Below are 71,239 nucleotides of genomic sequence, written 5' to 3'. Positions count from 1 at the left end.
GAGCTCTTATAGGAACAGGGCACAAAAAATAATAATTTTATAAAACCTTTTGTTCATTGAAAATGGGGAATAACTCACCACAGGTTAATGAGAAGGGTGTGCTTGAAAGGATGCACATAACTCTGCCATGTTGGTTTGTATTGGAGAGAGGGGTCATTGTCCATTTGGAAGACCCATTTGCGACCCAAGCTTTAACTTCCTGACTGATGTCCTGAGATGTTGCTTCTATATATCCACAAAATTTCCCTTCCTCATGATGCTGTCTATTTTGTGAAGGGCACCAGTCCCTCCTTCAGCAAAGCACCCCCACAACATGATGCTGCCACCCCCGTGCTTCACGGTGGTTCTTCGGCTTGCAATCCTCCAAACATAAAGATGATCATTATGGCCAAAAAGTATGATCTTTGTTTCATCAGACCAGAGGACATTCCTCCAAAAAGTACAATCTTTGTCCACATGTGCAGTTGCAAACCGTAGTCTGGCTTTTTTATGGCGGTTTTGGAGAAGTGGCTTCTTCCTTGCTGAGTGGCCTTTCAGGTTATGTCAATATAGGACTAATTTTACTGTGGATATAGATAATTTTGTACCAGTTTCCTCCAGCATCTTCACATGGTCCTTTGCTGCTGTTCTGGGATTGATTTGCTCTTTTCTCACCAAAGTACGTTCATCTCTAGGAGACAGAATGCGTCTCCTTCCTGAGCAGTATGACAGTTGCGTGTTCCCATGGTGTTTATACTTGCGTACTATTGTTTGTACAGATGAATGTGGTACCTTCAGGCGGAATTGCTCCCAAGGATGAACCACTTGTGGGGGTCTACAATTTTGTAGGCCTTGACATACATCCACAGGTACACCTCCAATTGACTCAAATGATGTCAATTAGCCTATGGCACAATATTCTGGAATTTTCCAAGCTGTTAAAGGCACAGTCAGCTTTGTGTATGTAAACCCCTGACCTACTGGAATTGTGGTTAAGTGAAATAATCTCTGTAAACAATTTTTGGAAAAATTACATGTCATGCACAAAGTAGATGTCCTAACTGACTTGCTAAAACTGTAGTTTAACAAATGTGTGGAGTGGTTGAAAAATGAGTTGGTATGACTCCAACCTAAGTGTATGTAAACTCCCTGTAATCCTAGATTCAGATCCTTCAGGAGAGGGGAAAAAACATCACCCAGATAGGCCATTCGTGTGAATTATGGTCTGTAAAGAACTTTAAACTCGTCTCAATTTTTAAAAACGTCAGTACTTAGCCCCTTGATAACCAGCGCCCTTCAGTATGTTGTAAAAGCATTACATGGTCGCTGCCCAAATCATTGCGTTGTACAGAAAATACACGAGAGTTCGGTGGCCTTGCTTTACAGTGAAAATGGTTTACTTTGTCCCAGGCAGGAAGAATTAAGTCCTCCACAATAGTATGGGGCTTGTCTCTCTAAGCCATTCAGTAGCTCACCATATATGATGCTTTTAGCCCAATCTTATTAATAGTATGTTTTATTTTAGCAAATCAATTCATGAATTGTTCATCAGCCTAATCGCTTGGGGGTAGAAGCTGTTTAGGAGCATTCTGGTCCTAGACTTGGCGCTCCGGTGCATCTTGCTGTGCGGTAGCAGAGAGAACACTCTATAACTTGGAGTGACTGGAGTCTCTGACAATTTTATGGTCTTTCCTCTGACACCACCTATTATATAGGTCCAGGATGGCAGGAAGCTTGGCCCCAGTGACGTACGCCTTACGGTCAGATGCTGAGTAGTTGCCATACCAGGCGGTGATGCAACCGGTCAGGATGCTGTCGATGGTGCAGCTGTACAACCTTTTGATGATCTGGGAACCCATGCCAAATCTTTTCAGTCTCCTGAGGGGGAATACGTTTTTTGTCGTGCCCTCTTCACGACTGTCTTGGTATGTTTGGACCATGATAGTTTGTTGATGTGGACTCCAAGGAACTTGAAGCTCACAACCTGCTCCACTACAGCCTTGTCAATGTTAATGGGGGCCTGTTCGGCACGTCTTTTCCTGTAGTCCACGAACCGCTCCTTTGTCTTACTCACATTGAGGGAGAGGTTGTTGTCCTGGCACCACGCTGCCAGTTATTTGACCTCCCTATATGTCGTCTCATCGCTGTCGGTGATCAGGCTTACGCCCGTTGTCGTCAGCCAACTTAGTCTTACTACTCGAAAGTCGTCTTAATTCTCACTCAAACTCCCGTGGCTTATTTTTAAAATTAGCATGATTTTTTTCTAAAATGTCTGCAAGAGTCAAGGTTTCATTGAGTTGAGTACTTTTGCGCACCAAACACGGAAGGAAAGGCACTTCTCCCAATATATAAGTGAACCCCAAATCAATGTATTTAGAATATTTGCCCCTTTTCGATGGTCCACCGTCCTGTCTGTTCGGGTAGCTCTTCAGCTGCATCAGATTTACAACTGTCAGTGTCCGTGCTAGCTGGGCTAACAACAAATGTACAGTTACTGATGCTAGCGTTGGTTGTGCTCGTGGAGGCAGAACAACTTGCCATCAACAGGTGAAGTACTGCTGGTAGTAACAGTTCTACCAGTAGAGCTGGTATGGGTCTCTATTAGAGGTTGACCGATTATGATTTTTCAGCGCCAATACAGATTATTGGAGGACAAAAAGCTGATACCGATTAATCTGCCAATTTTTATTTATTTGTAATAATGACAATTACAACAATACTGAATCAACACTTTAACTTAATATAATACATCAATAAAAATCAATGTAGCCTCAAATAAATAATGAAACATGTTCAATTTGGTTTAAATAATGCAAAAACAAAGTGTTGGAGAAGAAAGTAAAAGTGCAAAATGTGCCATGTAAGAAAGCTAACGTTTAAGTTCCTTGCTCAGAACATCAGAACATATGAAAGCTGGTGGTTCCTTTTAACATGAGTCTTCAATATTCCCAGGTAAGAAGTTTTAGGTTGTAGTTATTATAGAAATTATAGGACTACATTTCTCTCTACCATTTGTATTTCATATACCTTTGGATGTTCTTATAGGCACTTTAGTATTGCCAGTGTAACAGTATAGCTTCTGTACCTCTCTTCGCTCCTACCTGGGCTCGAACCAGGAACACAACGACAACAGCCACCCTCGAAGCAGCGTTACCCATGCAGAGCAAGGGGAACAACTACTCCAAGTCTCAGAGCGAGTGACGTTTGAAACGCTATTAGCATCCCGCTAACTAGCTAGCCATTTCACATCACGTCGGTTACACCAGCCTAATCTCGGGAGTTGGTAGGCTTGAAGTCATAAACAGCAGAGCTGTTGGCAAAACGCACAGAAGTGCTGTTTGAATGAATGCTTATGAGCCTGCTGGTGCCTACCATCACTCAGACTGCTCTATCAAATCAGACTTAATTATAACATAACACACAGAAATGTGTGTATGTCATTAATATGGTCGAATCCGGAAACGATCATCTCGTAAACGAGCCAGACGGCCCAAACGGTTGCATATACCCTGACTCTGCGTGCAATGAACGCAAGAGAAGTGACACAATTTCACCTGGTTAATATTACCTGCTAACCTAGATTTTCTTTTAGCTAAATATGCAGGTTTAAAAATATATACTTCTGTGTATTGATTTTAAGAAAGGCATTGATGTTTATGGTTCGGTACACGTTGGAGCATCGACAGTCCTTTTTCGCAAATGCACACCGCATCGATTATATGCAACGCAGGACACGCTAAACTAGTAATATCATCAACCATGTGTAGTTATAACTAGTGATTTATGATTGATTAAGTTTAATGCTAGCTAGCAACTTACCTTGGCTTCTTACTGCATTCGTGTAACAGGCTGTCTCCTCGTGAGGCAGGTGGTTAGAGCTTTGGACTACTTAACCGTAAGGTTGCAAGATTGAATCCCTGAGCTGACAAGGTAAAAATCTGTCGTTCTGCCCCTGAACAAGGCAGTTAACCCACCGTTCCTAGACCGTCATTGAAAATAAGAATGTGTTAACTTACTTGCCTAGTTAAATAAAGGATAAATAAAGGTGTAAAAAAAATAAAATCGGTGTCCAAAATTACAGATTTCCGATTGTTATGAACTTGATATTGGCCCTATTTAATCAGTCGACCTCTACCCCCCCAACGGCGTACCCCACTTTGGAAATACTTGTAATAAGGAATCGTTAGACAACGCTAACTAAATGCTAATGAGGGCATTGCCAACATTTTGTACGTTTCTGACCTAAACGATCCAATTTAACTCAAACGCCACTTAACCAGCAAGGCTCTTGTTCCAGGAGGGGATTCTCTGCTGTCAACAAGCAAATGCTTGATTTTTGGAAGAAGCAAACCACTTAACTAGCTACTAAATTAGCAAACCAAATGTACAACTGCAGAGCATTTAGGACGTAATATTTATAAAATATCTAGCTGGCAAACATTTTAGTTGTGAATTCCATACTGTGATTAGATCACCTGGCGCATGCTGCACAACCGTGTGACTCACAAGGCACCGGTATCTTGTCATTGTGTGCTTGTAAACAGTGACTGGGGACTACAGTAAGCTACTGTACGTAATGTGACAGATGTAATGAAGAACGCAATGTTCTTTATCTCCTAATGTATTGCACAAGTTGACTGCAGGTGTTTACTTAAAGTAGCTACAAATATTCAAATAGATTTGAATGCTTAAAATAAATAGTTTTGGCGGTATTATAAAACCATCCCGTGGCTTGTTCCAAATACCCCGGGATACTGGCCAAGCCTATAGTCATCAGGCTATGCTCAATGCTCATCTGATTTTATGGGTGTGCTTTGCGAAAATCTAGAGGATTTATTGACTGTGTTTGTACCCCACAACTTCATTTATCAGCCTCATCTGGGGGCTGCTAACAGCTAAAAATATTTTGAAAAATGTCAGCACCTTGAACACTATACTGATTGACTGGTTGTTGTAATGAACGGCCTGTGTGCTATAGAACAAATGACTGCCCAGGTACTGGCATGCTGCTTTTTATGCGTACAGATTATCTGATGAATATGCCTGTGTATCTGTCTGCTTGTGTGTGTATGTAGGTGAACACATATGAAAAGGAGGAAGCTCTGCTGATTGAAGTTGATAGCCTGCTGCTTGCTTTGCATTTCAATCCTGTCACCCTCTAAAGGGATGGTTTAATGGGTTGAGCGATAGCAAGGCCTCAATGACTAGACTTTTTGAAGATTCATAACAAGGGTAATACGATGGTGATTTCGAGATGGTTCGATTTCTCTATTGCACAGTGCTTTGTGCAGTGTGCCTGTCACTTGAATGGGCCTTACTGAACAGTCCACTACATTTCCCCACCAAGCAGGATCTATGAAGTTTTACCCACTAAATGTACTTGTTCAGTATGATCATTTTTCAATGTGACTGTGTTAATTTGTTCTCGTCCATCTCTCTCAGGGCCTGTCTTCACAACCGCTGATACGATTTACTGGAAGCCAAGGGGTAAGTGCATTTGTAGTTTTTATCAACCTTTTCATTTTCTATCTGTCCGAGTGAAATTGGGATCACTGTCTTCAAATGATATGTTCAGTTTGCACCACCTATCAGTAAAGAATTATTAACTCAGTGACTGTCCTGTGTGTGTGTATAACCAGGCACTGACTAAATTGCCTCTATCACTGCAGTGAGCTGTATTTGTTGTCTGCAGGTGACTGGCAGGATTAGATTTTCCTGTAATTTTAGGGTGACTGCACTGAGCAGGAAGAGCACAATTGTTCTCACAGCCCTGGACTAGTGGTTCCCCTCCCAGTGTGGAGGGAAAGGAAAGCTATCTGAGAGACAAGGACCCAGACCAACCCATCACTCTTCCAGTTCTAGCAGCAATAGCCTGTACAATTCACCCATACATTCTGCAGTAGCATTAAAATAGAAAAAGACTAAGGTGAGCGTTGTTGCATTCTCATTACGAGCAGCATTGTATGCATTCAAGACATTTAGCTCTGCTAGTCCAACGTTTCTCCACCAAACGAAAGCTTACTAATGTGGGTCACTGTGGAGCAGACTCAATGTCTGAGGTAAAACTTTTCAAACAGTTTTCATGTCTTGCATTATACCCTGTGGTGTTTACTGTGTAGATTAATCTATTTGTTATGTCAGAGGTCTCCAGACCTTAAACTTGAGCGGTGCCTCAGATCTTGCTAACGTGTCTAATTTATTGGTTTGGATAAGCTAGGTAGGCCTTATGTCTAATCGGTACTGTTTAGGACTAGATAAGCTAAAGCTAGGTGGGCTGCCTGAACAGTAGCATGTAGAGAAGGAAGGTGGGTCCTAGCAATCCAGTGAGTGATTATAGAAAGGTTTGTGGCCATTGGATTGTTATTTTTAACTTCTCTCTTGAATGTCTTTAACCCTCAGTCTGTAATATCTGATAAAGCCAGAGAGTATTGAAGGAGCAGCTGATTTCTTCTTATTGTGGTATATCTCCATCAGATGCCTGCATTTTTCCTCCCTGGCTCATTTCAGATGCTTGTATTGGGAGAGGAGGGATCAGTAATTGGTCCGATCAACTTGAGAGATCAGAGGGTTAGAAAATATGGTGTTTTTCCGTGATGAGTTATGGCTGGGCTGGGTGTGAACCTTTTTTAGAGTTCACTGGAACGCTAATGAGAGAGGGTAATGAGGGGGGAAAGCTGCTAAATGATGTCGGCTGCTCCGTGAGTCCCATAACATTAACATTCATTCATATTGGCAGAGCTTTCATTCACAGCCACTTCCAGGGTCAGGGTGGCATAATAGAACCAGCTCAAAGAACAGCCAGGAAAGGTAAACATCCTGTTTGTATCAGTGTTCCTCAGGCTGTGTGTCTGGCTGTATTTGGCGAAGACCGGTATGTGCCAGCGACGATGGCCCCCTGCTTTACACAGCCTCTCCTGCCGCAGTTTCATTAATTATAGTGCTGAGGATGAGACCAGAGGAGCTGCTGTGATGGGCCAGTCCTCTTGAGTCCCCCCGGCCTGAAAAGAGGCTTTGTTTGCAAAATAAGAGGGGGGCTGTTAAAATCCACTTGCTTTTCAAATGTTAGCGGGGTAGGGTGGGGGACTGTTTCTGGGCCAGAGGGTATACTGGAGTGTGCCGTTCATTCAGCTTTTTGTTGAGGATTAACTTCCCCTCTTTCCATGCTCCCATTTTTTCATTTGAACATTTGCTCCGTGTTTTGGTAATGCATAATTTTGTTTTAGCATTTCCTCTGGGAGATGGCTGCTTCCAAACTTTCTGGTTTGGCTGGATGCAGTGGTTTTATGGAGGGGCACTGGTTTTTGTGGATTAACAAGGCTTTTAAAGAGGGTTGTCAGTCACCACCTGATGGTAACATGTCTACGTGAACTTCCAGTGTACATAGATAACTGCCAGTATGCTCAGCCAGTAGCCCATTACTGCAGCAATACTTTGGTTGGCCCCATGCCTGCAATGGGAACAGGGCATCTGTTACGTGAAGTCTTAGTCAGGCCCGGTTCTGTCATCCTGTAGTGTCCGACTGACTCACCCCTCCACTGCCTTCGTGAGTTCCATTCCCTCTTAGTCATCTTGGGTTACACACACACACACACACTTCCATTATGTTTTGTGTGTGTGAGGGTAACATACTCCTACAGCTGAGGATTTCAACGTAAGTGTATGGTGTGCACATATGCAGTCACCTCAGTTAACAGGAAGCGGTGAATGTTGATAACATTCAGCGGAACCTTTGAGTGCGGAAGCATGACTGTTTTCCTGTATTTGTTTTGTTCTTGTGACGTAAGATTAATGTAATATCCAGGCTACCTCAACTGGACATTTAGTAAATGGGGCTAATCCCATTGAGTTTCATATAAACTTACAAGGCAATTCGTTGACAACTCGGCACTGTGAAAGGCTAGATCTCTTCATGTGGAGCATGTAAGGCAGGGTTGTACTGGAGCGGAGGCTCAGCATCTCACGTAACAGAGCCCTTGGCTCCCAGGAAGGCGGGGACACTGTTTATTTATAGATGGCCACCTGCAGGCTTCACATGTGTTGGGACCTTGGGTAAACAGAGCCGAGTGAATCACTGATCTCCAACACTGCAGGGAGCCGCCAGGGGTCTGTCAGCCAGCCAACTACCCCAACACAGCCCTCACTCCTCTCCTGTTAGACAAGACAGACTAGCTCACATACCCAACCAACTACCCTCTACCCTAGCAAGCATAAGTCCAGGATCAAATTAGGAAATGTGTTGCTTTATCTGTTCCTATGTAGGAGAAGAGGGACGCTTATGTCTGTTCATTCACCACTAAGGTCTAAGGGGCCTGGTTTCTACTAAGGGTGTGTTTGGAAATTTGCAGAATAATTGATTAATTTACGAAAGCTCCACACTCATTGAAAATGGACTGTGTCAGTAAACGTTGGTAAAAAAGCATAATACAATTTTCAGCCGCACAGTCTGGATAACCTGAAAACAGCCTAACCAGCTCTGCTAGGGCAAGTAAAATGGTCAGTGAGGTGTTCTCTCATTTTGTGTCTGGAAGTAGCTATCAAGCTTGTCAACGTTAGCCAGTTGGCTTGGGTACTTGACTGCCATTGTGTGGGTCAGAAAGCTCAGATCAACCCTACTCCAGTGTGCGCTCTAAATGCTCTGAATTTAAGAATGGATAATCTGACAACGGTCTGAATTTACTCCAGTCACTCCAGATTGAATTTACAAACCCACCCACAGAAGGTGGTCGTGGTGGTACCAACTTCAGACGAATCTTGTGGATTTCATATTGTTTGAGTCCTATTAGTTTGTTGGCCAAACCTTTCGGAAGCTAAAGAATGTTTTCGTGACGACCCGATTTTCGGGATGTCTCCTAGTCTGACACCACTGTAGCTCTGCCACCTTCCACTGCAGATGCGGGCGGTCGTTTTTGAGACTCAGCCGATGCAAAAACATCTGTAGATTAAACAGATATTTGCTTATGCTAATTAATTTCCATGGGGGCGTGGACATCGACTCTAGGTTAATGCCAGTTTAGCCTACTCACTGTTTCTCTAAGATTGTGCTGTTTTGTGTCCTAGATACTGAAGTCTGACAGCTCAGCAACACCTGTCTAAATTAATATTGGTATTTTCTTGTTGCGGCTTGCATTTTACAAATAATTTTCCCTCTTTAAAAAAAAGTCTGTGGCCCCTGTCATTAGATGCATCTGGACCTCAGCGCTGGGCGGTAGTCATTTCCAAGTTTGCAACACCTGTAATGTTGGCACAGCAGAGCAATTGTCTAAGTGTGGGGTGGGGGGTGAGACTGGGTTGCGTCTAGCTGGCTGTGTATTTGCCTTTACTAAGAATGTTACAGCATGGAACATGTGGGCTAACCTAGCTCGGCCATGCACCCCTGTATTAACTTGAAGCCATGCACCCCTGTATTAGCTTGAAGCCATGCACCCCTGTATTAGCTTGAAGCCTCACCCTGTTACTCATCTCACACCGCCACCATGCGGAATGAATGACACACATGCCTATACTGCACATTTGTTTGTTTAATACACATACAGGCAACTTCCAAAATAATAGCACAGCTTCAATGGCACAGATTCTACAAGTGTCTGGAAATCTGGAGGGATACAACACCCTTCAGTCTCAGGCGCTGTTCCAGAGTATCCCATAAGTGTTCAATTGGGTTGCGATCTGGTGAGACACACACTTGAAATCCCCTATGCTCCTTTGAAACGACTCTTTTGAAGTCCAAGATCTCTTCTAGCCATGGCAGCCAAAATAATGGGCAACTGGACATTTTTATACATGGTTATAAGAAAAATGACATGTTAGTTGCTTAATTAACTTAGGAACTACACTTGTGGAAGCTTGAAATATACAGTGTACAAAACATTAACACCTTGCTAATATGGAGTTAAACCCCCATTTGCCCTCAACAGCCTCAATTCGTCGGGGCATGGACCCTACAATGTGTCAACCGTTCCACATGCTGGCCCACGTTGACTCCAATGTTTCCGCAGTTGTCAAGTTGGCTGGTAGTGGATCTCTACTCTGACTAGCTTGTTCCATCTCATCCCACAGATGCTCAGTTGGATTGAGATCTGGTGACTGGAAAGGCTACTGCAGTAAGCTGAATTCACTCATGTTCATGGAACCATTCCTGACAATATTAGTTTTGTGGCATGGGGAGGTTACCCTGCTGAAAAAATACATTCCCAGATGGATACACTGCTGTCATGATGCAATGTTCCGCTATCCTGTGGCATTCAAACGTTGCTCCACTTATCAATGTGTGCCATGAAAACACATCCAACACCACCAAAAGCCTGCGACGTTGACACATGGCATGATGGATACATGTACTTACATGGATTTCTCAATACCCTAGTCCTCCCATCAGCCTGAAACAGAAGGAACCGGTATTCATAAGACCAAGCCATGTTTTTCCAGTTCTCTGGTGTCCAGTGTTTTCATTCCTTAGCCCACTGCAATCGCAGTTTCTTGTTTTTTAATGAAAGAAGTGGAACTCTGTATGGTTGTCGGCTGCCATACCCCATTCATGTCAAGGTACCATGAGTTATGGGTCTTGGGCACCGATGTTACGACTTTTACTTCCTCTAGATAGTTTAAGTTTGATCATCTTCTCGGCGTGTCACTGGGAACCTTTTTTCTTCTTCTTTTGGTTAGACTAGTTTGATCTCAGGCTCACTCTTGGGGTGGCAAGTACCCTAGTGGTTAGCGCGTTGGACCACTAACCGGAAAGTTGCAAGATCGAATCCCCGAGCTGACAAGGTAAAAATCTGTAATTCTGCCCCTGAACATGAGTTAACCCACTGTTCCTAGGCCGTCATTGAAAATAAGAATTTGTTCTTAACTGGCTTGCCTAGTTAAGTAAAGGTAAAATTAATGAATTGTCTTAATTATTTATTCGCAGCATGCATAAAACATCAGACAAACTCAGTAGTTTACATATAGTTGATTTGATTGAAACATGTCTATATATGGAAAAATACTGGTTCTAAAATTTAGACCGGTTCTTTTTAGTCGGACAGCCTTAGATTTACCATGTAACATCTATGGGATCATAGCTTTCACCTGGTCAGTCTGTCATGGGAAGAGGTCTTCCTAAAGTGTTTCCTTTTATTTTGTCAGTTACTTGCTCATATGTGACGGGGTGGTGAGTGGGTTTACTGTATCTGAAGAGGTCACCCAGGGGACAAGTAATGCTTTGACTTTATTCACTGAACATGTCAGAACACCAGATGGGCCTGGGGCATGCTTAGTGGGTCAACCAGCATTTAGAGCTTTGCAGATATTTGTAGTTTAATTTCTAAAGCTGATATGGTTCCCCTATTGGAGACCTACTGTACTCCACACCAGTACACAAGATGGCTCATAAGTGGTTTTACTGTATATGGTATATATTATTCATGGTATATGAATAATTCTCTAAATCTGTCACAAGCTGGTGGATGTATTGATTGTAACAGATTATGGATGACCTTTCCTATATTCATCATTAAATGCACTCTCAGGGAAGGATGTTAACCATTTGATTTATTATTTTCTCTGTCCACAGAAAATCTCAATACCATGGTCGGAAAATCCGAATGAGCTACGACTGTTTACTTTCTACTTGTCCAATGTGGGTAGAGACAACCCACAGGGCAGCTTTGACTGCATCCAGCAGTACATCACCAGGTGAGGGACCACAGAGGAACTGGCCTCATCCCCTCTTTGACATATAACACATGCACACATTCGTCACTCATTCACGCATTATATATACATTTAACACCCTTTTAAAGTTATATTTTGGATTGAAGCTCCTGTACCATGGCCCCATGCAGAGGAGTTTGGTAACATGGTTAAGAGCTGAACAGGATTGTTTTTAGGAGAGTACTATCTGCTCTAGTGGTCTTCGGCCTATCTGCCTCTGGAGTCTGATCGAAGAACAATGTGTTGCAGATGTATTGAATTGAGTCAGATGTTTGCGTATTGACGTAAGGAGAGGAACTAAGTCTCGGCTCTGACTGTCTAGTGTTAACACCTATCATGTCCTCAACCATTTCTAATGAGATGTGTTTGGCTGGAGATCACCCATCACCCTGGATGTTTATGAGCCCCCTAATTCCAATATAAACCAGAGGCAGAGCTGCCAACTTTATTTCATCCTCTGCCAAACCATCATCAAAGTTAGGAGGAATTAAAGGAGGAAACCAAGTCAAAACCAGGAAAGATTATGATTTAATGCAACGTTGGTTTGTTAATGTGTGAATCCACTGTTGAATAGAGTATCAAGTTATAATGCCCTCAAGGCAGTAGTATGTCATGAATATTAACCCGGCTAGGAGCGTTGGGCATAAAACGTTTACTGAATGTACTTCCTCACTAGTATTTATAGGCAGTACAGTGTTTCACCTAAGTTTTTTTTTCCTTCAGTGGTAGCAAGGGTAGGAGGTCACTTACTTGACCTGTTGATCTGTCTGTTTAACCCTTTCTCCTATGTGTTGTCTCAGTGAGGGGAGCATTCAGCTGGACTGCCTGGGTGGAATCCAGGACAAGATCACGGTGTGTGCCACGGACGACTCTTACCAGAAGGCCAGGCAAAGCATGGCTCAGGCAGAGGAGGAGACCCGCAGCAGGGGTGCGATCGTCATCAAGCCTGGGGGGAGATACGTGGGTAAGGCCCTTAGGCATTGTCTACACTGAGCTGTGGTTACACCCAAATCAGCCAAAACATGAGCTACTAATTTAGCCCTAGTCTAGGATGGATGCATACAAGATTTATCAAGTTTATTTTTTGAGATGTTCCCGCATGTCTGTTTACATCCAGGGTGAGTGAATGCTGACTCAGTGGGAGGGACATTTTCATGTGAATGCCGCTCCCTGGTAAACTGTCTCATATCAGGGTGTGGAGCACGCCAGGCAGTCAGCAGTAGCATGCTCATCAGCCAGGCTCTTATTGAACATGTGGGTTATTTCCACATCAGTCAAGCGCTCCGACCTCCTAGTGTGGCCCTGTCCAGTGGGAAAGATTTTAGACTCTTATCCAGCCTCCTCCAGGATAGAGATGCCATTTCCACACTGAAAACACACACGCAGGGCTGCTTCAAGTGAACATCAAACATACTGTGTGGGCTTTTTACTAGTCACAGGAGAGCTGCATACTGAAACTGGTTCTGCTGCAGTTCAGTAAAGGCCATAGCAGCCCTGAACAGAAACAAATGTACCTAGAAATCAAACCACAGAATCTCTATTATGCATAGTTTTTTTTTATTAAGCTTTTAGGATACACTGCAATTTACTTGTTGGAGAGGAAGTTAAAACGGTGTAGTGTCATTTCCGTTGAGTCCCAAGCTGTCTTAGTCACACTCTTATCTCCACATGACCTTAATTCTGGTGAAAAGTGGCTGAGCTCTTTGTTTGTGTAATTGCAGGCTCATGGTTCCCTGTGTAGGGCCCAAGGGGCTGACTTGGCAGGATGTTTAGGAGCTCAGAGCTTCACAATGTCACGCCTGTGACTTGGCACCAAACCAATTGCCTAACTGCCCATTCACCACAGAAACGCCATCATAGGTTCACAGATATGTTTAATGTAGCTGTTTGGCCAGGAAGCAGCTTGTTCAACTATTTGTACTGTGGTGACTATATAGACTAGTTGGGTTCATTTATGAAGTTCACCCTGATATTATAACAGGTACTGCTCAATGTGTACTTTTCTCTGTTAAACATTTTGATGGCTTTTAAGTGCCTTTTTGAAGATGTACTGTAGGTTGATTACGAACAACTTCTCACTACAAAGCCAACCTCTCATGGTTATGTCACACAAGCCCAACCTTTCTGACACACAGCCATGTCTCTGTTCTAATCAGGTAAGAAGGTGCAGATCCGGAAACCGGCACCTGGGCTGTCTGACATCGCTCCATCGCGGAGGACGTCGCGGCCTGTCATCTCTAGCAGTGCGGCAAAGAAGAGCACGGCGCAGCAGAGGCCCCTGAGGGAACGCCTCACCCACCTGCTGGCCCTCAAGCCTTACAGAAAGCCTGAGCTCATCCTGCGCCTGCAGAAGGATGGCCTCTTGCCCTTCGACAAGGACTCTATGGACAGCCTCCTGCAACAGGTTAGTTAAGTCAGTCACGCTCCTTGGGTACGGTGTCTTTCACAACAGGTTAGTTGTACTGGAGCTTGGCAGACCCATGGCCCTTCTGAGCCCAGTGTCCTCAACAGATAAGTTAGTCACACGACCCAAACCTCCTACTAGAAGTCCCTTAGAGCCAGGGGCTTAGCCTGTGGTTACAGGCCAGCCCTCCAGCCCACTGCAAACAACTCACTGCTGGTGTTGCAGGGTATTAATGGTGCGTTTCTTGAGGATAGGTTTAGAAAATGCATTCCTCCAGAATATTGTCATGGCATTAATGTCATGTATTGATTGCTGTCTATAGGTGGCGAACCTAAATGTGAGAGACAACACCTTCACATTGAAGGACTCTTTGTTCAAGGACATTCAGAAGGACTGGCCAGGCTACACTGAGGGAGACCAGCAACTTCTGAAGAGGATCCTTGTTCGGTATGTGCTAGGTGGCGCTATATTACTATATTGCATGCCATATTAAAACCAGTGCTTTTGTGTACAGTTCCACGTGTCAACAACTGCCAGTGGCATGAACCAGCAATAATGGAATCCTCCTCACTTTGGTTTATGTACTTTATCACCTCAGCTTTGTGTGTTAGTTTAAACAAATTGCCTTTCAAGTCTGAAACCAGGCCACTGATCACCATGTGTGGTTTTCTCTCAGGCCTGTCAAGAACACAGGGCAAACTGGCTTTTTTACTGGTGGGACCAGGGGGGAAAAATCTGGTTTCTCAAGATCTGGGGCAGTAAGGAAATGTAGCTCGCAGCTAAATATAGAACAGGCATTGCAGCGTGCTTAGTTGGGTTTACTGAGTTGACCCAAAATTGTTGGACTCAATATAGTAGGGAATATTTCACATTCTCAATGATTAAATGTTTCTGTGGAATTCATCCAAAAGCAAGAGATTACTACCGTATGTCTTTTTGGACTGCACTTTGAGCCTTGGCTAGCTTATCAGCTAAACACCCTCCCACAATGTTTGAACACCAGCTATGGTCATGCAGGTGTAGTGCAGAAAAATGATTGGAAGACATGTGATGCAACACTGTTCCAGCACATGCTGATCCATGTGTGAGGTGGCACTGGTTCAAGGTCCAGGCTTGACGCTTGAGTTGAGGCTCCTTAGTCTTCAGCTGTGACCGGACCACTGCACAGCAGCCAGCCTCTTCCCTAGGCTGTTCTCCCCACCCCTCTAGCGTTTCTTACTCTTTTGCATTTTTTTTCTCCCTCTGTAGGGGCTGGACTTGGATAATTCCCCACTGTATCCCACTGCCCCCTACTGTCAACGCTCTACCAACATACGCAAATAATATTCTGTTGATGTACACATCACACAACCTCTGTATACCGTGTTTTTATTTAGCAGCGGATACTTAGCATCTCACCCAAGGCTTTGCCAGATATCTATTTATGATGTCTGACTTGTTTAACCAGGTCAGTTAAATGTGTATTTCTGTCTGAGACAAGGAAAATAACAGAATGTAGAGCAAGGCCACCATATTATGGTCATGTGCCAATGTCACAGGTCCATTGGAACTGTGAGTCAAATCAAATTGTATTGGTCACATGTGTTTAGCAGGTGTAGAGAAATGCTTGTATTTATAGCTTTAGCAGTGTAAGTAAGGTCTAACAATTTCACAACGCACACAAATCTAAGGTAATAAAAAAATAGAGAGAATTTACCTTTGAGTTGGTGCTTTGAACACACTGACTCAGAACTAGTTACATGGCAGACTTGCCAACTCAATGAATGTACTTGTGCACTAGCTTTAACCTGAACTCAGGAAGTTTTTCCAAAATAATGAATGTCTGAATTGAGCTCACGCAATGTATTATTTATGTCTGTGGTGACTCAGCTTCTGACTCGTTTTTTTTAGGAAAATGTGTCAGGCCCAGTGTCAGACTCCAAGCACCACCACAGTGGCTCCTCCAGCTGAGGTCCCACTTGCAGTGAGCCCTCCCAAAGAGCTGGCTAGCAGCTCCCCATCGCAGGTGAGCCATCTCTTCTTCTACTTCGCATCTCCATGCCCCTGCTCCTCCCCTTCTTAACCACTTACTTCCCACTCCTTACAGAGTGTCCTCATAGGGCCTTCCACTGTTTGGTCCCATTAAGAGGAGTTACTGTAGTTACTCAGACTCCCCTTTGAGTTTTCCTGAGACACTGCATGTCCTTTGTTTCCTCCCTTAAGCATTAGCAAGTACACACCCTCCTCCAAACATATACAGTTGGTTCTGGTGTTCATTGAAAAGAGGGTGTTTTGGAACACTCGCTGTAAACATACACAACTGCTCCTCGGTGGGTTTATGTGGCCAGTCTGGGTTTGGTGAGAGAAGTTCGAGGAGTTCTACCAAACTAAACAGGTTATGCAGCCGTGAAGGTCCACAGGGCTCCAAACTGTACCCAGTGTTATTTCATAACCAAGTACTTTCTGCTCCACTGTGATTAGGTCAGCCACTTCCAAAGTTGTTAGTGTAGGTTGGGTCAAATGTAGTCTGTTAGTAGTACAGTACCATGCATTGTGTGGAAAGGGGATGGTCATCCTTGGGGATGGGCATTGTTTTCCAGATATCTGAACAGACGTTAGTATTCTATTACTTGAGAGGGTGTTCATTTTTGCAGATCTTTTCTTTTAAGGCCTATTTTGACAATGAAAAAGCTTTGTTATAAATGAAATTACGTTATCCTTGTGATATTACCCACAAGGATATACCATGACATTTGAGATACTTAATCTAATATAGCAAACTTTTGAATGTAGTTTTTATAACTGAGCTCCTGCTGCGCATTTAGCCCTCTACTCCAGTCTGCCCTGACATTGGTATTCTATTTTCCCCACTTCAAATGGTAAAGGCACACACCTAACAGTTTCCACAATACCTGACACAGATCATTGCAAAACACCTTTTTTTGTGACTGAATAAGCCCAATCAAGGTGAAAATCAGACTTCTCTTTGACTGTTGCTTTTAGTGGAAAAACTACAGAGAAAAGCAGTGTCTGCTATTTACTTCTGCCATATGCATTTGTCATTCTGGTCAAGAGAAAATCATGTGTTTGGGGGGGCTATCCTGCTATCTGGAAAGAAATGTCATTGAGATTATTTGAATAGTGAAATGCCCATCCCTAGTCATCATACTCCCAATGTGGCTGAGAGATCCCTTTCACTCTGACCTTCTCTGCTTCACACCAGCACGAGCTTAAAGTTGATACTCAGGATTTTAGTAGATATTCTTTATCTTAATCTGTCAGTGATAGTTATCTGCTCATGTTTTTTCTTCGAATCCTTAGTTGAAGTGAGTCCATTTTTCCGTTTTTAATTTTCTGCCTTAAACTCTGTTTATGCCAGAAACGACCTGCTTCAGATTTCATCGATCCTCTGGCCAACAAAAAGCCCAGGATATCACACATGGCTAACAAAACAGCGGTGCCAATAAATGGCAAGCCGAGTTCGTCCAATGGAAAGGAGGGGAGTGGGGCAGTGGTTGTGGCGCCAGCGGTTGAAGGCGTGACGTCCAGCTCCCAGCTCCCCCTACTTGACATCCACCGGCCCTTCGACCCACTCTCCGACGTTAGTAACGACTCCAGCCACAATGGCCGGGACTGTGAGGGCCAAGAGGCCGCTGTAGCAGAGAGACTGAGCCAGCCACCAGTCTTCTCTGGGCCCGCAGTGCTGTCCGTACCAACCCTGGGCCTCTCGTCCCTCGGACACACCGGCCTCGATGGGCCCCAGAGCAAGAGCACCTTGCCCTCCCTGCACGGCAAGTCCAAGAAGAAGTCCAAAAAACACAAAGACAAGGAAAAGTCCAAAGAGAGGGAAGGGAGGGGGAGAGCGAGAGAGAAGGAGAGGAAAGGAGCAGAGGAGCGTGTTCCTGAGCCAAGAAAAGCCTGTGACATCACCTCCAGCCCTGAGAACCTGAAGAGCAGTAGTATTCCACACAGCAGCACAGGTGAGACATGTACAAGCTATGGTGTGGATCTCATCCTCTCTATAAATGTACAGAGAAAAGTCTGTACTATTAGATAAACGATTGGCAGAAGGGATACCTGTTAAGCATGATTCCATCTCATGAATTTTGAACTTGGTGATAAATGAGACATTTTGCAAAATGGAAAGATGACATCTACTCAACATATCCGTCCCTATTTTAAATTAATTGATGAAATGGATGAATGAATCCTATACCTACACTACCAGTCAAAAGTTTGGACACCTACATTATTTTCACTGTTTTCTACATGTATAATAGTAGTGAAGACTTCAACTATGAAATAACACATATGGAATCATGTGTTAAACAAATCAAAATATTTATATTTGAGATTCTTCAAAGTAGCCACCCTTTGCCTTGATGACAGCTTTGCACACTTTTGGCATTCTCAACTTCTTGATGCACCCATCCTGTTAGCGAGATCATTTTCTTCAACATCCGCTGAATTGCAGACCGCCCAAATTAAATTACTACAATTATTTCATTTTCATGTTATCACAATTGCAATATAGCAAAACGCAATTTAGATTGTTGTTAAACTACCTGGCGTGTCAGATTTCAAAAAAGCTTTTCAGCGAAAGCATACCAAGTGTTTATGTAAGGACATCTCTCTCAGCAGACAAAGCATTACAAACAGCTAGCAGCCAAGTAGATTGGTCACGGAAGTCAGAAAAGCAATAAAATGAATCGCTTACCTTTGATCTTCGGATGTTTGCACTCACGAAACTCCCAGTTACACAAATGTTCCTTTTTGTTCCATAAAGATTATTTTATATCCAACATAACGCGCCAACCAAATGGAGGTATGTTCTGAAATCCACAGGCACGAAGCGGTCACGACCGGGCAGACAAATTCCAAATAGTATCCGTAAAGTTCGTAGAAACATGTCAAACGTTTTATAATCAATCCTCAGGTTGTTTTTACAATAAATAATCAATAATATTTCAACCGGACGATAGCTTCTTTGATAGGAGAGAGAGAAATGTCTGCTCCAAGCTGTTGCACATGGAAAATGTTGCTGGCACCCAGCCACCCAACGACGCAATGTGATCTTTCTCACTCGTTTTTCAAAATAATAGCCTGAAACTGTCTAAAGACAGTTCACAACATGTGGAAGCCATAGGAAAATGAATCTGGTTGGTATCCCTTTTTAAATGGAGCGAAGGCAGGCAATGGAACAAAGCTTTCAGGAAAAACAGCACTTCCGGGTGGGATTTTCTTCAGGTTTTCGCCTGCAATATCAGATCTGTTATACTCACAGACAATATTTTGACAGTTTTGGAAACTTTAGAGTTTTCTATTCTAATCTGACAATTATATGAATATTCTGGGCCTGAGAAATAGGCCATTTCTTTTGGGTATGTTTTTCATCTAAACATCATAATACTGCCCCCTACACTCAACAGTACACTCAACAGGTTAACCAGCTTCATGAGGTAGTCACCTGGAATGCATTTCAATTAACAGGTGTGCCTTAAGCTAATTTGTGGTATTTATTTTTCTTAATGCGTTTGAGCCAATCAGTTGTGTTGTGATAAGGTAGGGGTGGTATACAGAAGATTGCCCTATTTGGTAAAAGACCAAGTCCATATTATGACCTCTCAAATAAGCAAAGAGAAACGACAGTCCGTTACTTTAAAACATGTCAATCCGGAAAATTAACAGATTTGAAAGTTTCTTCAAGCGCAGTTGCAAAAACCATCAAGCGCTATGATGAAACTGGCTCGTGAGGATCGCCACAAGAAAGGAGGACCTGGGGTTACCTCTGTTGCAGAGACTAAGTTAGTTAAGTTTAATTAGTTAGCAGCCCCAGAAATTGCAGCCCAAATAAATGCTTCACAGAGTTCAAGAAACAGACACATCGCAACATCAGCTGTTTAGAGGAGACTGAGTGAATCAGGCCTTCATGGTCAAATTTTTTGCAAAGAAATCATTACTAAAGGACATCAATAAGAAGACTTGCTTGGGCCAAGAAATATGAGTTATGGACATTAGACCGGTGGAAATCTGTCCTTTGGTCTGATGAGTCCAAATTTGAGATTTCTGGTTCTAGCCGCTATGTCTTTGTGAAACGCAGATTAGGTGAATGGATGATCTCTGCATGTGTGGTTCCCAAGGTGAAGCATGGAGGAGGTGGTGCGGTGGTGCTTTACTGGTGACACTGATTTATTTAGAATTCAAGGGCACGCTTAGCCAGCGTAGCTACCACAGCATTCTGCAGTGATACGCCATCCCATCTGGTTATGGCTTAGTGGGGCTATCATTTGTTTTTCCACAGGACAATGACCCAACACACCTCCAGGCTATGTAAGGGCTATTTGACCAAGAAGGAGAGTGATGGAGTGCTGCATCAGATGACCTGGCCTCCACAATCACCCGATCTCAACCCAATTGAGATGGTTTGGGATGAGTTGGACCGCAGAGTGAAGGAAACGCAGCCAACAAGTGCTCAGCATATACGGGAACTCCAAGACTGTTGGAAAAACATTCCAGGTGAAGCTGTTTGAGAGAATTCCAAGTGTGCAAAGCTGTCAAGGCAAAGGGTGGCTACTTTGAATAATCTCAAATAAAAAATATTTACATTTAACCTCTAGCGACGAGCAATCCCGTATCCGGGAGCGTAATCATAGCCTCAAGTGCATTACCATAACGCAACTTTTCCTATTCATGAAAATCGCAAATGAAATAAATATATTCAAACACAAGCTTAGCCTTTTGTTAACAACACTGTCATCTCAGATTTTCAAAATATGCGTTACAGCCAACGCTAGACAAGCATTTGTGTAAGTTTATCATGGTATAATGCTATGCTAGCTCTGCTGGCAGCAGGCAACATTTTCACAAAAATAAGAAAAGCAACCAAATTAAATCATTTACCTTTGAAGAACTTCGGATGCTTTCACTCAGGAGACTCCCAGTTAGATAGCAAATGTTCTTTTTTTTCCAAAAATATTATTTTTGTAGGCGAAATAGCTCCCGTTTCTTCATGCTTGGCTGAGAAATCGACCGGAAAATGCTACAACTATAACGACAAACTTTTTTTCAAAATTTGCTCCATAATATCGACAAACACGGCAAACGTTGTTTAGGATCCATCCTCTGTGTTTTTAACATATGTATTCGATAATATATTTGTCGAGGCAGTTGGTTTCTCATAAGAAACGTTTGGAAAAATGGCTACCTCAGTATTTTACGCAAGGTTTTCTCCGAGAGACACCATGCGACCACTCGCCCTATATGGTCTCTTACAGCCATTCTCCAATGGAAATGCCTAAAAAGACGTCACAATGCTGTAGACACCTTGGGGAAAACGTGGAAAACGTAAGCTGACTCCTAGCTCCTTCACAGCCATATAAGGAGTCATTGGCATGAGGCGGTTTAAAAAAATGCGGCACTTCCTGATTGGATTTTTATCTGGGTTTCGCCTGTAACATCAGTTCTGTGGCACTCAGACAATATCTTTGCAGTTTTGGAAACGTCTGAGTTTTCTTTCCAAAGCTGTCAATTATATGCATAGTCGAGCATCTTTTCGTGACAAAATATCTTGTTTAAAACGCGAATGTTTTTCATCCAAAAATTAAAAGAGCGCCCCCTATATCCAACTAGTTAACACTTTTTGGTTACTACATGATTTCATAGTTTTTAGATGTCTTCACTGTTATTCTACAATGTAGAAAATAGTCAAAAGTAATGAACCCTTGAATGAGTAGGTGTCCATACTTTTGACTGGTACTGTATATTACTGCAGTCTGCGTTCTTGTGAATGGAAGCCCTAATTGATCAGTGAGTTTATTGGCTTCAATTAAGAAAGTAGGGCTGGAAATTACGAGGGACCTCACAATATATTATCACGATACTTAGGAGCAGATACGATATGTATCGCAATTCGATTCTTCAATTTTAGCGCAATTTGATGTTCCTAAAATATTGCTCACTGTCGGCTGCAGATGAACAAGCGGGCCATAAAACCGAGTTTTGATCAGTGAAAGTGCTGAACATGTTGGCTCACCATTTTTTTTTTTTATATTTGAGGACAAACTATAGGAGGAGCAACACTTAAGCTTTGTCACAGGTACAGTAGACTAGCTGTAGCTAATATTAACTACCTAGCCAAAAAAGTTTTACTTGGAGTCATAGAATCGATATATTGTTAAACTTCACTTACAAAGTCACCTTGTGCTTCTGTTCAGATCTCAATGGAATGTGCAACAACACCAGTGTTCCTTCGTCATCGACTGAGATGGCAGACTATTTATTGTAAGCACTTCCTACCTCTTAATAAACCACATGTATTAGGAAATTGTGCAATTGAAAGCTATTTCATTGAAGTACTCCACTCTTAGTTCTGCATTCTTTCCTCTTTCTGAACAGGGAGTATACAGTGATTGGCTCTTCCGAGCAGCGTCAAACATACAAGAATTACTTTAATACTGAGTATAGTGAGTACCGGGGCCTCCACGCTCGGATAGAGGGCATCACCCGGCAGTTCACTGTGCTCGACACTGAGCTTAAGCAGCTCCAACAAGGCACAGACAAGTACAAGGTACGACCCCTTTGGCCCACTGACGCATACTGTCTACGGTTCTACCTAAGCTGCAATATGGTGTTATTGTTCCAATGTTCAACTTCAGGATTCAATATGGTGTTGTGTTATTATTATTATTCCAATGTTCAACTTCAGAATTAATTTGTAGTTAATGTTTTGACAATCACTGATTGACACGTTTATTAATTGTTTTGCCATTTTGTTTTTTCTTTTAGACAATCCACAACCAGATACTCCAAGAGTATCGTAAAATAAAAAAGGTAATCTTTGCATCTGACGATTTTGTTTCTCATAAAGCTGCTCAGGTCATTTTTCAACAAACACTGATTTAAAACTTTTTAACTTTCCTTCACAGACGAATCCAAACTATAGCCAAGAGAAGAACCGCTGTGAATATCTACACAGCAAACTGTCACATATAAAGAAACTTATAGCAAAGTATGATCAACAGCAACTTCAAAACTGGACTGGTTGACATTTTCTCTTTTCTCTCTGCAAACCGAAGAGAAACTCTGGATTCTGTTAGCTCTAAAATAACTTATTAAAGATGCCATGAAGGGAGGGATTATTCCTAAATATGCCATGAAGGGATGGATGATTCCCCTCATTGGGGCCAAAAGCACTAGTGAGGACAAAGCAGACCACATTTCTTTTTTTTTTTTTTCCGAAGATGTGACACTGGCATGTTTGGCCAGATCTCTGTGTAGCTACACTGCATCCGGAAAAGCTTTGCGTGCTGTTTCTCATACTCTTTCTCATACTCTGTCCTAAGTGCACAGAGATCTCTCGAAATGGAATAAACACGTTCTTTGGAGATCTCCAAACAGCCTTTCCTGGTTTGTAGACTGGGCCGTGGTGGTGACACTGAAATGGAGTCGGCAGATCTTATGCCAAATGCAAATAGTTTGTTTGAGAACAGATAAAATGTAATGAATTATGGTATCACATTTTTCCCCATATATTGAAATGGAAGGTTCTAAACTCTATTTTACTGTTTTTTTAATTTATTATTTCATTTTTGTTCTTCTATAGGAGTAACAAGATCTGTTATTTTACACTCCTCAATATCAGTACTACAAAGCAGTGTCTTGTTTTGTTTTTTTCTTCACATCTTGAATGTTAGTCAGTATTTTATGCAAAAACTGCCTTGGCAATCAAATTGTCCATCTGTTGCAGTTCATTATTTTCTTTCCTTTTTAAAGAGATGCACCTATCCCCATCAATTTAATAAAGACAATGCTATACAAAATCCAGTCAGGCATAGGTGCCTCTGCTTGGCTTTTCTTACATATTGTTCAAATGTCTTAACCGGAAGGACATCATGTAAGAGCAGCCTCAGGTGATAGGAGCTTACTGAATTTAAAGGGTTACCACAAGCTCGGATTTGTTTTTCATATGGTTACGGTGATGGTACTTGGCTATGCCTGTATGCAATGGGTCGAGGTTGTTTTCCCTATGCAGTTAAACCAGTTCACAATGGTGTCAGACTCAATTTGCCAGACCAACTGCCATGTACACCAGGCAAATTTGGATCCTTGTATTTTTCTCAAGTAATGCATACAGGGAAGATTAAATAATCGGTGCTTTGACCTAACGTAGTCTGTTTAATCACAAGTTGGAAGATACAGTATTAGTATACCCCATGCAGCAGCTTTTACCATTGTAACTGTTTTCTTTGCGACTGTTTTAAAGTGTACTTGAATATATTGGTAGTATAATTTCCCTCTAATTCATGCAAACAATTGGCTCTTAAACAAGGGTTTTATTTCCTATATCTAGTACTTGTTCATCTACATGATTGTCAAGACTGTTAACCCAAGACCAGCCTCGCCTATCTTCCAAATGGAGTGGATGACTTATCTTTGTATCTGCCAGGCTAAAGTATTCCAGATCTTTTGTGTCCTGAACTCCTGAAATTATCAGGAACGCTGTAATATTTTTGGAATCTCACTGAGCTCTCCCAAAATCACTGTTCAGTCAATTTTGGTCTAGTCAACTAATGCCTTTCTGATCGACCTTTCTACGTGAATATGATAAATAGTTAATCTTGTTACTCTTACTTGGGTTTTGTCCAAATGAGACGTTTCCCTTTGTCCATCAGAGTTCGTGCTTTATGAATGTTACAATGACCAGTATTTGTATCTTAAAACCGCTTCCTAAGGAAATACAAATCCAAGCAAAGGCTTGATAAAACCTCTATGGTAACTATTTCTGACCAGCATTAATAGCAAAATAATGCTCTCCCATGAATCGAGCAAACAGCAAAATCATTTGATTATGTTCTACTTACCATTGACAAAGAATTGTTGATTTAGTTGACGTCATTTGCCATATGAAATTTAAAGTCTTTGGTTACGACGTGAGAGGGGGCTCTTATTCACTTCAAATGGGATATCCATGCGCTCAGATGTTTCAATGTAATGTATCATCGCCTCCTGAAATCCAAACATGGCCAATGCTCAGAGATTCATTTATCACAATGCTGATTATTGGGGCCGATTTGAGATTGCCCCTGGATTGAATGTTTTGTGACCAGAATCAATTCTCAGCATCACCCAGTACCGTGGAACCCTTTGAATAAGTGACTTTTCATCTCGGAGTGAGTTGTTTTATAGTGACATTCTGAAAGAATTACTGTATACATTTCTCTTGCGGTCAAATATATTTTGATGCCGTTCTCATCAATAAAGATGGTTAAGGCATTTATTTGCTCAGATATGGAGCTACGTTGTTTTTAGTATGAATTGCCAGTTCAGAACACTATGGTATGAGTTGAATGTGCCAAATGACCTGTTGTATAGGTTTTCATATGACTAGAAATGGCTTCGGAGGAGAGTCTGGGATATTGGCACTGAAACCCAAAGCACGCTTTTTGAAACCATAAGGGATTAGGTCTGAAATTGACATATTTCAATAAAATTCTTTCAAATCCTTATTTTGGGTCATTCTGAGGTGGTTATTGCACTTTATTGTATCGCATTTGAAACACACAAACCACACATTGAGTTTGAGGGAAGAGTTAAATATTACAACTGTCAAATTCTAAACATTCGTGATCATGATTTTCCTTACCCCTTTTCAGTCGTAACCTGAAATTTTACTGAATACAGGAAAGGGGTTACTTTCTATAGCAGTTCCTTTGGTTCTAAATTGTTCCTCCTTCCTAGTACCTTAATTGCCCAGGGTCGTCAGTTGTTTTACTGATAATTGTACTGTTTCCTGCCCCATTTCTAAATATGATTTCCCCATGATAATTTGCCAGGAAGCCTATATTTAGCCCTGTGGACATGAATCATTGGAGCCTGATAAGAAATTGTGGCAGACGTTTGACTTTTCTATTGACTAAACAATAGTATCTGGATTTGTTTAGCTCCATTGTATCTTGTCTCACCTGTCCTTGATTAATATGAATACCATTGTAAAGAAGCAACATCATGGCATGTAGAGATATTGAGACAGTACAGTATTGAAGTCAACAGTGAAACTGGATGTATTGCCTCACAATCCTCTTGGGGGCAGCAGTACTTTGTTTTTTGATTGCAGTTTGTGTCCATGACTATCAATCAGGAGAAAGCTTCTATGTGCAGCAACAATGCTATTTGGCCTTGGAGCGAACACTGAGGCTACATTTGTGTGAGAGGTTCCGTTACCACAAAAATCTCTCTTCAATATCGGGGGTCTTCAATATCGGGTTGGTAAAGCCCAGGAAAGCACAATCTCATGTACTTATCAGAATACCATTCCATAGGCCGTGTGTATGCTGTGTATTTCTGGTTCTGTTGAGCTTCATTCTATCCCACAGGAATGTTTAGTTTTCCTGCCTGATACACTTGAAATTTGACTCCAATAAAGGCATTGGCATGGCTGTGTGTGGCTGACAGGAGGGGCCGCAATCTGACGCACTGAAAGATCTCAGAAATCCATACATTTATACAGTTGGCCAGGCTAAGCTGCCTTTGGCTCCCGTCCGAATGTTGGCCTCAGCTCAGGGAGCTGGAGGGGTGTCAGCGAGTTCAGTTTGGCAGCTTGCCCTGTTCCTGGTGGACTCCAGGCTTGCCCCCTCCCTCCACTCAACAAACACTACCACACACTATTCAGCCTCTCTACAGAGCCCCTGACATGTTTATAACTACACCAGAGATTAAGGGCTTTGCCTGTGTCCATTGGTCTGTCAGTAAGGCATAATCCTCTCAATTGTCTGTCCTAAAGATAGGGCTGAGATAGGCTCTGTAGATTAGAAGTACAGATCACCACCCTAATTTGGGAAAGTAGGTAATGTTTGAGTGTATCTGGCTGATTTAAATGACCTCCATATTTTATCATTACACAACAGGTCCATGCATATGTACAGACTCAACACTGTTGGAGGAGGAGATTACATAAATACAAAGTGTTGATCATTTTAATTTGGAAACAAAAATGAGCTTCCATCCTGAGCCTCCCATTCCCCCACCCATCCAACATGTCTCCATCCAACCACCACTTATACCCTAAAATCCACCCCTTCCCTGTGGAAGCAAAGAATGTAAAAAAAAAAACATGTAAAAATGTGCATGGCTGTCCATGTGGGTGCCGGAGTGAGAAAGACACAAGTGAACCAATCAGCAAAAAAGCACAGCCCTCTTCATTAGATGCATTGTGCCTATAACATCAAGGACCCTTTCTAGACTCTGAAGTCAGGAAGACTTTGAGTTTGGTATCAGCCAGACTAGATTTCGGACCCGTGCTGTTGAGTGTATGTGCGTTCATGCTTCAGCACTGCAGACGCGGCTGCAGAACTGGCTGGAGTGCTCCTCATACTTCTTGTGTGTACGACAGTGCTGCAGGTAGGTTGAGCGATGGCTGAAGTCGCCCTCCACAGCACTCCTCTGGGCAGACAAAGGTCATCCAACCCTTGTGGAAATGCAAATGGTCCTTTAGTGACACCTCCCATTTAAAGTTGCACCCACAGATGGTGCACCCGAAGGGTTCTTCTGTGGAATTTCTGATGCTTTGTCAGGCAGGCTGCCTGCTTGAAGCCTTTATCACACTAGGCACAGACGAAGGGAAGAATGTCTTCATGCACCACCTGATGCTTGTCAACATCAGCTTGAAGCTTTTGCCACAGATGGGGCAGGAGTGTGGTCGTTGGTCAGAGTGGACCAGTCTGCTTGATGAGGTCAGAATTTCAAATGAAGCGCTTGTAACACTGAGCACTCGTATGGCATCTCTCCACTTTTATCTGCGGATGATCCTACAGGACATAATGCAAAAGAACATACACTTTTTGACAAGGAATCTACGGGTGTGTTCTAAATTGCCCATAAGCAGGATTCAAATGTTTTACAGTAGCATCCATTTTCTATTGCTACTGTGATCTCTACATAATGTAAAGAATTTCTCTCCCAGATCATTTATCATTTTGTCGTGCACTTCTTGGGAGTTCCACGTCTTACATTTCTGGTTCTAGTTTTAGTCGTACTACAGTGACCATTTCTCACTCTTTTACTCTCATTTTGTCCTGCTGCATTTGTTGAAAGTTACAAGTCTTCCTTTGAGGTTCTAGTTTTACAGTGACTCTCTGATTCTAACTATCCTGTTGTCCTGTATACCTAGGTCACATTTGTCGTTTGAGGTTCTTGTTGTGGCACTACAATGATGTGGAATTTCTGATTCCTCAGTGACACAAGTGTCCTGAGTATTCTAATTTCACCGAAACATCATAGTGACCTTCGGGTCTGTTTCACTGGGGTATTGTTCTCAGTGTGACTATCACAACTATTTCTGTTTATCACATTCTTCCTCTTCGCTTTTCACCTTCATTATCCTGCAAAAGAAACAACAATTTGTTAAATTCTTGATTAAAATGAATTATTATATTGCAAATAACTAACGGGTCACTGTCATTGGGCGTTAATATCATTCTCTTCCCTATGACAAGTATATCTTGAGGGTCAAAATCACTGGGTCAGGGTATCTCTGTTGGCTCTCCCACGATGAAATGCTGTAATATAACAGTTCTCAGTCACTGATGGGTTGTTAAATCCCAATGTAGACAGATGGCTATACACTGAACTACAATGTAAAATGCAATGTAGTTTACGAAAGTTCAACAGAGAGGCTGGTCTGAATGCTCATTTAACTTCAGTAAGAATAACAATTCACTTTGTTTCCTATTCTATCGGCATAGTGGGAATGAATACAAACGTATCATCAGCATAGCATCTTGTTTCTTCTTTTTCCTGTTACCCATGTGCGGAATGTCATTCACCTATTTACCTTATAGCCTAAGCACGGCACAATAATGCTCCTTCCTCATGCTTGCTATTTAACTTATGGGCTCACTCTGGCATTTTTCACCTTGCTCAACCAATGGGAGTAAATCTTGGGATGTATTTGTATGTCAATTTACCCTTTGTTCTCTCACTTGCTGATTATCAGCAACCGTTTTGGACAACCCCACCACCTATATAACCTTATGGCCAGTCATTGGAAAACCTTTCACCCAGCATGGCAGTTTGGATGCCAGCAGCCCCACATGCCATCACCTGGCTGAGGATCTTCCCTCGGAAATGAGACCGTTCCCAAAACTGTTTAATAAAATGTCATATTTGTTGTTCATTCAGTTAAGCCTCTACTTGACTGAAATTACAGCAGTGAGGCTCAGAGTCAAATCTGAGCAGTAAAATTGGGCGTCAGGATTAGAGCCCTGGAAACCCAGCTACACTGGTCGTGACACTCAGACCCTGATCCTGTGTGTTGTGACAGAACACTACGTTCTATTTAAAAGGAACCTAATTGCAAGCAAGGAGCAATGGGGAGGATGGTATAGCGGAAGCAGATGTGGAACGTTCATCGGATGGGGGTGGCAAAAGGATGAATTTTGTACAAAATAAATGGGAAAAGGAGCCAAATTGCTGTGGAAAATGTCAAGATCTGTTCATACTCCATATCTGGTAGGAGTGCCTTTTTTTTTTTTTAATAATGTATGCCAGACTTGGTGAATCTGTTAGAAGCATTTAAAACGGTGGAGAACACTTTGGGTAAAGTGAAATCAGTGAAGATCACGAGAAGTGGGCTTGTTTTCATTTTGTGTGTTTCTGCAGATTAGAAAAGGTGTGTGTTGGGTCTCACCCAAATTTATGCATTTTCTTTGATCTACGGAGCAGGGCACCTGTCAAAGGAGTAATTTCTGGAGTCTCGACATGAGGTCACTAGCTGTACGGTGTTTCCTCCAACACTGGCTTCAGGGTTAAATGAGCAGTGTGTCAAGAAGCAGTGCTGCTTGGCGGGTCGTGGTTTTGGAGGATGCATGGCTCTCGACCTTCGCCTCTCCCAAATCCGAACGGGAGTTGTTGATGCACGAAGGACGAATTGTGTGGTAAATGGCATGAAGTTTTTCCAGTTTTTTATTTTATTTTTTTATGCGTAGTGTCTCCCTACCCGAGTGGAGCTGGGATAGGTCTACTATCTTATGGGAGCCTTTATATCCAGGCCTTTACAATGTAACTGCTGTAAAATGTTTGGACATGTAGCGAGTGTCTGCACATGGGAGAAGCCAAGCTGTGGGAAAGATTATGATGATGGAGACTGTTTAGCAGAAGAGAATAAACAAGGAGCAATGTGTTGTAACTGTGGAAGAGAACATGAAACAAAGTAAGGGCAGTTCAGAGAGTCTTAAGCAGAGGCTGTCAAAAAGGTTGAAAGAAAAAATGGTCTCTGAAGGTCCCATAGTGAATACTGTAGGCCTACAGTACTGTTGATCATGCCATTTTATTATACCAGTTGTCCTCGATTGGCCTGAACTCTGACACCTGTTCATCTTAGTGACAGAACTCATTGTGATTGATGGTTTTAAGTCAGAATTTCTTGAAGTACATAAAGGTGTTCCGCAGGGGTAGATACTAGGACCTGCTCTTTTCACTATATATAAAATTTATATTGCTCAATCTGTTTAAAAAATATATATAATTATTATATGCGTATCATACTTATGTACTCAAACTGCTGACCTGGCTGTGACAAGGCTACAGTCCGATTTAGCAGTTGTGCAGGAAGCTCTTACTGATTTAAAACTCATACTTAATATGAGCAAAACTACACAGAACAAAAATAAACATGCAACAATTTCAAAGATTTTTCATAGAGTTACAGGAAATCAGTCAATTGAAATGAATTCGTTAGGTCCTAATCTAATAGATTTCTGGACTGGGAATACAGATATGCATCGGTTGGTCACAGATACCTTTAAAAGAAAAAGGGTAGAGGCGTGTGTAGTGGCTTCCTTTCCTCTTTACCATAGCCACTGCGCTAGCCTGAAGAGGGGTTGTTTCGTATGCATACAGTCCACACTCAAGGTTTCCAAACTCCCAAAACATTCAATGAGATCCAGGGATATGGTGCAACAAAAAGGTTTATTCTCATCTAATAAAAATATGATTCTTCAATCAACTTAAAGCAGAGATTACTTGACATGGAAAATACATAATATGACCTGTTTGTATGTCTGTCTGGTCAAAAGACTATACCCACATCTAGCTAGGACTCCTCCCCCCGAAGGCCCAACTTCCTGCCTTTATCCTAACACACTTACCACAGTACAATGAATGAGCAAGAGGGGGGGCCAAAAACTAACAACAAAGGAATACATCTCAATCAGGTACATCATACATCATAAAGGTAGGTACCTAATATTTCATCATGTACATTCATATTTCATATATTTACACAAACGTACATGGAGCTCTGTATGTTCTGTCTTTTATACAAATATGTCCAAATCGGCTCTAACATACCGGCCCCTAATTGTTAACTGCACTGAATGCACAACAATGACTTAATATTCAAACGTAGAGCCAATACACAAAACATTCTATACCAGAGCACTATTACAGTTCATAGCTATATACAAGCTATATACAAGGAAGAGAGGAAAAGAGTCCATAGATCTGTCTGAGTTGAAGTGTTCAGGTGTTCAACTTCCAAAAAATGTCAACATTTGACGTCCAAAAATGTAAGAGTACGACATCAACGAATCAGAGGTGCACATGATTCAAAGATGGAGCACTGTGTGTGTGTGTCTCACTCCTCCGCCTCAAGGAGCAGACAGAGTTTATTGGTCTTGGTCTTGGTCTTAACCATGATGCTCCGGACAAGACTATTGGCCCATGGCAAAGCCTCCACCACACACCCCATTAGCCAAGAGTGCCTTGGGGCGGTGTCATCGACGATGACCACAAGGTCACCAGGACTGAAGTTTCTCTTAGTTTTGATCAGAACAGTCTATATCTGGTGTGACCACCATTTGCCTCATGCAGCTGGACATCCTTTGCACAGGGTTTGTTTAGGCTGATGATTGTGGCCTGTGGAATGCTGTCCCACTCCTCTTCAATGGCTGTGCAAAGATGCTGGATATTGGCGGGAACTGGAACACGATGTCGTACACGATCAAGAGCATCCCAAACATGCTCAATAGGTGACATGTCTGAGCATGCAGGACATGGAAGAACTGGGACATGTTCAGCTTCCAGGAATAGTGTTCAGATCATTGGGACATGGCGCTGTGCATTATCATGCTGAAACATGAGGTGATATCGGCAGGTGAATGGCATGACAATGGGCCTCTGGATTTTGTCACGGTATCTCTGCATTCAAATTGCAATTGTGTTTGTTGTCCATAGCTTATGCCTCCCCATACCGTAACCCCACCGCCGCCATGGGGCACTCTGTTCATAACATTATCAGAAAAACGCTCACCCATACATGCTGTCACCCATACATGCCGGTACAGTTGAAACCGGTATTCATCCGTGAAGAGCACACTTCTCCAGCGGCCATCGAAGGTGAGCATTTGCCAACTAAAGTCGGTTACAATGCCTAACTGCAGTCAGGTCAAGACCCTGGTGGTGACATGCAGATGAGCTTCCCTGAGACGCTTTCTGACAGGTTGTGAAGAAATTCTCATGTAAGAAGGGCTTCATAAATAAATTTGATTGGTTGTGCAACCCCACAGTTTCATCAGCTGTCCGGGTCCAACAAGTGAAGCAGCCGGATGTGGAGGGCCTCGGCTGGCATGGGTACACGTGGTCTGTGGTTATAAGGCCTTTTGGACGTACTGCCAAATTCTCTAAAACGGAGGCGGCTTATGGAAGAGACAATATTCAATTCTGTGGCAACAGCTCTGGTGGACATTCCTGTAGTCAGCATGCCAATTGCACGTTCCCTCATCTTGAGACATCTGTGGCATTGTGTTGTGACAAAACTGCCCGTTTTGGAGTGACCTTCAGATGCAATCGTTATGCAAGTGCAAGAAAGAATGAAAGTCTGTGCCACCAGTAAGTATAGATAGTAATATAAATCCCCCTGCATAGTACCCGCAGCCGGACTATTTTCTCAAGGCTTCTGGAAAGAAATACTTGTCAGCATGCTCAACCAATGTTGGTCATTCAGCCGACAAAAACTTTCAACTGGTTGTCCCCATTCAGAAAAGAGTCAGAGGCCGAGCCTTCTCAGGTCTCTCCTTCACCTGTTACGTGGTCTGACCCACAGAAGCCTCTCACCATTAGCTCTGACAAATTGAAAACCTTAGTCATTGGTGACTCCATTACCCACAATATTAGACTTAAAAATAATTATCCAGCGATCATACACTGTTTACCAGGGGGCAGTGCTACCAACGTAAAGGTTAATCTGAAGAGGGTGCTGGCTAAGGCTAAAACTGGCAAGCGTAGAGAGTATAGGGATATTGTAATCCACGTCGGCACCAACAATGTTAGGATGATAGTCATAGGTCACCATGTGCAACATAGCTTCAGCATGTAAATTAGCTAGAAAGATGTGTCGGCATCGAGTAATTGTCTCTGACCCCCTCCCAATTAGGGGGAGTGATGAGCTCTACAGCAGAGTCTCACAACTCAATCGCTGGTTAAACTGTTTTCTGCCCCTCCCAAAATAGATTTTCTTTTGATAATTGGTCCTCTTTCTGGAACCATCAAGCCTGGCCTGCTGAGGAGTGACGGACTCCATCCTAGCTGGAGGGGTGCTCTCATCTTATCTATCGACATAGACAGGGCTCTTACACCACAATGAGATCGGGTGCAGGCCAGGCAGCAGGCTGTTAGCCACTAACACAGTCGGTGTAGTCAGCTCAGCTATCCCCATTGAGACCGTGTCTGTGCCTCAATCTAGATTGGGCAAAACAAAAACATGGCGGTGTTCGCCTTAGCAATCTCACTGGAAAAAAGACCTCTTCCATTCCTGTCATTATTGAAAGAGATTGTGAGGCAGTCATAGTCAATAAACTAATCACTGTTCATGTGATTGGCCTGACTGAAACATGGTTCAAGCCTGATGAATTTACTGTGTTAAATGAGGCCTCTCCTCCTGTTTACAACAGTGACCATATCCCCACGCATCCCGCAAAGGCGGATGTGTTGCTAACATTTACGACAGCAAATAAAAATGTACAAAAAAATCAAATAAATGACTGTCCTTTTGAGCTTCTAGTCATAATCTATGCAGCCTACTCAATCACTTTGTATAGCTGCTGTTTACAGGCCTCCTGGGCCGTATACAGTGTTCCTCATCGAGTTCCCATCAGAACTTGTAAACTCAGCAAAAAGAGATTGCCTGCAATGACAACAAGCTCAATCCGATGATGCTGTGACACACCGCCCCAGACCATGACAGACCCCCCCACCTCCAAATCGATCCCGCTCCAGAGTACAGGCCTCGGTGTAACGCTCATTCCTTCAAAGATAAACGCAAATCCGACCATCACCTCTGGCGAGACAAAACAGCGACTCCTCAATGAAGAGCACTTTTTGCCAGTCCTGTCTGGTCCAGTGACGGTGGGTTTGTGTCCGTAGGCGACATTGTTGTCGGTGATGTCTGGTGAGGACCTGCCTTACAACAGGCCTACAAGCCCTCAGTCCAGCCTCTCTGAAACAATTGTGGACAGTCTGAGCACTGATGGAGGGATTGTGCGTTCCTGGTGTAACTCGGGCAGTTGTTGCCATCCTGTACCTGTCCCGCAGGTGTGATGTTTGGATGTACTGATCCTGTGCAGGTGCTGTTACACGTGGTCTGCCACTGCGAGGACGATCAGCTGTCCGTCCTGTCTCCCTGTAGCGCTGTCTTAGGCATCTCACAGTACGGACTTTGCAATTTATTTGCAGCATGCCTAAGGCACGTTCACGCAGATGAGCAGGGACCCTGGGCATCTCTCTTTTGGTGTTTTTCAGAGTCAGTAGAAAGGCCTCTTTAGTGTCCTAAGTTTTCATAACTGTGACCTTAATTGCCTACCGTCTCTAAGCTTTCAGTGTCTTAACAACGGTTCCAGAAATGCATGTTCATTAATTGTTTATGGTTCATTGAACAAGCATGGGAAACAGAGTTTAAACTCTTTACAATGAAGGTCTGTGAAGTTATTTGGATTTTTACGAATTATCGTCAAAAGACAGGGCCCTGAAAAAGGGGCATTTCTTTTTTTGCTGAGTTTAGTTATGGCAGATAATATACATTTTTGGTGACTTCAATAGTCATATGGAAAAGTCCACAGACCCACTCAAAGGCTTTCGGAGCCATCGACTCTGGGTTTTGTCCAACATGTCTCCGGACTTACTCATTGCCACACTCATACCCTGGATCTAGTTTTGTCCCGTGGAATAAATATTGTGATCTTAATGTTTCTCCTCATAATCCTGGACTATCGGACCACCATTTTTACATTTGCATCGCAAAAAATAATCTGCTCAGACCCCAATCAAGGATCATCAAAAGCCGTGCTAGAAATTCTCAGACAACCCAAAGATTCCTAGATGCCCTTCCAGACTCCCCTCCACCTAACAAAGGAAGTCAAAGTACCAACATCGTTTAACCACCTAACTGAAGATCTAAATTTAATCTTGCGTAATACCCAGCTGTGATTTTTTTTTTGCATAAAAATCTTGGTGGGCCCCCAAAAAATGTAAGCATGCCAGCAAAGCCACTACACAACACTAAACAATACATTAATTGCACTATAACAGTGACAAACGGTAACCACAAACTGCTGGCCCAACATCTTACCACTGCTACACCTGGCTATCTGGCAGTGAAATAGTTCATTCAGCCTCATTTGCTGCCTTTAAAAAAACATAGCTGATATGGCTGACTTGCTTAAACAAATGTGGTTTCTACTGACAATTGAGATGTACAAACTATGTCATAAAGGGACTCGTTGTTTTCGTCATGGTCACTGTTCGAAATGTAACAATCCGGTTGTACACTCCCGGTAACCGTATACTTCCCCTGCTCTGAGTCCCCCCTCCCTGACGATTTTGTCACTTTGGTAGAGGCCGCGTTGCCTTTTTTTTCACGCCGAGCGGAGCAAGATGGCGGCTGTACTGCCGAGGACGAGGTGTAGTAGCCGCTCGGCATGAACATTTATTTTTGAAATAAATGTATTAAAATCAAACGGAAATATTTGAACGTCGGACTACAAGGGTCGTGCACTACTTCACTCCATTACAATAATCGCCATTTTTTATATTATGTTAAGAATTTTCTTTCTGACAACATGATCACATTGTAGTAGCTAGCTCACTAAACCAGCAAGCATAGCCAGCCTACCACCGTAGCAAACGCAGGAGAAAGTGTAGAATGGGAGAAAAGCTAGAACTCAAGCTGAAGTCGCCGGTTGGAGCAGAAGCTGCTGGCTATCCGTGGCCGTTACCAGTATACGTAAGTATTTCATCAGACCAAACAATTTGCCAGTTAATTTATAACTTGGGCAACCAAGTCAGCACTGGATTTATTAATCTATAATGTTGCTAGCTAACGATAATTCGCTAACGGTAGCTACTAGCTAATGATCCGCTTGCTAGCTAAGGTTACTTACGAAGCCACGGCAAGACATGCAGGTCAGACAGACGGCCCACCAGTGTACCACCACTGAGTTAGCATACAGTGTAGATAATACATTTTCGGAGCTATCCAGAAGCGACAAATGGGCACTTGGAGTGAAAGTAGATATTGCATTACGGTATAACGTTATCCATCCACTAAGTAGGATAGGCACCTAATGTGGCTACAGACTGAACCTAAAGCCAAAAGGCTAATTAACGTTACTGTAGTAGTGTACACAAATCAGTAGACAGGAGGATTTCACAAATCACACGAAACATTGCACACTTAGCTAACTACATCGGTTCCTCGTTTTCATAAATCTATCTGACATTCCACGATAGGTCATTAAGTTAGCTTTAACAGTTTTATTTGACTCGCGTTATAATTCTGTCTAACATGCTGACCAGACCCCGTACAACGCGCGGATGTTGATTTTTGTCTACCCACAGAAGCGATCAGGTCACGCAGGTTGAAATATCAACACGAACTCTGAACCAACTATATTAATTTGGGGACAGGTCGAAAAGCATTAAATATTTGCCAATTTAGCTAGCTTGCTATTGCTAGCGAATTTGTGATGAGATAAACATGGTTATTTTACCAGAAATTGACAAGTCCTCTTCCCTGACAATTAACCCACAGATAAAAGAGTAAACCAAGTTCGTTTCTAGTAATCTCTCCTCCTTCAAGCAGCTACTGCTGCTTCTTCTTTGGACTTTATATGGCAGTTGGCAACTAACTTTAAGGTGCATTACCACTACTGACTGGAGTGTGTACCTCAATTCCTGTTTCAATCACCTATGTAGGTATATGGTCCTAAAAACCAATGAGTAGATGGCACGTGGGTATATGCTCCTAAAAACCAATGAGGTGACGGGAGAGGCAGGACTTGCAGTGTCACAAATAGAACCAAGTTCTATTTTAGCGGCTGGCGACTGCGTCGCAAGCAGTGTGGGTGCAATGATTGAATAACATGTATGTGTATATTTATTTTGCAATGCTCACGCACGCAACACGGGCGGTGTGGTCAGCATGTAAAGTTAAACATTTAACAAACATTAGCTAGCTTGCAAACTTTAGCACCTGACCTACTTACTAGCACATGCATAAAAATGGGTTGGTTACCAGTAAGTTTCTTTGCTAACTACTTGCCATGTATTTATGTTAGCTAGCAAGTAATCTTTTTTACGTGTGGGTCAGACTCTGTGGAATGTTTTTAGCGAGACCCCAAGTGGTGTAATGTTAAAGTACTTAAGTACTTTACTTTACTAGTACTTTACTATTTATATTTTTGACAACTTTTAATTTTACTCCACTAGCGTTACATTCCTAAAGAAAATAATGTACTTTTTACTCTATACATTTTCCCTGACACCCAAAAGTACTTGAGGAGTACTTAAATGCTGAACAGGACAGGAAAAGGGTCCAATTTCCGCACTTATCAAGAAAACAACACTGCTCATCCCTACTGCTTCTGATTTGGTGGACTCACTAAACACATGCTTCATTTGTAAATGATGTCTGAGTGTTGGAGTGTGCCCCTAACTATCCATAAATGTAAAAAAAAAAATGGTTTACAATGGTTTATACTTTTACTTTTGGTATTAAAGTATATTTTTGAAATTACATTTACTTTTGATACTTAAGTATATTTAAAATGAAATACTTTTAGACTTTTACTCAAGTAGTATTTTACTGGGTGACTCCCTTTTACTTGAGTAATTTTCTATTAAGGTATCTTTACTTTTACTCAAGTATGACAATTGGGTACTTTTTCCACTACTGGAATCCCCCCTCTCATTTGCAATATGTGGAATTCAACTCATGTATGCATTTCATTTTGCCAAAACTTTCCGTAATGTTAGCTATAAAAGGGGGGGGGGGGGGTTGTTTAGCAAAATATTGTGCAGAAAAATGACAGCCACTGTAGTAGCCAGCTGGTCTATAGCTGACTAAACTCAACCAATGGTGAATGAAGTTTCTGATGAACTCCACCAACAGAGTTGATCAGAGACCAGGTCAAAAGTAATTCCTTTTACTTATGTTGGTCCTCTGTATTTACATGCCTTTCTTTGTTTGCTGAAATCATACTTTTTAATAAAATGTTAATCAAATACAACCACCTACTGTTTCATCATTGCTGTTGCTCTAAGGGGGCAACTCAGCATGAATGTACATGTGCCAAATTAATCTCAACAAGGAAACATTTAGTGGCTGTATTTGATTAACGCTTTATTAAAAAGTATGAATTCCAGCCAACAAAGGCACGCAACTACAGAGGACAAACTTAGGTACAGGGTATGCATTTCATAATATCATTTATTTAAAATATTGACCTTGGGCGAATAGATGTAGTCGGAGCTGAATTTCACAAAGATTATTAGAAACTTCCTTCACGATGGAGTTGAATTTAGTCAGCTAGCTGGAATCCAAATGCAAATGGCTCTGCATGGTGGTCACTGCCTTTAATGACGTCTACTGTTCCTGTTATTGCATAGAAAGATTGTTGCACACTCTTTGGGAATCTGGGGGATAGCTGGCGACTGGGCTTGAACCGTTTTGCAACTTGTTTGGATGAATTATTACACCCCTGCACTCATGAGACAAAGCACCTTCTGTGCCAATAGGAAGAATGAGCACATCAGAAGCTATAATTTGCAACTGCATAGAAGGAACGCTACACAATTCCCCATAACTGTACTTCCTTATATTTGTGTTTCAAAAGGCAAGTTGTGGATGGCAAAAGTCTGCACCCACTATGGTTATATTTAGCTTTTTCACTGGGTCACAAGAAAACAATGAAAATTAGGGATATACCATCCCATGTCACTCCCACGTGTATCTCAAATTGTTTGATCACAAATATCCATCCCAATTTTGAAACCAGTGCAGCAAATTCAGGGAATTAGCTGAAAGAGTTGAACTTGAAACCTAGTCACAAACATAAACGTGAACATCCAATACAATATTGCTAACGGAGTTTAGTCTACTCAAACATGTTTTAGTGCAGAGGCGACTACTAACAGCCAGCAGCAAGGGTGTGTTAGACTGAATACTAATTACAACTCTTTTGGGATCCAGAAATAGCCTATATAGCTTGAAGAATATATGAAGGACTAGGCTACGTTTGGGTTGTTAGATGGAAATGCCACTCAATAAACCTGTAGGGTAGGTTGAATGTGGACAATGGTCTACTGCATTCAATGGGCATTCAATGGGTTTTAAAGCTTTTGCAGACTGGTGATCCTGGGTAGATTTTAAAAACAGTTGATTAAAAACAATGAATCAATGCTGAGTGTTCTTTATGATGTTAACACCATGTAGGGTTGGACGGTATACCGTATTTTACGATATACCGGTATGGATACACGGACCGGTTTGGGTTTTTACTTTACTTTCTATAATGCTATTTGAATGTTTGGTATGTTAAATGTGATGTAACTTCTGTTTTTATAGTTTACTTCGCTACTTGAGTCAAATTTAATTCGATCAAACATAATTAGCTATACAGTCTGATAATACCAGTGATGGTGTAAACCTAAATCAGTATTTTGTTTCTGCAACAGTATCATTTTAATCAAAGAGGAATACATTAAGCATGAATGTTAGCTACATGAAGAATCTGAGAGAACATTAAATGTAGCCAAAAATGATAGCGTCCCCAAGTTAACACTTATCAACACTTTGGTTCCTACCCTGTCACAAAAACTCCTCCCTGGCATTTTCTTTCATTTTCATGTAAAACAACACTGTATTCAAAATGCCCACTATTTATATTCTAACTATAGAATTTGAATAAACATTCTATTTCCATGATTCCAACTGTTCACCCAAGTTTTTTGATCTAATTCGCAAGTAAATATTTGCTTAAAAATAAGGCCTATATTGTTTGCCCATATCGTGCAGCCCTAGGTAGCAGTGTGGAAATTATCTCAAATGAGTGCCTAAAATGCAGAAATGTATGACAATGCTGAAAATAAATAAGTTGAATTGAACAGTATAAAACCATCAGAATGGAGAAAGACCCATGGAAATCACTTAGAATGTATGTGTTAACACCCTAGGGTCGCTCACTACTCATAAAGTAAATGTAGAACTTTTATTAATTAAAACATAAAATCCTGTCAAATACCATCAAACCGTCCTATATGTTTTTTGTACCGTGATGTGGTATTTTGGCCATATCACCCAGCCCTTGGACCATTACCAAGCTTCTTTAGATTTTGCATCAATATAGATTTAAAAAATTGCACAACATGCTGCTGTAATATTTTAACCTATGTCGGACTTACTAGATAGAACATATGTTGAAAGTATTTATCCTAGTTTGGGCCCTAGTACAACTCCAACAACACATTTGCTGGCAGATTTGAGTGTGTTTAGACCTTGCATGTGCTGCATGCCTTGGACATATCCTTTAGCTGAATGCTAAAGTTTAGCAGATTGTACAAGCGAGAACAGAAATGGAAGCAGATTAAATGGTTGTGGTTTCTCTGGTGGCTTCAAATGTGTTTCAGGTGTATTTCTCATTTTATAGTAAATTGTGCTAAGACTGTGCTAAAAAAAAATGAATAACCTGAAGCAGAATTTCTCAGAACAGCACGGTGGAGTGTTGTCTGTTTGGGGCCTGTAGTGTCACACTGGGTAATGCTCCTTTACGTCAGAGTACAGGAACTAGGCAATGCTGCTGCTGACCCAATCCTCCACATTTGGACTCGGCTGACATCACTCCATTACGCCAGAGACCGATAAGAGCACTGTTGCATGACTGGCCTTTTCTCAGGAAAGGGCATTTTGCAAACTGTTTAGAGCTGCTGGTGCCTCAGTTATTCTGTCGAAGTTGGTGTCTTGATATCATAAATATAGACTTAAATATCATAGGCATGTCCTGTACTGAGTAACGTGGCAGCCAGTGCTCATTATCTGTATGTGTGGAGTCTCAGCACTGTTTTCAATAAGGACCTAGACAATTCCTCAATATGCACTTTGAGGACATGAAGGGGCGTTAAATAAGAGTAGGATTACAACACACTTGATTCTACTTGAGTCTCCAAATCACATGCCCTTGATGTTTCATTGTGGCTATTTTTGCACAGTTTGATCTATGGAAGAGGACTGTAATGACGCTTGAGCAGACTACTTCATTTCCATGAGTATGTTACTGTGCAATATTTTTGTTGTATTAATAATGCCGCCCACTGCTCTCCACCACAAAAGATACATCACACATATTCCAGTACTTCTGACTCCCGAAGTGCAACCCAAAACGCCCCATTCACCCACAGATAAACAGCGCACACTGTGCTCTTGTGTTGTGCAGTGAACAACAACAGAGTTGTGATATATGCTGCCTGCGTGTCTCACCACATCGACGCTGTTACCACCACATGCTTGAATACTCTTTCTCTCACACATCCAGTCACCATCTGCAGATTTAAATCATCTGTAACTGCTTCCATATGAAGTACACCTCTTCTGCTGCAGAGGCCTTTGTTCATTTTGTTCCTTGGTGCTTTAACTAAAGCCAGAATGCTTTTAAATAAGACACTACTTGAATCAATGTCATCTTGCCTAGTTTGTGTTGTCGATAGCCTAGCTAATGGTGTTCATGTGTTCCTCTCAAGTGTGTTTTGAAGTTCAACTTTGTAACAAGCGAATCACTCCTTAGACAAACCATGTGACCTGTGTTATCAGTGAATAGGATAAAGCAGACAGGCATGTATAAGGCAGTTCCACCTGCCTCCCTCACCTACTGAAAAACATGCGGGTGACAACGGATACTGATAAGGACAATAAGTCACTGGACCATAGTCCAAAGCTTTAGAAGCCTGTCACCATGTTCTAGGACAGGCAGCGCTTTGAAGAAAAGGGTTTTGACGGAGTCCGTTATCTTTCTCTGTGGTAATGATATCACTGTTGCACACGGTTAGTTATTTGATTATTGGCCGTTAGTAATGCGTAGGGAAGCAGGCGTTATGCCCGGCCGGCTGTGTGTCATGGTGAGGTGAAGAGAGCGTGAGAGGGAGGGAGGGAGGGAGTGGGTGGTTGCATCAGTTCTGTCGTGTGCCCACAGCAGGGGGTCAGGAGGAGCGGAGGAGAAGAGAGAGTGTGGGATTGGCTGAGAGCTCCTATCTCACGTGCCACACGCTCTCTTTCTCTTAGCCAGAGTTTATTTTTAGCACCACAGTGGGTGTTGCTGCGTGCCGTCTGTGTGAGCGGCAGGAACACCCCCCTCTCGCCGCCTCCGCACACACTGCTGTCAGTCTGGGACTAGCGCGTTAACCCTCGTTTTGGCTGCATGTATTCTGTGATGGTTGCTACTAGGCTATTCATAGCAGCGTTTGCTCCTCTTGTGAAAGGCTTTGCCTTCCTTGTGGCGGGAGATTTTATTTCATACCCTCTGTGGTGCTATAATCTCAGGCCTGGTGTTATTGGCAGCGGTGTCATGGCGGGAGTTGTGGCGCTGTTGAGCGGAAAGCGCTGAGCCTAGTAACTGGAGGCTGCTACTGTGCCAATACCAATCCAGCTGAAAGCAGCTGGGCCTGGCTGGCTGGAGGTTGCTCTCTACCTTCCCTCACTCCCACCCTCCTTCCCTCTGTCCGAGCCCCTCCCAGGCCCGGTGCCGGAGCAGGACACAGAAAGTGGGTCACTGGGTCAGCTCAGGCTGCCAGCAGCCAGTGTGACTGAAATCCTGCAGTTCCTCCCATGCTGCAGCAGTGCTCTGACAAAACCCAGCTATCCTAAGTGATAGTGCTTCACATGCTCACAGTCTCCCAGACCATATCCAGTTAGAGAATGTCAGCTTGATAACAGTGATACACTCAGTGGTGTCTCCTGAATTGTTATGCTGGCAGTCATACTAAGTGCGTCACACTAACGACTATGGTTTGCGCTGTGTGTGGATTATTAGGTAATTGAGTGCTGCTGGCCTTATCTGACCCGGCGGTCTGAACTCGTGTTGGTAGCTGGTAGCATATTTGTGTACATTTTTGGGATATCCATATTTAGTTTTTGGTTGCTGCCAGTCTGTTATATACTGCAGTAAGGCAGTCTTTTTATTGCCTGTCAATAAATGCTTTTTGCATAAACAAATTGTACTGAGAGTACTCAATCTCTCTTCTCTCCTGTGTTCACTTTCTGTTTCCAGGACAAACACCACGATGCTGCTCATGAAATCATTGAGACCATTCGGTAAGTAACTAGTACCTTTCTCCTAAATCTCAAAAGCATGGTGCAGTGAGTGACTGCACTTCTTGGCTGAGTCAGATTAGATCAAAGTGAACTCACCATGTGTTGACCATTGTTCCCAGGTGGGTGTGTGAGGAGATCCCAGACCTTAAGCTGGCCATGGAGAACTATGTCCTCATCGACTACGACACCAAGAGGTGAGCCGAGGGTCAGACGATGAGGAACGAGGATTATGATGCTGTTCTGAAGCACAGTCTAACACCATAGTAACATAACACTTAGACATCCAGAGTATGAACCAAATGGACCTCCCCTCCACTTCACATTTGAAGGATAATTATTCCCAGAAGGTAATAAAGATATTAATGGCAGCGATGCTAATTTAGAAATATTTTTGTTTCCCGTGGCGGCAGCCCAAAAGAGATGAGAAGGAGTCACGTAGAGGGATGGCAAACTGATATGCAATTAGCATTCCTGTGTCCAGGGTGCTGGACAAACTCACAAACATCAGCACAAACAAAGTCATGGGCTGTTGGTTTCTTGTCATACGATGTTGATGTTATTTCTTTATTTCTACGTGTGTTGTTACAGCTTCGAGAGTATGCAGAGACTTTGTGACAAATACAATAGAGCCATTGACAGCATCCACCAGCTGGTAAGTTGGAATATCTCCAGATGACTTGCGTCGAAAGCTTATTTGTCCACACATTAATTCAAACAGACGTCTTTCTTGTAGACGTATTGTCACCGTGGGTTAAACCTAGCTCACTTGAGCCCAGCAATATGTTTATATCCTAGCTATGTAATATACTCATTCTAAACCTCTTGTCCCGTATGTGTGTCACAGTGGAAAGGCACAACTCCGCCCCTGAAGTTGAACAAGCGGCCGTCCAATGGGCTGCTTAGACACATCCTGCAACAGGTGTACAACCACTCGGTCACGGACCCCGAGAAGCTCAACAACTATGAGCCCTTCTCCCCCGAGGTGTACGGCGAGACCTCCTTCGACCTGGTGGCCCAGATCATCAACGAGATGGAGATGATGGAGGATGACACCTTCGTAGACCTCGGCAGCGGTCTGTGTTTGTTTACGACGTCGATGTTTACTTCTGAATGAGATAACCAGTCTTAATGTGTGTCTCTGTGTGTTGATGTGGGATGTGTCTAAATGAGCAGGTTGGTGCTATTTTTGACTCGCAATTATCTGTAATTGCAGGGGTGGGACAAGTGGTGCTGCAGGTTGCCGCAGCAACAAACTGTAAACACTACTTTGGTGTGGAGAAGGCAGACATTCCAGCCACTTATGCTGAGGTAAGTTCCCACATCTAGCTTAAGAGTCTTGGTTATCTTGATGATTGTCAGTCAACGGAGAAGGAACAGATTTTTAGAATGACTAGTGTTTGCGGTTTGCCTTTCAGTCTATGGATAAAGAATTTAAGAGGTGGATGAAGTGGTATGGGAAGAAGCACGGGGACTACACGGTATGTGGTATTCTGTTGTCATGACAGATGTGTGTCACTCACAAATTGTCCCTGAGTAATCGATGTGCAACTCATGTTCCTCTTTATTTCATTTTAAAGCTGGAGAGGGGGGATTTCCTGTCTGAAGTGTGGAAGGACAGGATCGCCAACACAAGGTGCATTACCTCTATGTACACTGGATGATACCACTGTGTATTTACACACATCTGAACATGAAGAGAAACATCAGCACAGCTTTAACTCTAAATATTTTTCTTCCTCTTCCTCCCTTCCTCCTGTTCCCTGTTTGTCTAGCAGTGTTATTTTTGTGAACAACTTTGCCTTTGGCCCAGAAGTGGATCACCAGCTGAAGGAGCGCTTTGCTAACATGAAGGAAGGTAGGTAGAAAATGGCCCTTTTGTTACCCAGTGTCAAGGACACCCTACCGTATTGTTGTTACAGCGAATGAAGAACCTGGGATCATTTCAATATGTTATTGATTCAGCTGCTTTCATGCATGCTGTAGCTTAATGGCAGCTGTGTCAACTCCACACACTTCACCTCTGACACCTCAGCTGTGTGACCTCCACATGACCCCGTCTTTTAAAAGACAGATATGAGAGGATGATCTTTGCTACCATTGATAATGTATAGCAGACACACGCAGATCAATGGTTTGATCTAGGACTCATTATAGATCAGTGTTTGTGTTGTTTTCTTTTAATCTATCAATTTCAAACAACCTTTTGTGAAGTGCCTTCATTCTTTGTTTCTCTCTCTTAGGTGCGAAAATTGTATCATCAAAACCTTTTGCACCTCTAAATTTTAGAATCAACAGTCGAAACTTGAGTGGTAAGTCTTCATCATGGAACAAGTTTATGTTCTGGGAAGACCCCGGAAATGGAACTGCAGAAATGTCAACAGAATTATGTAGATAATGTTATTAACATCTGTCTGTCTGATTCAAAACTAAAAGTTGCAAATTTTTTTCTTTTTAATCAGAGTTGAAGTATTTAGCATCAATTATAGTGCATCTTGGGTCATTTCCCTTGCAACGTTCCGATGTTGCTATGTTCAACCTTGGTTACATTTGTTGCACACCGGTGTTTGTCGTTTCGCCAGCTCAAATAAGACGTTGCCTTCACTGATCGAGATTAACCCCGAAATGAGGAAATACTTTTGGTAATGCAGTGTATGTGGACAGCTGCTCATCGAACATCTCATTCCACAATTATGGCATTAATATGGAGTTGGTCCACCTTTTGCTGCTATAGCAGCCTCCACTCTTCTTTACACCACTCGCTTGGCATTGTGCATAGTGATCTTAGGCTTGTGTGCGGCTACTCGGCCATGGAAACATATTTCATGAAGCTCCCAATGAACAGTTAATGTGCTGAAGTTGCTTCCAGAGGCAGTTTGGAACTCGGTAGTGAGTGTTGCAACCGAGGACAGACGATGTTAACGAGCTTCAGCACTCTGCTGTCCCGTTCTGTAAGCTTGTGTGGCCTACCACTTGGTGGCTAAGTCGTTGTTGCTCCTAGACGTTTCCACTTCACAATAACAGCACTTAAAGTTGACCTGGACAGATCTAGCAGGGCAGAAATTTGAGGAACTGACTTGTTGGAAAGGTGGCATCCTATGACGGCGCCACGTTGAAAGCCACTGAGCTCTTCAGTCAGGCCATTCTACTGCCGATGTTTGTCTATGGAGATTGTATGGCTGTGAGCTCGATTTTATGTCTGTGAGCATCAAGTGTGGCTGAAATAGCCAAATGCGTTTTCTTTCTGCAAGCATGGACAACAGAAGTGTACGTAACGAGTGTAACAATTGTATCCAAGATATAACATGACAACATCATGTTAAGGTTTACCCAAATTACCCAAAATGCTACTTTTAAAAATGTATAATATTAATTAATGTGTAACTTTTATAAGTTGGAGAACACAAAATGATGGGTCACACATTATTTGGATAGTCCGGATAGTCCTTCTGTAGATTCTCTACAGATGGTCATACCAATAACAAACTATCTGTTGATAAGCAACTGCTTGTTAGGATTAGGGTTAGTACATAGTTAGTTAAAATGTTACTGATAGTCTATCCTAATGTAGCAGGCATAAAATAAACGCTATAAACTTTACTGAACAGAAACAGAAACGCAACATGTAAAGTGTTGGTCCCATGTTTCATGAGCTGAAATAAAAGATCCCAGAAATGTTCCATATGCACAAAACGCGTATTTCTCTGGTAACATCCCTGTTATTGAGCATTTGTCATTTGCCAAGATAATCTACCTACCTGACAGGTGAGGTTGATTAAACCGCATGATTATTACACAGGTGCACCTTGTGCTGGGGACAATAAAAGACCACTCTAAAATGTGCAGTTTTGTCACACAACCCACAGATCTAAAGGTTTGAGGGAGTGTGCAATTGGCGTACTGACTGCAGGACTGGCCACCACAGCTGTTGCCAAATAATTTAATGTTAATTTTTCTACCATAAAAGGCCTCCAACATTGTTTTAGAGAGTTTGGCAGTACGTCCAGCCGGCCTCAACCTCAGACCACGTGTAACCACTCCAGCCCAGGACCTCCACATCTGGCTTGTTCACCTGCGGGATCGTCTGAGACCAGCCACCCGGACAGCGGATGAAACTGGGTTTGCAAAACCAAAGAATTTCTGCACAAATTGTCAGAATCTGTCTCGGGCAAGCTCATCTGCGTGCTCGTCTTCCTCAACAGGGTCTTGAGCTGACTGCAGTTAGGCGACGTAAACGACTTCAGTTGGCAAATGCTCACCTTCAATGGCCGCTGGAGAAGTGTGCTCTTCACGATGAATCCCTGTATGGTGTCGTGTGGGTGAGCAGTTTACTAATGTCAACGTTGTGAGCAAAGTGCCCAATGGTGGCAGTGGGGTTATGGTATGGGCAGGCATAAGCTACGGACAACGGACAAAAATGTGTTTTATCGATGGAAATTTGAATGCACAGAGATAGCGTGACAAGATCCTGATGCCCATTGTCATGCCAAACATCCGCCGTCATCACCTCGTGTATCAGCATAATAATGCATGGCCCCATGTCGCAAGGATCCGTACTAAATGTCCCACTTCTTTCATGGCCTGTACTGACCAGACATGTCACCCATTGAGCATGTTTGGGATGTTCTAGATCGACGTGTATGACAGCGTGTTCCAGTTCCCGCCCATATCGAGCAACTTCTCACAGCCATTGAATAGGAGTTGGACAACATTCCACAGGCCACAATCAACAGCCTGGTCAACTCTGTCGGGCTGCATGAGTCAAATGGTGGTCACACCAGATACTGACTGGTTTTCTGATCCACGCCTCTACCTTTTAGGTAGAGGTATCTGTGACCAACTGTATTCCCAGTCATGTGAAATCCATAGATTAGGGCCTAACGATTTCCTTATATGAACTGTAACTCAGTCAGCCGTTGAAATTGTTGCATGCTGCATTTCATACTGGTCTTGACGATAAGAAGAAAAGACTGTCTGGGGAGGTTCTCTTCTGCACCGTTCAACCAATTCAGTAAATATGGAGGAGTTAAGATGGAGTGTGGCTTTGTTAATGTCTCGCTCCATTTCCCATGAGAACCAAACCATCCAGTTGTTGGGAACTCGGGAGAGGCTCCTGATAGTCTGAAGATGTAGAGAATCTACAGATGGACTGTCCAAATAAACTGTTTTCTGAGATCTATTTTTGGTGGGTGGCCCTTGGACAACATATCCTAGTGTGTATTTCAATGAACTAAACATTTTGTTGATTTCCTTTGTTTCTCCCTAAAGACATTGGCACAATAATGAGAGTCGTTGAGCTGTCTCCGTTGAGGGGTTCAGTGTCCTGGACAGGGAAGCCAGTTTCCTACTACCTTCATACAATAGACCGCACCATAGTGAGTCCTGCTCTCCTCTTTTATACTCACAAAACGTCTTCTCTGTCCCACACACAATGTTGCAATGGCAGTTGCTCCATTTAAAGAAGGGTAACCTTGAACTGAACGAATGGCCCACGCTTCAAAGGTCTCCATCAGTTCATCTGTCCTTATTCTGTATGTGTATCAAATACCATGGTAAATAACAAACCCACGTGATATTTTCTGACAATGCGTACGGTAGCAGTACTCAGAACATGTTTAGTCGGCCATATCCCTGCAGGAAACAACTGCAACTGCTGGTATAGCCCTGCAGTGGACAGATGAGATGTGGTACAGCGACAGGTGATGGAGCAACCAGCATTCCTACTACATGTTGTACCATGAGTGTTTTCGACTTGTTTAGAAACACTGAAAACAAGACTTAGTACATTTTTTGCAAATAGTTAGCCTAACTGCAAGCAGAAAATCTAACATTTTCTGCCTGTCTGTTGTGGGAGGGCATATTTTGCCAATATAACCTAGAATATGCTCTCTGTTTTGAATATGTTTTGATACTTGTCTATACCGGCCCGTAACAGTCTGCTTAAAAACTTAGCCAGTTGTTTCACTTGCTCATTCGAGCAATGAGACGGTTCTCAACTGGCTGTTTTGAATATATCCATTCACTTGAGGCAGTGGAAACGGTGAGGTCATCGCTGCATTGTTTCTGTATCCCCCCACTCACATGCACGTGTTGGGAGGGCTTATGGATAGTGTCACACAAGGTGACTGCACTAAAGAGAGAGAGGGGAGAGTGTGACCTCTGCTGTCTTCGCCTCTGTGTCCATGTGCAGTACTTGATACTTTCTTTTCTTTTTCAGCTTGAAAACTATTTTCATAGTCTCAAAAATCCTAAACTCAGGGTAAGCTTCTTTTTGTTCCTTTGGTCACTGTATTATTTTATGTTGCCCACAGAGTATGTGTAATGACAATCTTAGTCACTTCCGGATTGTCTTTGCAGTTGCACCCAGTTTATATGCCCTCCTGAACTATTCACATGGTAAAACAACACTAAGATGTTCCTATGTGTTTTTAGGAGGAGCAAGAAGCAGCTAGGCGTCGACAAGAAAAGAACAGTAAAGACAGTAAAAACACCACCCCAACCAAGGCAAAGGAGCACAAGGTCCCTTTATCGTCTTTCACGTCTCTATGCTCAGAGTGGTGATCTCATCAGGAGAAGAACTATCTTTGGTTTGTTTTCACGCTGGCCTCTCCCTGTCTCAGGATTCCTGCGGGGAGGATGAGCAACCGAGGCTATTGGCAGTCGTGAAGGCGTCACCCAAACCCCGCCGCGCCAAACTCCTCAGCAAAGGCCGCAAGCTGAGCGCTCGGAAGCGCGGGCGTCCCAAGAAGGCTGCCGTGACTGCAGCCGAACGCAAAAGCAAGAAGAGCCAGAGTGCCCTGGAGCTGCTGCACGCCAAGACCATCTCTGCAGCACCCCCTCAGGGTGAGCCACCTGCTCACTCTCTCACACACACACACACACACACACACTCCTACCCAGGGCTGAGTCCATATACCCTTGTGCATTTCTGTTTATTTAGCCTTAAACTCTTCATTTTGGTCCATGTTTGTTTAGTTGACTTTCCTTGTTGTTTCTACAGATGCATACAGGTCACCTCAAAGTCCCCTCTACCAGCTACCTCCCAAAGTTCAGCACTATGCGTCTGGGCAACTGCTGCTGGGCCCCACTCCTCCTGGCCTACAACAGCTTCTAGGTGAGCCTCGCTACCCTGACCCCACCCTTCCTTATCACACAGACCTGTCTATTAGTCACAGCCAGCAGAGCTGAAGGCCAGTCCTCTCTGTCTCTCCCCCCACAGACAACATTAAAGTCCAGTACCTCCAGTTCATGACCTACATGAAGACACCTCAGTACCACAATCACCTGCAGCAAGTCCTGGAGCAGGAGAAGGTAAATAGAATGTCCAAATCACTCAATCCAATGCAAATAATCCATGTGACAACAGTATCGCCACCTCGTTAAAGAGTAATAAATGATATCATAAATTAAATGACTGCATTCAGATTCACTCCCTCAGGCTCAAACTTCAACTCTCAACCCTCCCTTTATCAGTCATGTTGAAGGAGACTAACCCCCTGGGAACGTTGCCTCTGCTTTAGTCTCAACCTCTAAACCTTTTCTCTTTTGTTCTTCCCTCTTCCTCCATCTCTCCTCCACCTCTGCAGCTAAAACACAGAGAGCTCTCTGGGCAGGCGGAGCAGCTGCAGACTGTGTGTCAGACCCACAAAGAGAAGATCAAAGGCCTCTTCCACACCAAACTGGATGAGGTAGGCAGATAACGTGGTGAATGTCTAATGAAACCAGCTGGTAATGAGAAACCAATGTTGGGAGAGTACTCGATCGCCAAACATCTTACCCTGTCTTTGTGTTCCCCTCAGCTGGGAGTGAAGGCCCTAACTGTGGAGGACCTGCTGCAGGCCCAGAAGGAGATCTCAGCCCACAACCATCAGCTGAAGGAGCAGACCAAGCAGCTGGAGAGAGACATGATCGAGCTGAGGGACCACAGCCTGCTCCTGGTGAGACAACCTCGCTACTCCTGGGTGTCATCTCTCTGGCCCTTTTCACATTGGGATTGATCTGCGTGTTGGGCATTCTGTCAGACATATAGCCAGAGTCTTGCAACTCACTAACTAGAACGGTCTGTTTCAGTTGAAGTCTCGGTGTGAAGAGCTGAAGCTGGACTGGAGCTCTCTGTGTCTTGAGAGCCTGCTGAAGGAGAAGCAGGCCCTACGCAGACAGATCTCCGAAAAACAGCGGCACTGTCTCGAGTTACAGGTACACACCTCTGTGCCCCTTCCTCTCTGTTCCACCTATCTCTACCGACAAACTTAGAAATAGTGTAGGAATCGGTAATCTACTGTTGTTGTGAAGCATAGTTTTTGTTAGCAAAGTGATGTTCCTATTCCTTACCTTGTGTAACGGCTCCCCCTGGTGTTGGTTTTCAGATCAGCATCGTGGAGCTGGAGAAGAGTCAGAGACAACAGGAGCTGCTCCAGCTCAAGTCCTACAGTCCCTGTGAGGATTCCCCTTACCGTAAGGGCCTCCCTCGCCCTACCCTGGACCACGACACCCCCAAACTGAGCCTGGTCGTGGGCGGCCTCAGCCCCGAAATGTCCATCAACGGCACCGCCTCGCCCTGCTTCGACAGGAGGGCCACCAAGGGAGAGCTCCTCTCCCGCTACCTGCCCATCTCGCCTGACGACGAGATTGTGCCCCCCACCCCGGACGCCCGGCACAGGCAGCTGGGTCACCCCCTCCCTGACTACACCCGCTTCTCCCCAGCCAAGATCGCCCTGCGCAGACACCTGAACCAGGACTCTAGTACTACACACTTCAGAGGCTTGGGCTTCACTGGTCTCAGGTAGAGTCCTGCACGGGTCCGTTTTTTGGAGCCGCACCCGCCCCGCGCTGGCCACATCAATTCGGAGCCTCACCCGATATCCGACATCAGGACAGATTTTTCTCCGCAACCTGACCCATCCGCGTAGAATTGTTCCGAGAAGCGATCCGTGACCCGCCAAAATAACATCGACAACTACCAGAGTTGTAGACAATTCCCATTCCCTGCATGAATTCATTTGTGTCTATTTATGTCTATTAAAAATGTTTATAAAAGGAAACTATGCACAATGCGATGCGGCACATTGACAACTCAAATCGCTTTGAAAAAGAGCTTTCTAAGTAACCTCCTTATTCCTTATCTAATGTAAGTCTATAGCCAACACAACAAAACAATACCTTTACATTGAGTATTGTTTCGATAATCAAGTAGTTGAATTGAAACTTAAATGAATATTTCCCAGAATCAAATAGGCTACATTTATTTAGTAGGCTATTGGCAACTCAAACTATTACCAGCCGCACAGGTGTAAAATTTCCTGCGTATGGTCTAAATGCACGAAAGCCTGAATTTATGTAATAATTAACTGACAATTAACTGAATTATTGTTAACAAACACCTGCTTGCACTTTTGCAGGCTGTGCATCCATCTACTGGGTTGTTGTCCTCCTTGTCCACAATGACTCCAAAAGCCTTCCAAAACCGAGGATTTCACTCGTGCAGCACCTGTTTCCACGATGGTGTATTCATCATAACCTTTCTTTTTATTTCTCCTGTTACGTTAACCATTTTCCCGTGAGCTAGGAGTCCGGGAAAATAAACTTGCCAATGTATCGTTGTGTGGCAGAAGGGAACATAAGCTCTCTGCACGTGGACAAATTAGGAACGTTTCAGCACCACACAACAAATGGACAGTTCCTGCTCCACTCTCTCGCTGCATGGCTGGTAGCCTAGGCTGTGTCTGCCTCACCACTCACATAGCCTAATTGAATTCACCAGACACAATTTAACAGAACAAGCTCCAAAAAAATATTATCTTGATTTAAAACGTTAAACGCAATATAATTGTTCTGAACCGCGAGCCGACCCGCTGGTTGAAAGAATGTTTTCATTCCACCCGCCAGCAGATTTTTTTTTCTTTTTTTCGGATCAACCGCGAGGAACCGTGGGTATCCGACCCGATGCAGGACTCTAGTCTCAGGTTAGTTATCAACAGACTGACATAGTAGATTGTCCTGAAAACATGGAGATGTGTTCCATGTTTGTTGAGGACAGTATTCCTGACTGTTTTTCTACTCCTGCAGGGGGGATATGGGTGCCATCACCTCTCCACTAGGTGCTAAACTGAGCTGCCTGTCTCCCAACTCATCAGACAGTCAGCAGAACAACATACTCAGGAGTGCTGAGAGGGTAACTGTCTGTCCTCTCTGTCCACACACTGACACACAGCCTACCCTGTTGATTCACACACAGTATGTACTCAGTCTGTCTGACTGGTCTGTGTGTGTGTGTGTGTGTGTGTGTGTGTGTGTGTGTGTGTGTGTGTGTGTGATGTCCAGGGGGGTAAGGAGAAGAGTCCAGCAGGGGGTCCAGGTGAAGCCATCACCAGCTTGCCCATCAGTATCCCCCTCAGCACAGTGCACCCCAGCAAACTCCCCGTTAGCATCCCCCTGGCCAGTGTGGTGCTGCCCAGCCGAGCAGAGAGACTGGTGGGTACATATGGCTCCTATAACTCTGGCTTAGAGCAGTGGTTCCCAAACTTTTTCACTCTGGACAGTTGATCTGGATATTTCTGACAAGTTATAAATACTGTAGCTCACGAAGGTCTGCAATGACTGACATGACACGAGGGAAACTGTTGATTCACTATCCAATTTCGAAGTTGTACCTTGTGCATTCTACGATTACAACTTTCCAAAGTAAGTTGAAAGGCCGACTGACTTTGGGAACCACTGGCTTAGAGAATGGCAGGGCTACAGGTAGCTTTCCGACTGGGTAGTAACGTCCTGTTTGCTGTAATAAACCACTGTGTTGATTCAAGCGCTCCGTGTTTGTTTTTGTAGAGGAGCACACCGAGTCCTGTGTCCCAGACAGGCCAGACCAACGGTAAGCAGTCCCAAATACACTCTATATCATCCATTGAATCCTGCATGTGTTGAGACATATCATGACTGACCAGTGTCCAACCCCCTCTGTCATTCTTCAGGGTACTCCTCTAGCTTAGGGCTGATGAACGGAGGCTCTCACTCTGAGGAACAGGAAGGGGCTGCCCCCTCCCCTCCCCCTCATGGTGCCCCTCCAATGGGACCAACACAAGGCCACAGCCCCCCCCTCAGCACCGGAGGGGTCCTCCAGTATGCCGACGGCACCCCCAGAATCCTCCCTGAGGACAGGGCCGAGCGCCAGGGCGAGTCTGACTCTGAGCCCCAGGACAGCGAATCCAGACGCCGCATGTTCTTCTCTTCTTCCTCTTCATCGTCTTCCTCCTCCTCTGGGGGCGCCGCGTCTCGCCTCCGCCTCTGCTCGGCCAGACAGAGCCAGCATCACCTAGGTAGCCACAGTAACCACAACAACCACCACCACTCGCCGGGCTCCCAACACACAAACTCTCACGGCCATGGGTCTCAGGAGGAACGCAAGCGTGGGAGGAGGAAGCGAAGCTCAACGGGGGCTCAACCTGCCAGTGGCTCCCCAAAGAGGAAGTCCTTTCCCGGGCTCCGCTCCACCAATCACCCATCAGGATCCCCACTCAACATCAACTCCATGGTGAGTCAAGCTACGTTCAGGTTGCTTCCCTGTTCTTTAAAACGTGGTACACGGCTTCAGTGGCTAAGTTGGTTGCAATGCAGTACTTGCTACAAGAGTTGTTTGATTCCTTAATATCTAGGTTCGCCTAATTTCAGTTTGTGACAAAACAAGAAAGTATAGAGTAGACAATAATTGTACCATCCAAACCACTGTGAAGTATCTTTTCCATAACCAAAAATGTGTTTTTCAGCTTTTTGAAGCTGGTGTACAAAACCGAAAGTAAGATGCAAAAACAAAACTTAAAAACGGAAGCATAGAGGTAGTGCACATAGAACAGATCTACCGCTTCTTAGACTTGTTTTCTTTGAGAATGACAGATCTATAACTCATATTTCTTTGTGAATTTTGTCAGGTCGACCAAAAAGTTACATATTGTAGCTTTAGGGTTAGGGCAGGGTTTCCCGAACTCGGTCCTTGGGACTTGAATGGGGGCGAATGTAGTTGTTTTTGCCTTAACACACAGCTGATTCAAATGATCAAAGATTGATGATTAGTTGATTATTTGAATCAGCTGTGTACTGTTAGGGCAAAAACCAAAACGTGCCACACTTGGGGTCCCGAGGACCGAGTTTGGGAAACCCTGGGTTAGGGCTCATTTATCACTCCAGTGTTAATCTGCTAAATTGTAATTATTCGCTCCTATGGCCTATTTATTTCCTACCTCCTCATGCCTTTTGCACACACTGTATATAGACTTTATTTTTTTCTACTGTGTCATTGACTTGTTTGTGTTATTGGCTTGTTAATTGTTTACTCCATGTGTAACTCTGTGTTGTTGTCTGTGTCATACTGCGTTGTTTTATCTTGGCCAGGTCGCAGTTAAATGAGAACTTGTTCTCAACTAGCCTACCTGGTTAAATAAAGGTAGGGGGAAAAAAGGGCTAACCCTGTTTTCTGTGTTTGTCGTGTCAGGTGAACAACATTAACCAGCCTCTGGAGATCGCTGCCATCTCTTCCCCGGAGCAGTCTGGATGTAGCCCCTGTGGTCCAGACATGGACCAGCCCCCTGTATTGAAGCGAGAACGCCCTCTGGAGATGAATGGCTCAGGATGCTACTCCTCCGCACCCAGCTCTGATGATGACTCTGGCTACCCCGCGGACAGCTCCAGCTCAAGGTATAGTAAACGGTGAAGCAAAAAAATGACGTGTGGTTGCACACTCATTTCTACAGAACAGTACAGTTTTGAAGTTGAATTTTCTTGAATTTGTCTTGTTTTAGAATTGAAAGGAAGATTGCCACTATTTCCTTGGAGAGCAGAGATGGACCAGGCAGACCAGGGGACAGGGAGCGCGGTAAGGAACGTCCCAAAATGTGACTGCTGAAGCCTGCATAATTAACATGATATCACTGTCTGCTATCTACTGTGCTTTTTCTTGTGCTCTTTTTAAAATAAAATAAAATTCTCTATTGGGTTAACAGGAAGGAAGTCAGGAGGCAGCAGCAGTAACAGCACAGGAAGTGAGGTCTCCTCTTCATCTTCCTCCTCATCCAACAGCAAGTGGAAATCCACCTTCTCCCCCATCTCCGACCTCAAGCAGCCCCTGTCCGAGGTGAGGCAGGGGGGCTCCCCCTTTGGCACAGGGAGAGAGCCGCGGGGCCTGGGCACGGGCACGGGTACGGACTCAGACTCTGATCACAAACCGCAGCAGCAGAGGAGGGGGTGCGAGGGGGCCGGGGGCGAGCCCTCAGGGTTTCAGGACATCCCCCTTAACCCCTTCCTTAGCCAGGAGTCTGGGGGCCGGCCGGGGGCAGGGGCCCAGGGAGGAAGCAGCTCTGAGAGGCAGGCCATGCCCAAACAGAAGCCCCGGGGTGAGTGGGAGCTGAAGACATCCAGCAGCATGGGCAACAGCCAGAATCTCTTCATCTCTGCAGCCGTCAGCGGGGGTATCCTGAGCGGCAAGGTAGGGGGCAGCCCTGTATCTTCAGCCTCAGGGGCCTCTGTGGGACATTACCTGGGCCTTGGGGGCGCATCTGTCCTCCAGTCCCTGTTCGGAACCCAGACGTCTGGAACCTCTGTGAGCGGGGCCCCGCGCCTGGTCAACGGACACTCTTCCCTGGGGAGCTTCTCCAGCGCTGGGCTGGCAGGTGAGGCCCACTGACACACCCACTCTAACCAGTCTCCTTCCATTCAGCAACACTATTGGGTATGGTTTGGGGTAGACTGAGATCAGAGTCCTCAGATTGGGTGTGTTAGACAGTGGTACAGAGGAAGTCAATCGGAGAGGCCTACTGATGGACATAGGTAAGTGGGAGCCCTGTCCTGCTGCCTGTCTGAACGCCCTTGCTGCTTTGCTTTGCCATGGACTGGCTGAACAGATGCTGAGTTGGACACCCTTGGAAAATGCCTAACATTTTGAAGAGCGCAGATCTTAAGAATGATATACTTGGCCACGGGCATGGATAATGCCCTTCAATCTGTATACTGTGATATAGCCTACAATTGTCTGTGTTGGTTAGCTATACTGTAATACTCTGAAGTATTTACAAATTACAGTGATTAGTAATTAATTAAAGGAACTTGATCTGCATTTTCTTTGGGTGTTGGTGTTAATGCTGCTGGTCATGTGTGTGTAATTCAGAGACGTTTCACTATGATTAGACTTGTTTTATTTGCACAAAACATTTAGTTAATTTCAGAGGAACGGCCTTTGGTCTATAACAGCTGATTCAGTCGACCCTTTTATAGTGACATGTCTCTGTCTGCTTTCTGTGTGCCTGTCTGTAAGACTCGCTTGGCGCTATACAAATCCTGGCTGAGTGTCTCTCTCTCTGTGTCCTCCCCCATCTCTCCGTCTCTCGCTGTTTAATCCACAGGCATGTTTCACCACGTGGTGCCCTCAGTGTCCTCCCATCAGTTTGGGGCTGCGCTGCCAGCCTCAGGAGGCCTCAGCTCTCTGCTCAGTCTCTCCTCCCAGCAGCACCAACATCCTGCCCCCCAGTCAGGCTCCTCCTTCCTGGCCTCTGTATCCTCCTCCCTCCCCCTCTCCCATTCCCAGCACAGCCGCACCCAAACAGTGCTGCACACCCCTCCACCCCCCACGCTCTCCCTGCCCCCCCCACCACCATATCTCAACGTCTCCTCCTCCTCAGTCTCGTCCTCTGACCCCAGTCCCTCGTCTCGCTCTGAGGCCTTCCCCTCTTCTCTCCAGCAACAGAGAGTACAGTCCTCCTCTCTCTCGGTCTCCTCCTCCTCTGCTTCTGTCTCCCCCTCTTCTTCACCTTCCTCTCGTAGCTTCACAGTGCACTACCCCCCTCATCTGCCCCCTCCAACCCAGGCCAGTAGCTCAGGAGGTGGGGTCAGCATGTGGAGGACTCTGGGCTTGCCTGCTTCCTACACATTGTCCTCTCAGCACCCTGGCTCCCGGCCTAGATAGGGCATAGGGTGAGAGGCGGGTGGGGGATGTGGTAGGGGGGTGTGGGTCAATCAGAGGGATAAGAGGAAGAGACTGGTAGGGAGAGACACACAGGCAACCTGGTTTTCCTGTGCTTCCAAAGCTGCTATTCAGTTCTAACAAGGTGAGTTATACTCCTCTTTCCCGCTGGGGCCACCAATACGAAAAATGTATGATGCATGACGCTTTGGCTAAAAGTAGCTTTGGAGAAAATTGGCTTTGGATAAAAGCGTCTGCTAAATGGCATTTATCATTATTGTAGGTTTGTGAATAAATCATAACAATACCTGTTATAATCTAAACATTTATTTTTGGTGCTTTTTAACTCTGACAAATCCACTCTTCAGGAGCAGTCTCCTGTCCTGCTTTTATATATGCTAATTGCCAGCATTTGGTTTTGACCCTGGCTCTTTCCTCTGCCTGGCAGGTAACTGAAGAATATCTACCTCAACCCAACGTAACCTATGCAAATGGACAGGTGTGGACCAATGGACAATACTATCTCACTCGTGCTCCTAAGCCTGCTAAACCGCCACTGTACTGGGACTCAACACACACACACACACAGAGCTGAGCACACATACACACACTGCTTCGGCAACTCACGCTGACACATACTCGCAGCATGGCGTCCTGAGCAGAGTTGAGCGGTCACGGGGGTGTTTGTGTTGTGGGTTGAGGCTGATAGTAATCACTGGGTTGTGTTCATCCCATCCTTAATGAATTGGTATGCTGCCTACTCTTAACATTATAGTGACACATGAAACGCACTGTTTCCATGGCAGTAACTTGTAAAGGTACATCACTGTCACCATGTAACGTGGTGCTAATAAGACTTACTAAATATACATAGTTATTTGTTAAAGACTCAATTCACACATTTGACTACAGAAGAAGTCAGTCAGCAGTGTAGTTTTACATATCACTGGTGCCGTTATATCAGTGTGTACAGTGGGAGATTCGTGTGGGTCTGTCATCCTAGTAGACAGCACTCTCCTCTTCTGTCATTATCTGACCACCGGGTGCTATGTTAGACCTCACCCTCCACGCACACCATCACACACACACGCTAGACCAGTCTAACCCAGCTCTGATCAGGACTAGGGACCATGCAGCTGTGCCTCACTGCATCTCTAGCACCCTGCTACCTAACCTTGAACCCTGATCATTTGTTCAGTGAATGAAATATAATTTGAACACATTAGCTTTTGGCTAAGTATAAAACAGGGGGAAGCTGTTTGTTCAAATGCACTGGGTAACATATCTGTGTACCCTGTGACAATGTCCCTGGTGCAGGGACAGCACTATAGTCAGCCGTCAGCCCAGAGTAAAAGGTTCTTAGTTATATTGGTGTAATTATGGTCCGTGTCAAGTCAAGGGATCATTTATGTGAATAACGTTTGTGTCTGGACATGAAATGGTAGGCACAGAGGTTCTCATTCACTTAAGTGCTGCCGGCTGAGCTGTGCGTCAACACATGCATGATGTGAACAGCAGAAGGACTGGAGGATAGAAAGCGGAAACAGGATTCAGTTACTGAGACAGTCCGTTTATAATCACTACTTATAGAGCCAGCTGGAGTGCTAGGGGCATAGGGACCCGCAACGCAATGTGCATTCTTCACAAGTAGGAATCTCAACTACCCTTAATCTAAGCTTCTTTGTTAGGTTTTTATATCCCTGCCGAAACACTGATATGATGAAAATGCAGGTGTAATTTTGGGACTCAAATGTTGTTTGTGTTGTATTCAGGCAAGTCTCTGGAGTCATATCTCACTGAGTTCACAGGGTAGAAATGCTGTCTGTACGTGTCACCTTTTGTCCACTAACACTGGAGTGGCGCTTTCTGCAGCCACTTCAACCTGCACAAACACCGCTCACACACTGATATACAAACACCGCTCACACACTGATATACAAACACCGCTCACACACTGATATACAAACACCGCTCACACACTGATATACAAACACCGCTCACACACGGATATACAAACACCGCTCACACACTGATATACAAACATCGCTCACACACTGATATACAAACACCGCTCACACACTGATATACAAACACCGCTCACACACTGATATACAAACACCGCTCACACACTGATATACAAACACCGCTCACACACGGATATACAAACACCGCTCACACACTGATATACAAACACCGCTCACACACTGATATACAAACACCGCTCACACACTGATATACAAACACCGCTCACACACGGATATACAAACACCGCTCACACACGGATATACAAACACCGCTCACACACTGATATACAAACACCGCTCACACACTGATATACAAACACCGCTCACACACTGATATACAAACACCGCTCACACACTGATATACAAACACCGCTCACACACTGATATACAAACACCGCTCACACACTGATATACAAACACCGCTCACACACTGATATCACACACTGATATACAAACACCGCCCACACACTGATATACAAACACCGCCCACACACTGATATACAAACACCGCCCACACACTGATATACAAACACCGCTCACACACTGATATACAAACACCGCTCACACACTGATATACAAACACCGCTCACACACTGATATACAAACACCGCTCACACACTGATATACAAACACCGCTCACACACTGATATACAAACACCGCTCACACACTGATATACAAACACCGCTCACACACTGATATACAAACACCGCTCACACACTGGGAAATGCATGACTAACAAAAACTACTGGGCCATTTTCACAGCTTTTGATTGGATTTTCTATTTCATTTTTGTAAACAGTATTGTACTGTGAATAAGAGACATTCTCTGACTGTATAATTGTGTATAATTTAGATTATTATATTTATGCTGTCAAGTTTCTCCATTTTGTAAAGTTGTGTTTTTGTTTTCCTGAAACATGTGTAACAGTGTAGAATGCAATAGGTTTAAGTGTGTACTTGACTCACAGTCTGAAAACAATGGTGCTACAATCTGTATAACTCTGGACTGTGCCTAATATTATTTATACAATATTAAGAACATCAATAACTGTCAATACTTGGTGCTTGTCCACAGGGACATTTTAAATGTTATTTTCTGGCATTCTTTCTCGTATTTAAAATGCAATTATCCAATTGAATTGTTTTAAGCCTAGCGTACAACTGTAGACACTGCACGATTTGATAAAGCTATCTTCAACCTACGGCTGACTCAGAGTTATGAAAACAGGTAACGCTCTCATTAGATGTGATTTTTCACAGTATTTTTTTGGCATACTGCGAAACACCCTTTTGCTTTCAGAAACTTGCAAATTGTTCAGGACTATTTGTAAATGCATGTGACGCTGTGTTTTGTACAGATACGTTCGTGTTAAGAATGGTGTGTAGGTGAATAAGAAATGCCTAGATTGATTTTGGGGTATTATATTTGTATGTTGTTGTTTTTTCATTTGGTGCTGATGTGTGACCCACATCTACAAGCCTGTCAAACAGGTTGGGCTTGGACCCAAGGGAAACAGCAGTGCGGAGTTGTTTAAATCAGGGCCTTAATAGAGTGAGTGAAACACCATGACTGTTCAGTGTCAATGAGGGCATGCCAGTCACATGGCACTGTCACATGGCACCGTCTCCTCTGATATACACAGGGAAACTCTATGCTTGTACTATTATGTGGTTAACACATACAGAGGGAGAGATTTGTGCTGCAACTAGACTGTCTTGATTTGTTCTGGATTGTAATCAGATTTACTTCATGCTTTTTAAAGAGAAACTTCTACTCTGTGAAACAACATGCCTTTCAGTCATTGTAAAAAAATATATTTGAAACTAGAAAAGGTGCTGTTTCAACCATACAAACTGATTTCAGATAAGAATGGATGCATTCAAAAGCCAAAACACATCTTTCAATTCTGCCTGTCCTGGGGTATGTCTTAAAGCCACCTCCTTCCCATAGTATGAGCATAATACATCTGTTGTAGTTACAAGTTAATTGTTCCAATATAACTGTTAGTAGAATAACTAGTATGCGTTACGTGGGTTTGCAACAACCAGGCTCCATTTTGATCTGATTGTCATTTGCCAGTCCTTACTAATTGAGGATGTGAAGCAGGATATTAATTTATCTTCATTGTTTTGTTTGTTTCATCTGTATCTTTGAGGAGAAATAAGACATCACAGCTTTATAGTCACAATGTTGTCCAGTAGACAACAGTGCTTTGCAATCAGGAATGAGGACAATGATTTGCTCATGTCGGTCATGACCAGAGAAGCTAGTCCCCTGTTATCAGCACTGACAGGTCTTTTGTAATTACTGTTATTGTTGATGTTTTCATTCTTTTTTTGTTTGATATAATTGCAGTTGGTATCAATTATGCTTTTATTATGACATAAGATTCAGATCAAATTGGAATACTCTTAGACAGACAGTACGGTGCGGTGCTCTCCTACACTTAAAACAAGGAAAATGCAGCTACTGATTAATACACTTCCTCTCCTGTTGTGCTAGAGGAGGGAAAAGGTTTAATAAAATTCAACACAAGCTCGCTTGTTGACTTATTATTAATGTACCGTCTGACAATATACTTCCTAGTTGGCTGGAGTGGCAATGTGTGTGGGAGAGAGAATAATATTGTGTAGTGAATATTGTTACTTCGACGTACCCCATTTTAAATATGTCCCCTAAAGAAGTACACATGATCTCTGGCAAATTTGGATACATATTTAATACCGTAGTGCAGTATACTGCTCTATTAACTTTACACTTAAGACTGTTTCACATAACAAGACTCTGAATCCTGCCAAAGATCTCACTCAGGAACATAGCAGATATCTTGAAACTATATAACACTACTGTATGCGTCACACTTATCTATAAACTGTGACTTCATTATCTCTTTCCCTAACTCAGGACCAGGGACCTCTCTTATATTTTGATGTAACTTGAAAAATCATTGGTGCTTGGAGTTGACAAACTTCCTCGAAGATGTATGTTTGTCTCCTCAATTTCTCACTGTCGCACACATCCAGCCACTCCAGCAAAAGATTGCAGCTTTGTGTTCGACTGGTCTGACAATGTCGGGGAAATCCTCTTCTTACACTCTCACAAATGCCTCGTCTCACTCCCTCTCTCTGAAAAGGAATTAATGTCCTTTTTTTTTAGTTTTTTGTGTTGTGATCCCTACATAGGGAGAATGCTGTGTAGTTGGACTGAATTTTAACTCTATGTGGATCAGTAGAACTAAGGGCAGGTTTGAGGTGCAATAACAGCAAACCTACGTTTCAAAACGCCTTGGGCTGTCATGGGAACTCTTGTCTGGTGTTGGTGCTATTATCTTAGATGTGTAATGACAAATTGAAATTTGCTTTTGTTTATTTGCCTTTTTATGATAATTATTAATAAAATGGTTTCTTATAAAGTATTTAATTTGCATCTCTGCTTATTGGTGATATTCTGCATGTTGAAAAGGTGATTTTATTTATGCTTTTTATTAAAAAAATTGTAGGATTTGTATATGGTGCATGATATTTTAGTTTGTTTTCAGTGAAGGATTCAGACTATGTAGGGGTGGGATTTCTACTATCATTATAGTAGTTCTGGTACATTCTGTAATAAAGCTAGGCTTATCATGGTTTTGACCAAAGATGGACAGTAGTGTTTTGAGAATTGTTCTTCAGTTCTGTCTTTAGTGTGGAATACACATTTATGTCCAAAATGTCCACTATTGGGGAATAATTCAACATTCAATGTCATCTTTATGAATACTCTCTGAAATAGTGTTCTGTGATGTTACGTGCATGTTTTCAAGCCATTTAGAAATGATAAACAATTCTTGTAATTTTTAGTGGATGATTTGTGAATCCTTGACTTTATCACTTGGCGCTGTTGTCCACCAAGCAGGACAGACTGAACTGAACGACCTTGATCGTGTGCAAAACAAAGCTGCAGCTGTTGGATTTCTCCATGAAACCAAGGCCGTGAGGCACTTTTCAACCTGAGAAGTCTCAACAGCAGCATCTCATAGTCTGTCCATAGATCCTTTAATCCGTCAATAACTCTTATTTAGCCAACACTTCTTCTGTATCTATCTGGCATGCAGCACATCCATATTCCATCCACTGTACTTAGTCCAATAACTGCTGAGAGAACTTTTTAAAGCCAACGTGTCTGTAATCAATCGTCAATTTGCAATCGCATCCTTAGAATTGCATCACAAATGGCTACTTTTATGAAGAACACTCCAATATCTGTTTGTGTATTGGGGGAGAGACAACTGGTGGGCTGAATTTGGCCCCCAAGTTTCCTAAGCATTTTCTTGTATTTATTATTTTGGAAATCTGTAAAGTATTCATACGCAAGGTGTGAAGTTAGCATGTTTTAGTCAAATATACCTGTTTGGGCTTCTTGCGGTCAATTTGCAGTCTACAAATGATTTTGTAATTTGTGTATATTCTGTATTGCAGCTGAATCTAGTTGATCATCCCTGAAGAAGAACTGTATGTAAGAAATGGCAGGACACAGAAGCAATGCTAGTGTTAATATACTGTAATAGACCAGACATTACCTATGAAAGGCCTTTATAGAATTGTCATTACACGCATGGTTTTTCTGTCTCTTTTCTGTCTCCTTCCCTTCCTTTTTGGAGGTGCTTAAATCACCAGTCTTTTCTCACCCACAGGGAGGGCAGGTGTCTGTCTGCCACACACAAAACACTCCATTGTCTGTCTTGTGCTTCCTTTCCCTAGCCTTATCTCAACCCACCGTAGTATTCACTGTCCCTCCACATCTTACAACTTTCTCAAGGACACATCACATAGTATGAGCTGCGTATTTGGCAGCCTGTCCTCCTTAGCTGAAAGAGGGGCGGTACATAAAACTCATCTCCCTCGCTGACCTGACCCAAAACAAGTGTTCCATCCAGACGTGACTGGACAGACAGGGTTACCATGAGGCTATGGGGCATATTCTGCTTGATACTGCTGCTGCCCAGCACAATGGTCACTCTGCCACACCAGGGCAGACTGAGTGACAGCCTGCTAGGCCGGTGTCAGGAGGACCCCACGCCAGACCACCCAGGAACAGGGCCAGGTCAGTCACACTATTCACCATCCCAATTACACTGTCCGTACTGCTGTTTGTAACTTGTTGCATTGATATGAATCTGTATACCTGGGACCTGGCCATAGCTGTGACCAAACATGGATTCATTAGCATTTGCAAGAAAATATTGTATGCATTGTAATGCACAGTTGTGCTCTATTTGTTAATTGCATTAACTAACTGCTTATTAGAATTTTCTGTAACTTAATTTATCACATTGTGAATGATGCAATATCATCTCTGATTAAGGTCATCTTTTGGCCAACAAATTATACATTTGTCAAAATATTGTTATGGGAATACAGCCTTCTGTGACTACATTTAGTCTGTTCTTTCATCCAAGGAGACAACCGTTCAGTGGAGGTTGGAAAAGGTTTGGGAGAGAATGCCTTAACAGTGAAGGAGACCATAAACTCCCATCCCAGCGCTCCTCACCTACCTGGGGACACTCCATGTTTTGGAAGGATACCGTCTCATGGAGAGGTTGTTGAGGATATGTTTTCAGCACTTCGTGAAGGTTGGGGCCAGGAAAGCGACCTGAGAAAGGAGGATTTGACTCGATTTGGCATTTGCTCACACTCTGATGGTGCTCCAGTACCTGCCTTATCCACACTAGCTGAAGAAGCCAAAAAAGAGAAACATGGGCTACATGTTTGGCACCCAACCAAAGGTACATTTTTGTCTCTTTCCAGATTTCAGCTTTGTAGGTATGGCACAGATATGGATCTGATTCTGAATGTACTGAAATGGGATGTTATGTCTTGTCTATCAGAGCTCATGGAGGGTGAAGTGGAGGGAGGGGGTCTTGTGTTGACCTTCCACCTCCCCCGGCCTCCCCTCTCCAATATCAAGCCCATACTGCTCCTTGCCTTTAGAAACCCCAGAACAGGAGCGCTCGGTGCCATCACTTTCACCAGTCACTCTCTGCAGCCTTACAAACAGGTTTGAATACATTACCTGCTCAAGAACAACATTCCTGAACTTCTTACTTGTCTTTCACATTTTCTAAGTCTTGTCTTTACCATGATGTTTACAGACCATTAAAGGAAAACTCCACTCAAAGACTATTTTTTCATAAGTCCACTGTTGATACAGTCCCAAATGTTTTGTATGTCAGCTGTCAAGTTTTCAAGATATTGTGCTTTCACGAAGCAGTGTCACTGGCCACATCATCACGATGATGCATTTCTCACCATGATAATGTGGCCGGTGACATTTTGCTTCTTTAGTTTTTGATGTTCTGCTATTATCTGACTCCACCTTTTCCCACTTCTCCCAGACAGTATGTATTTCAGAAGGAACACAGTTCCTCATCCTAACAGGAAAGCAACCCGAGGGCAAAAGTCAACTGAGATGGAGATTCAATGTTGACACAAAAACACCAGAGACAGGTAAGAACATCTTGTACAGCTTATCGTGTTCAAGTTAATATGCTTTCCTTCCATCAACATGTCTCAAGATTATTCACCTTTCGGCAGGACAAAAGCTGTCTGAACTACGAGGTATCCTGATTGGTGACGGAACAAGAAGTGATGTCAGTGTCATTCCCCTGTTGCTTTTCTCAACAAATAGAGGAACTGATGAAAGGTCGGTTAGCATTGTCTTTTTTCAAATGCGGTACCTATTACTGTCTTTTTCTTTAAGTGATTGAAGCCATAGAGATTCTTAAATGAGTGTAATTGTCTTCCTCAGAGTGACAGAAAAGCTGAGTCCCTCCCCTGCTCCCTCTGGGACCTACACGTTTCTGTGTGAGCTGCAGAAGTTCCTCAGTGACGTCATGCCACCACAGACGCAGTCACAACCATGGGCTGCTTCGGCCCCTCTGTACTCTCTGGACTCTCTTCCCCCCCTGTCCCTTGGGGTGTCGTCCAGTGAGACCCTCCTTGCCAGGCTGCTCAACTCCTCAGCTCCCACCCTGTTCTCTTTCCCCACACAGGGCTCTGTGCTCCAGGGGCATCGCGGGGAGCTGTCCCTGCAGCCCGCCCTACTGGAGGTGCTCAGGCAGAGGCTGGAGGAGGTTCTGGTCCAGATGAGGGTGGAGGAGGTGGGCAAAGCAGGAATGGACAGACTGAGGAGACTCCAAGATCTCAGTGTCCTTCCTAAAGAGGGCGAGGAAGCACCAGCAGGTGAGCAGACCTCAATGTAAATTCATCATCAATGTCTGGGCATTAATTGAATTGCTAAGTCATTTAAACCTTTTTTTCTTTCACTCACATAGGTGTTGGGAGCCCCAGTGAGACGCAGTACCGAGCCCTGCTTCTGCTGAAGGCCCTGCAGACAGTAGTGGGAGCCTGGGATGTGGAGAGGGGGCAGCGGGCCGCTAGAGCAGGCCAGAAGGGCCCAGGGAACCGGCACCTTTGTCGACTGCACAGTCTCACCGTGTCCCTAGAGAAATACCTGCTGTCTCCTCCTGAGGCCACCATCTACAACTGCCAGGGAGTCTGCAGCTTTCCCCTGACCAATGGGAATAACCATGCTATCCTGCTTAACAGCCAGATCCAGAGTGGCCTGGCGCTGGAGCGCTCGCCCTGCTGTGTGCCTGTGGACTATGAGGACCTCAAGGTGGTGGAGTTGGATGAGCATGGAACCAATATCTGCTACAAACCAAACATGGTGGCCAAGGAGTGTGGATGCCGCTGACTCCTCCATGTGGTGCAATGATTGGTATTAAAGGGCCAGGGCACCTGGGTTGTTGCACCATTACTCAATAAAAGTCAAGTAGAATTGCATGTTTTAAATCATCTAGTGCATTTATTTTGTTTATTGTAAATACATTATCACATCTAGTTGTCTACAATATTAGCTGATTTAATACACATTTTGTCACTCAGTTATGTAAATAGAAAACTCATTGGCTCAGTGCACATATTGGATCTTTCAAGTACGATTTGTGCATTATCAATTTGCACCACATGATCGTATTGAAGGCTGAAAGAATATATTGATCATCAAATACGAGTTAGGAACCAGCTCATCTTATTGATTTCTGTATACCCTTTAAATATGAACATTTATGCATGATCAGATTAGACTGTATGGTGCATTTAAGATCATTGTGATGTAATGTATCTTTTTTTTTTTTTTACAGTAGTAACATTTTAACTACAATATATCCTTATATTTCAACATAATAAACACACTTTGATTAGTCCTTCAGAAAATGTTTTCCTTTTTTGTTGTACTATCCTCCTCTTTCCCCTCCTTTACCATTCTCCATAATGTATTCCCTCTATCATTCCTTTAACAGCCCTTTGTCAGACACATCTCTATTTCTGATTCTCAAGATTCCCCCTCTTCTCTTTGGATTTCCTTTTCTTCCATCGTCTGAGCCCCAACTCAGCAAGCTGTCCCACAGAGAGGCTGCAGGCTGCAGGGAGGGAACAGGAAACACACAGGATCATTACATAAGGTTCCAAAGCCGAGCACGTAATTATTTGTTATTCACTGTGTTAGTTATAAGAGGGACACGTGAAGGAAAAAGCTATGAGCTCCAATACCTGAGCTATGCCATCTGGTTGTAGACCCGTGCCTCCAAGGAACATCTGAGGAAGATCATTATCCTCTAGAAGTACATCCAGAGCATCTGAACCACAACAGATAGTGCATGAGCTAGTCTGTGTGCATTGAGGTTATGAGAAATTGACAAATGTTTCATAATGTTTCAGCACTCACCATGTATTTCATTCACGCCTGAGCTCACAAGCACAATGATGATGGCAAACACTATGCAACGGTTCAGAGTAATGCTTTTCCATGGGTTCTCAACCTCACTCAAACTTTGGATGGACAAAATGCGTTCATATGACACTAGAGGTAAACAGAGAGTAATAAGTCAACATGGGACAAAATATATTATTATTGAATGTAGAAATGTAAATATATTGGATAAGGATTGTATTACTGCCGAGGCTCTCAGATGATAATGTTCTGGGTCTGTTGCGTCCTGTAAAGTCAGGTAATATTGAGGTTTTGCTACTGCAAGATATTTAAAGAGGAAACTACTAACACATTGTGTATTCTGCATCTCAGTAAAGGTTATGACTAAATCTACATTTTTCAACTGAAAATTCACTCTTAAACCACAGGCTACAAGGATAGAGCTGAGTACACACATGCATTGGGTTACATTGCATGTTTATGCTGAGGCGGTTCAGTCCGATTTAAAGCATATGTGGCATAGACCATGTAGCATTGCTAGAAATAGACATCTTGCTGAATCAACAGAGGAAGAGTAATATACAGACAGATAGTCTTTGTCAAATAAATGATTCCCAAACTAGATTATAATGCAAAACTTTAAAAACCCATACATGACAGATTGAGTCTTACCTGGGTTGACCTTTTTCTCCTATGGAAAGCAATTGATTTCCGTTCACTGGGGTCGGAAAGTGTCTTATAGCCTGCCCTGCTTCAGATGACATGGTCCCTGACAGGCAGGCACAGCTGAGAGCTTATGACAAAAGTAAAAATACATCACTGGAGGGATTGCTGCTATACACCCTGTATGCTATGGCGTGGCCGCCCTCATAAACACCATACCATTCTGATCCCTATCTTCGAAGTGTGTCATTGTAGGCTATGGCGAGTGGAACTAGGCAGTATAGCTACAGTTTGTATGCCAGAGACGTGATAACTATGGTTCCATTAAAGGGCATTACATGTTGCTTGCATGAATTATCAGACTGGGTATTTGGTCATTAAAATCATCATAACAACAACAAATATAGTACAAAATACAATAAATGTAAGTACCTGACGATAGACACAAGGAAGTACATTAGCTGTGCAGGACAACATTATATTGATGGCTGTAGATTCGTGATTCAATTGCGGCGCACAATTGTTCCAGTATTGTCTGGATTTGGCCAGTGTAGGCCATCATTGTAAATAAGAATTTGTTCTTAACTGACTTGCCTAGTTAAATAAAAAAAACAGTGGAGAAGTTGAGCGTCGCCTTTCAACGCTAGTAGTTGTGGAAATTAATCCACTATGCTGTTTATTTTCTACGTCATATCGCTGAGTCTACCTTTAATATAACCTAGGGAGTCTCTGTCTAGGCTTGATGTGCATTACCGTGGACTGGCTTGTACATAAAGCATCCTCCATTCAAGCTGAAAAGGCAAAACATGAAGCATGACATTATACAGAACATTAATAGACAAGAACAGCTCAAGGACAGAACCTCATTAAAAAAATAATTAAAGGCACACGTAGCCTAAATATCAATACATACACTATCTAGGTGAAATAGGGGAGAGGTGTTGTGCCGTGAGGTGTTGCTTTGTCTGTTTTTTGAAACCAGATTTGCTTTTCATTTGAGCAATATGAAATGGAACTGAATTTCATGCAATAATGGCTCTATTTAATACTGTACGCTTTCTTGAATTTATTCTGGATTTGGGGACTGTGAAAAGACCCCTGGTGGCATGTCTGGTGGGATAAGTGTGTGTGTCGGAGCTGTGTGTAAGTTTACTGTGCAAACAATGTGATTTTCTTCAC

At 43.4% G+C, this 71,239-nt stretch overlaps 3 protein-coding genes and 1 long non-coding RNA gene across 7 annotated transcripts in view; 3 read left to right on the top strand and 1 right to left on the bottom strand.

Moving 5' to 3' along the window:
- The window catches only part of LOC139409180 (RNA polymerase II elongation factor ELL-like), a 44,645-nt gene extending 19,075 nt beyond the window's left edge, over positions 1–25,570 (top strand). Inside the window, exons 2-13 of one of the 2 annotated variants that reach the window (XR_011634372.1) lie at positions 5,422–5,466; positions 11,534–11,655; positions 12,474–12,637; positions 13,830–14,077; positions 14,400–14,524; positions 15,968–16,082; positions 17,436–18,036; positions 22,112–22,151; positions 22,270–22,336; positions 22,451–22,622; positions 22,841–22,885; positions 22,981–25,557. Coding sequence is in view for 1 of the 2 variants with exons in the window: in XM_071153973.1 (XP_071010074.1) it covers positions 5,422–5,466; positions 11,534–11,655; positions 12,474–12,637; positions 13,830–14,077; positions 14,400–14,524; positions 15,968–16,082; positions 17,436–18,036; positions 22,270–22,336; positions 22,451–22,622; positions 22,841–22,885; positions 22,981–23,100 (1,824 nt within the window). In the remaining variant the exon portion in view is untranslated. Of the gene's footprint in view, positions 1–5,421; positions 5,467–11,533; positions 11,656–12,473; positions 12,638–13,829; positions 14,078–14,399; positions 14,525–15,967; positions 16,083–17,435; positions 18,037–22,111; positions 22,152–22,269; positions 22,337–22,450; positions 22,623–22,840; positions 22,886–22,980 lie in introns of both variants that reach the window. The other variant, XM_071153973.1, reaches the window with a different exon arrangement.
- A 10,381-nt stretch (positions 25,571–35,951) lies between these two features.
- LOC139409175 (DOT1-like histone H3K79 methyltransferase) lies at positions 35,952–59,274 on the top strand. 2 transcript variants are annotated; one of them, XM_071153959.1, is made up of 28 exons: positions 35,952–36,326; positions 43,639–43,682; positions 43,802–43,876; positions 44,271–44,334; positions 44,527–44,755; positions 44,896–44,990; positions 45,098–45,160; positions 45,260–45,315; positions 45,458–45,537; positions 45,923–45,991; positions 48,948–49,054; positions 49,897–49,938; positions 50,112–50,198; positions 50,300–50,522; positions 50,680–50,793; positions 50,899–50,990; positions 51,266–51,367; positions 51,479–51,616; positions 51,750–51,875; positions 52,046–52,461; positions 53,745–53,850; positions 54,000–54,149; positions 54,504–54,546; positions 54,647–55,206; positions 56,161–56,363; positions 56,468–56,541; positions 56,669–57,334; positions 59,069–59,274. In XM_071153959.1, the coding sequence occupies exons 1-28, from the start codon at positions 36,246–36,248 to the stop codon at positions 59,074–59,076; spliced, it is 4,113 nt and encodes a 1,370-aa protein (XP_071010060.1). In that variant the 5' UTR covers positions 35,952–36,245; the 3' UTR covers positions 59,077–59,274. The 2 variants fall into 2 exon arrangements, with proteins under 2 accessions (XP_071010060.1, XP_071010059.1); XM_071153958.1 differs by lacking the exon at positions 59,069–59,274 and adding an exon at positions 58,064–58,623.
- Positions 59,275–65,385: 6,111 nt separating this feature from the next.
- Positions 65,386–68,901, top strand: LOC139409176 (anti-Mullerian hormone). Of its 2 annotated transcripts, none has more exons than XM_071153962.1 (7): positions 65,386–65,728; positions 66,084–66,410; positions 66,513–66,682; positions 67,020–67,131; positions 67,219–67,327; positions 67,433–67,866; positions 67,959–68,901. In XM_071153962.1, the coding sequence occupies exons 1-7, from the start codon at positions 65,587–65,589 to the stop codon at positions 68,378–68,380; spliced, it is 1,716 nt and encodes a 571-aa protein (XP_071010063.1). In that variant the 5' UTR covers positions 65,386–65,586; the 3' UTR covers positions 68,381–68,901. The 2 variants fall into 2 exon arrangements, with proteins under 2 accessions (XP_071010063.1, XP_071010062.1); XM_071153961.1 differs by having other exon boundaries at positions 65,510–65,728; positions 66,087–66,410; positions 67,959–68,473.
- On the bottom strand, positions 68,469–70,222 carry LOC139409177 (uncharacterized). Its single transcript, XR_011634371.1, has 5 exons — positions 70,070–70,222; positions 69,642–69,683; positions 69,413–69,547; positions 69,238–69,323; positions 68,469–69,107 (listed from the first exon to the last, which is right to left on the bottom strand). It is a non-coding gene; the product is annotated as an uncharacterized lncRNA (long non-coding RNA).
- Between the last annotated feature and the right edge of the window lie 1,017 nt (positions 70,223–71,239).

This window comes from Oncorhynchus clarkii, chromosome 5 (assembly GCF_045791955.1).
Source record: "Oncorhynchus clarkii lewisi isolate Uvic-CL-2024 chromosome 5, UVic_Ocla_1.0, whole genome shotgun sequence".
NCBI lineage: Eukaryota > Metazoa > Chordata > Actinopteri > Salmoniformes > Salmonidae > Oncorhynchus > Oncorhynchus clarkii.
The sequence above is the reverse complement of the archived record's forward strand: the minus strand, read 5'-3'. Positions and strand labels throughout refer to the sequence as shown.

What these genes read in the sequence shown, in the direction of transcription:
- LOC139409175 (XM_071153958.1), top strand. Translation starts at nt 36,246, where the DNA reads ATGGGAGAAAAGCTAGAACTCAAGCTGAAGTCGCCGGTTGGAGCAGAA. An exon ending in CTTCGTAGACCTCGGCAGCG is followed by an intron (nt 44,756 to 44,895) that starts GTCTGTGTTTGT and finishes CTGTAATTGCAG; the next exon opens with GGGTGGGACAAGTGGTGCTG. An exon ending in AGAAGCACGGGGACTACACG is followed by an intron (nt 45,161 to 45,259) that starts GTATGTGGTATT and finishes TTCATTTTAAAG; the next exon opens with CTGGAGAGGGGGGATTTCCT.
- LOC139409176 (XM_071153962.1), top strand. Translation starts at nt 65,587, where the DNA reads ATGAGGCTATGGGGCATATTCTGCTTGATACTGCTGCTGCCCAGCACA. An exon ending in TGTTTGGCACCCAACCAAAG is followed by an intron (nt 66,411 to 66,512) that starts GTACATTTTTGT and finishes CTTGTCTATCAG; the next exon opens with AGCTCATGGAGGGTGAAGTG. An exon ending in CACAAAAACACCAGAGACAG is followed by an intron (nt 67,132 to 67,218) that starts GTAAGAACATCT and finishes ACCTTTCGGCAG; the next exon opens with GACAAAAGCTGTCTGAACTA.